The sequence below is a fragment of the Eschrichtius robustus genome, chromosome 19 (genome assembly GCF_028021215.1).
Source record: "Eschrichtius robustus isolate mEscRob2 chromosome 19, mEscRob2.pri, whole genome shotgun sequence".
NCBI lineage: Eukaryota > Metazoa > Chordata > Mammalia > Artiodactyla > Eschrichtiidae > Eschrichtius > Eschrichtius robustus.
In genome coordinates, this window is record NC_090842.1 from 3660603 (window position 1) to 3721550 (window position 60948).

General features: G+C 52.5%; 1 protein-coding gene across 3 annotated transcripts; it reads right to left on the bottom strand.

The window, feature by feature from the left end:
* Nucleotides 1–26753: 26753 nt before the first annotated feature.
* Nucleotides 26754–48318, bottom strand: IRF8 (interferon regulatory factor 8). Of its 3 annotated transcripts, none has more exons than XM_068528198.1 (9): nt 48270–48318; nt 44530–44704; nt 38932–39115; nt 36398–36486; nt 34949–35054; nt 33821–33868; nt 29007–29393; nt 28234–28349; nt 26754–27694 (listed from the first exon to the last, which is right to left on the bottom strand). In XM_068528198.1, exons 2-9 carry the CDS (start codon nt 44701–44703, stop codon nt 27518–27520), a joined length of 1281 nt encoding a protein of 426 aa, XP_068384299.1. In that variant the 5' UTR covers nt 44704; nt 48270–48318; the 3' UTR covers nt 26754–27517. The 3 variants fall into 3 exon arrangements, with proteins under 3 accessions (XP_068384299.1, XP_068384298.1, XP_068384300.1); XM_068528197.1 differs by having other exon boundaries at nt 33821–33871; XM_068528199.1 differs by lacking the exons at nt 36398–36486; nt 38932–39115; nt 44530–44704; nt 48270–48318 and adding an exon at nt 35463–35503 and having other exon boundaries at nt 33821–33871.
* Nucleotides 48319–60948: the final 12630 nt, after the last annotated feature.

The window sequence follows — 60948 nt, forward strand, 5'->3', positions numbered from 1 at the left end:
GCATGAATGTGCCGGGGAAAATCCCCAACTGAAGTTGCCCCTGGATCCCGGGCACCTTCGTAAGAGCCTTTGCCGAGGGCCGGGAGACAGCCACACCTTCTGTAAACAATTTGGAAATCCGTGTCAGGAGGCCTGAAAGGTTCGTACCAACTCCGTGTACGCGAATGTTTGTCCAGTGGGTGCTGTCGGGCACCTCCTGTGCGCCAGGCCCCTGTAGGAAGCTGGAGATGGCATGATGCACCAGACAGAGTCCTCAGGGCGCGTGCTGTCTAGCGGGGGGCCGCCAGCTGCATTCATGTCACGCGGTGACAAGTGCCCCCGAGAAAATAAAGCCAGACCATGGCAGAGAAAGCGAGGACAGCCCTCTCTGAAGAGGTGACATTTGAGCAGACCCCTGGATGAAGAAAAGGAAAAGCCACATGAAGACTGGGAAAAGAGCATTCTGGGAGCAGCAGTGCAAAGGCCCTGAGGCAGGACCACGAGGAGAGCAGAGAGCCCCGTGTGGCCACAGAGGGGTGAGGGGTGCGAGGGGGGGGTGACTTGGAGAAGTGACCAGGGACTAGATCGTACTGGCCACCCAGTAATGCCACTCCTGGACGTTATCCTAAGAGAACAATTAGAAAGAAGCAAAAACACGCACCCACAGGCATTTGCAGCATCGTCCCAGAGGACCAGAAGTTTCCATTCCACCTAAATGGCCACCAACACGGGGGTAGTGTCACAGAGGATGGCACACCAGCCGCTGGGTGCTACCCAAACTCCCCAGACAGTTGTGAAGATTTGGTAGCAACGGGGACAGTATGCATGATATAATACGCTTTTTAAAAAACTCACAGTTCAAAAATACATTCTCGCACCAAAACGGGGACCAGGCAGGAGCTGTTGGGTTAGAGCGGGGGTGGGGGGCGGGATATGGGAGGACAGTTCTTTTTTTCCTTCTTCAAATTTTATATAATGCGGTTGCTGTATTATTTTTATAATGTAAAAAAAAATTAAGGGGGAAAATGTGTTCAAACCAAACCAATGGTGGAGGCAACGAAAAGGCTGGTTTCCCTTCCTCATGATACCAACCCCCCCGCACCGATGTTTCAGGTCTTCTCACCACCACCTCCTGGAACCCAGCCAGCCCGGGGAGCGCTACACTCAGCCCCAAAGGGCAGCGTGGATCCTCAGGGATGTGACAGTCCTACCCCCCGAGTAGCCGTCTTGCCCAGAGCATAACTAGATGTCATGTCCAGAACAGGTGCGGGGCGCTGGGGGTGCGTTCTTACAGGACAGCTGGAAAAACCTCGCCCCCAAATACCCGCCTGGCTTCTGCCTGACCTCCCACCATCTGAGACTCATGCGGTCACCAGGGCTTTCCTCCCAAACCCTGGTGGGGGCCGTGTTCAATCCAAGGCGAGGCCAGCCCCAGCTCCAGCCGAGCTCCAGGCTCACTGCCTCTGGCCCAGGGGGTTAAACAGCCCCCCAGCCCTCTCCTGCCGTGGGTCCCCAGGCTTGCAGGCAAATCGGAGGCTGCCTTGCCCTGAAACGCCCTGTGGACCGCCGGCTGCCCTCACAAGGGGCACGAAGCCCTGGTGGACTCAGAAAGCCTCGCCCCCGCTCCTGCTTCTCCCGCTGTCCCCTCTCCCAGGCTGCCCCCTCCCCGGGTGCCAGCCAACACACTAAGCTGCTGTTTCTTGGGCTTAAAGCATTCTGCCCGCCCAGCTCTGTGCTTGGCTGAGCCCTTCACACTCAGCACAGACGTCCCCTCCTCCAAGCAGCCCTCCCTGACTTCACCACATCCCAGTGTGGATCAGGACCCTGTCCTGGCCTCTCCTGCCCACCCCGGCACCCATCGCGGCAAGCCTGAGGGGAAAAGCCTCTCTACGTGCCCCGTCCCCATCCCACACTCTCGGGAGTGCCGAGGGCCCCTGCTGAGAAAGCCATGGAGTCACGGGACAGAGCCCGGTCGCCAGCTCGGTGGGGAGAAGCCCCTCGGGCAGCCAGCAGCACAGAAGGAGAGGCAGCCCCTGCAGCCGCCAGAGGGCGGAACCAGGCCGGCCCCGCCCAGCCCACCCAGCGCCCCACACGGGTAACATGTCCTGGGTGTGACACCCACCAGCAGGCAAGGGACCTGGCGTTTGCTGAGCGAGCCCCCCAGAATGGCCATGTCTGAGCCTGCACGGACCAGGTCCCTGCGGGGCCTGAACGGGTGCCGTGTCCAGCAGCTGTAGACACACACAGGCGTCCACGTGATGGGAGCCGTGGCTTCTTTTTTCCCAAATGGAAATAGTGTATAAATTGTGTCCTCCTGTTGTTGTTGTTTTTTTAATGCTCATTGCAAAAACAAAAACAAAACGAAAAACACACGAAAAAAATACAAAGACAAAACCCCAAATTGGACTCATTTCGACACCCACCCTCAGAAGGCTCTGGAAACTTTAAAGAGAACTTTAAACGGGGATTCTCAGATTCCTGGGTCCAGGGAGGCAGCGGGGGGCACCGCTAAAGGGCCCCCAGGTGCACGTTCCCGGAAGGTCCCAAAGGCCCCCGAGAGGGTGCATCAGTGCCCGGGAACTCAGAGTTTCCACCTTCAAGTGTTTGCTTTCTTGCAAGTGTTTGACGTCCTGCCAGAATCTTCTGAGGGGAGGCAGGGCTGCAGGAGAGGAGTCCGGGAGAGAGAGGAGAGGGAGCGGGGAGGGAGAGTCTTCTGAGACGGGTCACAAGCCTTGGCAGCCCCCGACGGGTGGTCCTGCTCTTGGGAGACCGCAGAGGCCTGGGTTCGTGTCTCAAAGCCCTGCTCCCTCTCCGGGTGGCCTGGGCGGGCAGGGCCCTTGGGGACCCCATGTCCTTAGCAACACACAGAGGTCTGTCTGTCTCTAAGGGGCCTTCAGGCCCTGAGATTCTGCCTCAAGTATTGTTTTCCTGATTCCTTCCACGTCAAGTGGCACAGATACACATCATCTTTGGCGGAAACACCACCTCACTGAAGATTTTGTTCTATGACTTCAGCTGCTCCTTCCAGAACTTACACCTCACCCAAAATGCTGATGAATATTGACTCTGTAGCTTTCACTCCCGAACCCACCCCAAATGGCCCCCAGAAGGAAAACCAGTCATCAAAGAGGTGAGGGCTTCTGATTCATGAATCTCCAAAACTAAAGCTACAAGCTTTGGAAACGGTTCCGGGTGAGTTCCAGAGTCTGAACAGTTTCTTATTTTTACCCCCCTCCACGCTCCCAGCTGGTCTCGACTCAACGCGCAACGGGCCCGATTCAATGAACAGAAACTGGCTTGGAAGGGTGTGACGAGGTATTTGGTTGAAGCCCATCTGTGAATCGAGGAGGCTGGGAATGGGGTGGGGAGCGAGGGGCCCTCCCCGGCTTCGCGTGTAGCTTCTGCATCTGCTCTGGCCGCAGGAGCGGGTTGAGCCTCCGTGACTCGGACACGAGGATGCGGAACTCCGCAGCCCGAGTTAGGCCTGCAGAGGCTGAAGAGAGAGGACGGTGGGCCCCTGGCCTCCACACGAAGGGCCCAGGGATCTCGCTGGAGCCCTCACTCGCTGTGTGGCCACGTGGCCATTCTGAGCCTCCGCGTCTTCATCTCCGTAATGGGGATGAGCTGAACTTAAACTGGTGGGCAGCGGTCCCCCCAGAGATGTCCCACCCTCGTTCCCAGTACCTGTGGGTGCGTCAGGTTACACGGCAAAGGGGAATTACGGTTGAAGACAAGTTTAGCTCGCTAATCAGCTGATTTAAAGACAGAAATTATCCTGGGTTATCCAGGTGGGTCCAGTGTAATCCTAAGGGTCCTTAAAAGTGGAGAGAGGGGCTTCCCTGGTGGCGCAGTGGTTGAGAGTCTGCCTGCCAATGCAGGGGACACGGGTTCGAGCCCTGGTCTGGGAAGATCCCACATGCTGCGGAGCAACTAGGCCCGTGAGCCACAACTACTGAGCCTGCGCGTCTGGAGCCTGTGCTCTGCAACAAGAGAGGCCGCGACAGTGAGAGGCCCGCGCACCGCGATGAAGAGTGGCCCCCACTTGCCACAGCTGGAGAAAGCCCTCGCACAGAAACGAAGACCCAACACAGCCAAAATAAATAAATAAATAAATAGTGTTCCCTTTAAAAAAAAAAAAGTGGAGAGGTAGAAAAGGGAGTCAAAGTAAAGTGATGGAAAAAGGACTCCATCTGCCTGTGCTGGCCTTGAGGATGAGGGAAAGAATGTGAGCCAAGGCACACAGGCGCCTCTAGGATCTGGGAAAGGCAAGAAGGGGGGGTTCTCCCCTGGCACCTTCAGAAGGAACACGGCTCCGGGGACACCTTACTTTGGCCCAGAGACACCCACGCCAGGCATCTGACCTCCAGAACTGTAAGATAATACGTCTGTGTTGTTCTAAGCCTCCAAGCTGGTGCTAATTGGTTACAGCGGCCATAGGAAACTCATTCACGCATCGTGAAGGCTTGTGGGGGTTAAAGGAATGTCTGCGCCTGCAGCCCTCAGCATGCTGGAAGCACTCCACAAATGTTGGCCATTTTCATCACACGTGAGAGGGATTCGGGGTTTGGTACCGACCGCTTCCCTGTAACACCCACCATTCCCAGGCTTCTGGCAGCCCTGGGCACAGCCAGCGGGGTGCACCTCCTAAAGGTAGCCCTGGGGGTGCAAAACTGGGCCCTGGCCACCGTGAACAGACCATCAGAACCGTCCATTCTTGCTCGCTCAGCAGAGCTGTGTGGACTTAAGGAGGAGGGAGGCCAAGTCCAGTTTTTCTCGGCACTGACTTATTCCTAACCTCGGGGGTGGGAGGTGGAGCGGGGGCATCTGTGTTTGTTACAGTTCCCAGGTAGTTCCCATGGACGGCCAGAGCCGAGGACTTAATCGAATCCAGAAAGAATGCGGACTGCAGGCCTACCCAGCAGATCTTTACTATGTAGTTAAGGACAATGATGTCAACCATGGCGTCACTGTTTGTTGACGGGGCACTGGGCTACACGTCTCTTATATGCTGTCTACTAAGTCCTTCAGCAAATGGCAGTTGTTGGTGCTAATATTAGCTCCCCCACTTTACAGATGGGAAAGCTGAGGTTCAGGAACGTGAAGAAACTCACCCAAGGTCACTCAGTTATGGAGAGATGGAGCCCAGATTTGAAATCATAACCATCCGACATCACCGTCTTTCCCCCAGGAGCACGTAAGTCGTCACCCGGCTCCGTGCAGCGTTGCGGGGCCTGGCCACCCGGCCCAGTTCCTCCAGCGCCCGATGGCAGATGTGGGCCACAGTGGAAGAGGCTCACGCCGGTTTAGGGAGACCTGGGTTTAAGTTTGGACTTGCGGAGGGAGGAGTAAACTGTCCCTTTCCGTCACTCACTGTAGAGTACTTCTTGGTCTATGGCTTCCTTCGAAAACACAGTCTCCCTGAGTCAAGGCTTATCACAATGAATATCTTTGCAAAATAAATTCCACATATTTTCAAAAAGATGCTTCATGTATAATGCAGTGGGGATGTGTTTAGCTCAGAGGACTATGTGTTTTCGAGTGTCGAAGCCCCCCAGCCAAGACCACCAGGAGCGCCAGCGATGGAACAATTGGGTTTTTCCCCCGTTGCATCATTAGGGGACCCTCCCTATGGGGAACTGTTGAGCGAGGGGGTGTCAGAAAGAGCCTGCTGCCGGAGTGGGCTTTGGGCAGGCGGGTGGTTTGGGGAGGGTCTGAGGAAGGGGGTTCACTCTGGAGTGGGTGCTGTCGGAAAGGGGGGCAGTCCTCTGATGAGGGTCTGACTCATCTACAGGGAGGGTGGGGGGAGCTATGATGGGTAAAGAAGCAGCAACCCCTCATTTTAGCCGAGCGGAGACACGGTTTGCTGTTGCGTGTGTGACCTCCCTCGCCTTATCGTGACCTTGTCTGAGGTCGGGGTGCTGTGGGGTTGTTGATGCCCATCAGGAGGACAGCATGACCCAGCTGGGAGCCAGGCCAGTGCCCGGATGTCAGGGGGGCCTTTTGCTTCCTCAAGAGTAACGAGAGCGAACCCTTCTTCAAATACTCTACAATTCCTGCTTTGCACGCTGGCCTCCCCTCTGTGCGGGCTCTGGATGGGGGCCTTAGACACTTCCCAGCTCCACAACTCAGCTGGCTCATCTGCAGAATTAAGCCCTGTTTCCCAAAGCATTTTCCACATAACACTAGTTTCACGAGAGTAACGGAATGAAAGGGTTCCCCGGACTATTGAGTTTGGGAAGCACTGGCTTCTTTGCTGCAGGACTTCTCAGAGCCTTTAATATGCTTCAGTACATTGTGAAATGCCCAGAAAGAAATGGGGTACTCTCGAAACTTGTTTGGCTAGAATAACACTTGGGGTTTTGTTTTGTTTTCTTCAGGGTGCAGTGACCTATGGAACAGAGTTTATACAATGCTGAAACAAAGGGGGTTCTAAAACAATGGTGTCCAGCTGGGAGGACTTGGGTCCTAAGGCCGGGGGGATACTTACAAGGGGTTCCCAGCCCGCTCTTTCTCGCACATGCGTACATGACTACTGGACAGATGGCCAGAAGCTGCTGTGATTAATTAAGGACAAATCTGTTGGCCAAAGCATGTAACAGAATTCAGCCGTGTCAGATAATTATGGAGGTTCCCAGTGTGTGGAGATTTAACGTGAAGCCCTCTATGAGCCCTGGGTGGTCTGCTCTCACCCCCCATCCACGCTCCGGCAGCCTCAGGTGACCCTCCAGATGAAACTGGCCTTTGCCAGATCTGCTGTCGAGCGAGCTTCTTCCCTGGGAAGGCTTCTCACCTGCTGTTCCCTCTGTCGGGACGCTCCCAGGTCCACCCTCCCTCCCTCCCGGGTGAGGCCAGGTCCCTGCTGCATTCTCATTCTCTCCGTTCTCCGGTGCCCCTTTCCTCATTCTTTTCCAGCACCTTCCACGCTGTGATTTGCGTGGATTCCTCTCAGCGTCTGATGGTGTCTGTTTCCCCCCTAGAGAAAGGGCCGTGTCTGTTTTGTTCTCTGTTGCAGCCACCAGGCTTGGCACACAGTAGGTGCTCAATAACCACGTGTTGAGTGAATAAATGAATGAGAGGCCTCTGCAGAGTATTTTAACACTTAAAAGGGTCTCTACGACTCAAAAATGATCAAAAGGATGCATAAAGGTATTAACAGTTAAAAAAATATATATACGTATATTAACCATAGGTGAGGGGTGGCCGCCGAGGGGTGTGGGGTTGCCTGGAGGAGGGAGCAATGAACTTGTTCTAAAATTGACTGCGGTGACGGTTGCACAACCTGTGATACCAAAGGCCACGGACGGAATGGCACACTTTCAATGAGTGAATTGTACACTAGTGAGTTAGGCCTCAGAGCTATTACCAAAAAGAGGTGAATCTGGGTAAAAAAGTAGGAGAGTGTTCTTTGCACTATACTTAAAGCTTTTCTGCACACTTAAAATTGCGTCCCCCCGAAAAAAGTTTCCTAAGTGGCGGTACCAGCTTCCTCTGTCTCGAGTGGGCAGGACTTTAGCGACCCCCGCCCCCTCCCTCCTTCAACAGGCACTGACTCTGCATTCATTCTGAGCCTTACGTGTGTCTATGAGAAGGACTTTACTGCGTTAATTTGCTCCATCCTCAGCGCCTCCCTGTGAGCTAAATCTTATTAATTGATCCATCATGCAGATGGGAAAACTGAGGCCCATGAGGGGAATGGCTTGCCGAAATTACCCAGCATGTAATGAGAGGGGGCAGGACCCTAACGCAGGACATCAAAGAGTCCAGAGTCTTGGCCACTGATCCCCTGAATGCAGGCGTGTGTGTCAGTTATGGGATGTGGGTCCAGAGACCAGCCTGTGAAAAATTAGGCGGGGTGCTGTTTTTTTCCAAGGGGGTCTAATTCAGTCTCTGGCACGTGTCTTGCCCACAGCACCTGGGCTGCCTCTGACCAAAGGGGCCGCAGAAACCTCAGCAGCCCATGTCGCAACAGCACGGCCCTGCCACACGGCCAAGCAGGCAGCTGCCCAGGAAGACACAGCCGCGGGTGGCCGGGCACAGGTGTCGCCAGGGGTCAGGCCGCCTCAGCAACGCCCGGCGGGGATGCCAGGGCCTCGGGCAACCAGACCTCCCCCCGGGAGACCTTCCCTGACCCCACACCGTCCGGGAGGTGAGATCCTGAAACCAACCTCCCCAGCCAGTTCTCCTTCCACGGGCAGCGAAACATGGGACTTCCACCCAGGACTCCTTTCGGGGAGTCGCTTGTTCCTTCGGGCAGGACGTGGAGCGCTGGATTCAGGAAGTTGCAGGGCGCCTACAGTTTGCAACTTCACGTTTTCGCTTTTCTTATCAGAAAGGTGCATGACTAATCCCGGGAGCCGGGCACCTTGTCGCTGTGGAACTACCTTGGTGTTCAGGGTCCTCGAAACTTCGCTTGTTTCTCTTGTGTGCGCGTCAAGGTAGGGGCCTGAGCTGAAACGAAATTCAGAATGAGAAGAGCCGAAATAGAAAGGAGAAGAGTGGGAGACCCAGCGGGAGCCGGTCACGCGCTCCGAGCCCAGGCTGCCCCTGCTGGGGTCTCTGTACCGGGCGGGGATCCCACTCCCAGAGGCCTCCCCAGGAATCGGCATCGGCCCAGCAATGGCCCAGCTTCTGAGCCACGGAGACCTGGCTCCACCAGTGGACCACTGCCCGACACGCAGAATCACTCCTCTCTCCTAAGCCTCAGTTTCCACATCTGAAAAATGGGTGACAGTAACACCCACCCACCAGGTTGTAGAGGACCGAGTCAGCATGCCCATAAACTGGTACTGTTAATTCTAACAGTGACTGTAATTGCTGAGCACCGATGTATTCTATCAAGCGATATGATCCAACATTTAACTGTTCCACCCCATCATGCTCCAGGTATCATGCTGAGAGCTGCCCCCTTTCCTTATATGATCATTATAGCAATCCACTGAGGAGGTCTTCTTATTTCTAGTTTTAAAATGAGGGAACTGAGGTTATTAGGGCCGAGTGGCCTGCCCAGAGTGGATCTAAGCTTGTGGGCCTTAGACGACTTAGGTCCTCTTTAAGATAAAGAAAACAAAAATTAATGGAATTTTAAAAAATTTTTAAAAAGAATACAAAATTCGGCACCCAGCCCAGTAAAGGACCCATGCAAGAAAGGAGCACTAGAATGTCAGCTTCACAAGCCCCGTGGTACCTCTGTCGCTGAGCCAGGATCCCCCCAAGGCTGGGTGAGCCCAGGCCTAGGCCTCGACCTCCTCCTCATGCAAGGAAAGCGCGTGTCACCCTGGGACCCTGCAGGAGGAGTGAGGAAGAGGAGAGGATGGAGGGCAGGCCAAGGGAACCAGAGGGCAGGGAGGGGACTGAGAGTGACACACGTGGGAGGGAGACAGGGAGGAGGAGGCCGACAGGTGGGTGAGGGGCAGCCAGGAGCGTGGGCCATGGAATGCACTGCCACTGATGGTTGAGCAGAGCGTGGGAGTTGGCCACTGGCCCCCTAAGAGCCAGGTTCTAGGTCATTCTCCTTAGCTCTTGTGTGGATGATGGAGAAGAGCAGGCAGCCTGGAGACCAGGTGGGAGGCTGTCATGACTCAATTATAATTAATGTAAATGTAGATAGCCACGTGGGCCAGTGGCTGCCACGTTGGACAGCACAGCACTGAGCCATCATGGGGTTCAGGCTGGGGACTTGTGATGTGATCAGATTTGTGTGGCTCGTGGCCAGATGTTTGCAGAAAAATAGTTACTCCACTAGGGTACTAGTCCAGGCAAGAGATGGTGGGGGCCCAGAGGGAGCCAGGTGGCAAGGGTGACACTCAGGTTTCTAGACTCTGCCACTGTCCTTAACTGAGAAGCGAAGAGCAGAAGCCAGCTCTGGGGCTGAGGGCAGTGGTTGAAATAAGGAATTCAGGTTAAGACAATTTGAGTTTGAGGTGCCGGTGGGCTGTCTTGGCAGAGAAGTCAAGGCGGGGATTCATTAGACAGTTCGGGAATCTATCACATTGGTGCTAAAGATGTGGATCTGGATGTCGTCAGCCAAGGGTGGCTGTATCATGTGAGGAGACCCTAAGAGATGGCACAACCCTAGGAGGTGGCAGATGAAATAACAAATTCCTACCTGGCCACCTCGATTCTGACACCAGCAGCGGGCTCACACTGCCTCGACAGATGACCATCAGGATAGCAACAGCCATATGTGTCGAGATATGTCACTTCCAGGCCTGAGCCAAGCTCTTTGTGTGCATTTCATCCTTGCTGCCCCACTGCAGGTTCAGGGCTGAGGTTGCCATTTCACTGGCAGAAGCTTCTCTCTTCACACGCTAGACTCAGGATTTAAAAATAAAGAAAAATAAAGCTTGGTTCAAAATTAGCACAAGACTCGCTACAAAGAACACAAGACACGGCTTCCTGTGTGTTTTTTTCTTCAGTTTTTTTTTAAGACTTCCAGAAAAGTCTCCTCTGCAAAGCTGAGACGAAAAGGGTAAAAAATGCAAATGTGATGGTCCAGCCTTGAACCATCATCTGTATGTGCCCAGCCCAGGGGAGCCACACAGAGACTGAAGAGAGAGGTATCCAAGTCCTAAGTTCTCAGAAGCTCCAAACGGGAGCTGCCTGGAATTATGGGGGGGTCACCAAGACTGTGGGCTCCTTTAGGGCAGAGGCAACTCCTTTAACACTGTGTCCCAAACCTGGCCTCATGCTTGGCTCAGTGGATGGATGGATGGACAGAAGACTGGTGGATGGATGGAAGGTGGAGAGGTGGGTGGGTGGGTGGGTGAATGAGTTAATGAACAAACTGTAGTTCTGGAAACTCCATCACTTGACGGCTAACAGAACCAGTCTAAGAGGAAATGCAGCCAAATGCCTCTACTTGCAGGTTTGGGACTCACATGGACCCAGACGTGAGTCCACACTCCACCCTCGCTGGCACTCGATGCTGTTTTGACCAATTATTCCTGTTATTTTGAGGTATCTAATCTTTCACGTGATTGGCCACAGATTCCAGTGTTCAAACGCAAGGTACCAAAAGGAAAATGCCCAGAAGCCCTGGTCAGTCCCTTTCCGACCCCTCCACTCTCAGACGCTAGTCCCATCCACACAGCTGAACAAAGACATCTTGGCGGTAAACCATCACCTTCCCTCTCTTGTAGCCAGTCAACATGGATGGGATACGGTTGGGCCACCTGCTTGCCAGGTTGAAGAGGATATTCATTCGTCCCTGACTTGGGCCACCCCACCTTCAGAGACCTTCTGCTGCCTTGGGAACCATCCATCCTGCAGAGGCAAGGAGAAGACGCTAGTCCTCGCGTCTCAGCCTCCCTTGCAGCTGGGGCACAGCCATGTGACCCAGGCTCACCAATCAGATGCTAATCCTCACTTCCCAGCATCCTGGGTGGGGGTGGGGGGGGGGAGTAGCAAACATGTGACCCAGGATCACCAATCAGATGCTAGTACTCACTTCCCAGCCTCCCTTGCAGCAGAGCTGCAGCCCCCATGTGACCCAGGCTCACCAATCAGACGCTGCCTGACTAGGCTACCTGGCCGCGAGGAGCGAGGGAGGGGCCGGCTTCCCGGTCCCAGGCCGTTTATTCCGCACACCTGGCGTCCTCGCAACAGGCTCCTTTTTGGCGAAACTCAACGGCAGTTGGTGTCTGCTGTTCTCAGCTAACGCTTCTGCTTGATTCCGGCGTGCAGGTACTCACACAGAGTGGCTGTGCCCTCAGAGCGCGTGGGGCCTGGACCGTGCAGGGCTGCAACGCCGTCCTCGGAGGAGCTCTGAGGCCCCCCCCGCCGGCCTGCTCCGGCCGCCCGCACCCTCAGAGGACTGGGGAAGGCGAGGCGTTGCCATATCACTGACTGTCATCAGCCGTCATGGGAACCACACAGAGCACTGAGGGAGAACTGGGAAAGGACGCCCATCCACAGAGGTGCGACTCCCCGGAGCGCAAGCACGCGTGTCAGCGGCAGAGATGGCGCTACAGGTAAGTGGAGTGACGCGCCGCACGTTTTCTAGCACGGTGACAGTTTTGAGGGTGCGTTACTTTGTGCGTTGATTCTTCACTTACACTCTGGCCGCGCTAGTGAAGTGGGCAACGCAGGAGAATCCCATTTTACTGCTGAGCAAGCAGAGGCCCAGGGAGGTGATTTCTGTAAATGACGGGGCGGGGTCAGGAGCAGGACGCCGAGGAGTCCTCGTGCTTTTCTGGCTGGTAAAGGAGGGAGGTTGAGAGGAGACGAGGAAGAGGAGCCAGAGGCGTCCTTTCGGATGCTTTGGCAAGGAGCAGAAAACTCCAGGTTCAAGGGCATATCTGTCCTTGAAAACAAAATGTACTAAATTGAGGCAGCCTGGGGCTGGCGCTCCTCTGCCACGTCCCCTCCAGGTGTCAGCGTCACCCGTAGGCTGGCAGCAGGATGGTGGTGGCAATTCCACCACCTCCCCAGACACGGCCACATGCCAAGGAAGGAGGCACCTGCTCTCTCACAGGAGTGAGAAGACGCCCCAGAAGCCCCAGCAGGTGTTTTCCTCACAGCCCATCACCATTATTCAGCCCCAGGCTCCTTCCTGACCCCTGACTGTCAAGGGCAATGGGTGACACCGTTGTCTTAGAGAGGGATCAAGAATTATAGCTGGGTCTGAGGATGGGGACCCCCTCCATGAATCAGGTAGAGCAGGAGATGCCTGAACAAAAATCTGGGCTCAAGGTGCAAGAGCCCAGAGCGGGGAGATGGATGTCAGCCCTCAAACAGCCATGTCCTGTCACTGGCCAACCTTGAGGCAAATTCTGGTCACCCAGACCTGGGCAGTTTGCTTATTTGTATATCGCTGAGTCTGTGTTTTCATCTGGATAAGGGGAATAATGCTCTGGTAAGGTTGTTGATGAGATGATAGGCTCTCGACAGCTGTGAGTTCCTTTCACAGTTAGGAAGATGCCTTGTTGTCGACCTGATACACACAGGGTTCCCTACACACTAATCCCCCTCAGAGCCTCTGTGATCGCTGGTGTACTTAGTGAGCCAAAGCCTGGTTCTCTGTTTCCTCCAGACTTGGGAAGCTTGCTCCCACCTGGCCCTCTGACTCAGGGAGTTTGAGCCACAGGGAAATGCTCATTAGTCCACGTTAAGCAAGACACGGGGTCATTGGCTCCACCTGATAAACGGTTCAAAGAGAGGCAGAGCGTGAGGGTAAACTCTGGAGTGTCTCAGTTGCTTCAGAATTCATTGCTGCCCAACTCACGCATTCATTCATTTGGTTGTTCATTCAACAGACATCCCTTGAGCGCTGACTATGTGCCAGGGAGTAAATTGGGCACCTCGTTGGCCACTGTTAGGTTGAGTCTTTATGGGGAGCACAGGCTTTTTTTTTTTTTTTTTAACATCTTTGGCATTTTGGAAACATTCCTGTCTGAAATGAAACAAATTGTAAGCCTCATTTAGAAAATAATTCCTTTCCTCCCACACATCCTAAGACGAGGTGTCAGATGATGTTGTTCAGATTTTCCAAGTACAAATCACCTTTAGGTCAAGCCCAAGAACTCAATGGAAGCAAAGGAAAATTTCTTAGGGCTGTGCTAACAGTGGTTTTGAATGGAAATATCTTGACTATAACAGCATCATGGTTGAATTTCACACCAGAGAAAGGAAGCACCGACTTTAACCTCAAAACGAGGAAGATCATAATAGTCACAAAAAAGGAAAAAAAAAAAACCAAAAAACAGTCCTCTAAACCAGAAACCCCTGGTTGCAGGCTGGCCTGGACCCGTGTCAGGAATTTTTCCAAGGAAGTACACTTTGAGGTTGATCCACATCCTGACCCCAGAATGGCTGAGAGCTTGGCTTTCGGAGAACTTGAGCTGAGCAGGAATGGGAGCGCGGGGAAATGCCAGTGAAGACAGCTGGCAGAAGCGAGTCAGGAGGAAGTGGCTTTGTGAGTTGTCAACCTCACGGCAGGCCGAGAAGCAGAAACTGAACCACACCGGGTACAGAGCTATTTTCAACCTTGGGGTTTTCACCCCCTGTCCCCAGTGTTCTGGGCAGTGTAACTCCCGTATGAACACCGTCAGAGCCCTGGACCCAGGACAGAAGAGAAGGCAGGTCTGAGAAGCAGAGGCAGGAGGGCGCCTGCGGCGGTGCGTCCCCGCCGTGGAAACTTGGCCGCGTGACACCCTTTCTCTGGGCCTTGTTTTCCTCCCCTGCTCACTAAGGTTCTGTATCACTGTCCTCTTGCTGCTGTAACAAATGACCCGAAACTTAGTGGCTTGAAACAACACACGTCCATCCTCTCACAGGTCTGGAGGACAGAAGTCTGACACGGGTCTCACTGGGCTAAAATCACGGTGTCACAGGGCTGTGTCCTTCTGGAGGCTGCAGGGGAGCGTTTGTTTCCTTGCCTTTTCCAGCTTCAGGAGGCACCGCTTTCCCTGGCTCCATTTTCAAAGCTAACAGGCAGCATCTTTCAGTCTCTGACTTTGATCCTCCTGCGTCCCCCTTTTAAGGACCCTTGTGATGACACAGGATCTACCCGGGGAATCCAGGACCATCTCCCCATCTCAAGGTCTTTAACTTTTCACATCTGCAAGGTCCCTTTTGCCATGAAGGTCACTAGGATGTGGACATGTTGGGAGCATTATTTTTCCTACTGCAAGTTCCTTCCCTCTTGAACTCTCTAAGAGCCTGGGTAAGAGCTGAGTCTTCTATGAAGCTTGCTGTCAGTTACAGCGGTGCTGACGTTCACGCGGGCCCTGCTCCCCACCCCCGGTTACCGAGGTGCCCCATCCAATCCACCAGCATCCCCCGAGTTAGGGCGCATCTGCGTCTGCCGTGCACAGACGAGGACAGTGAGGCTTGGGGGGTGGGGTGGTGCTTGGCCTGTCCACGTTCACGTGGAGGTGAGCAGTAGAGCTGGGTAACTGAACCCACCTCCTGCCAAAGCTGGAGCCGTCGGCCACGTCCATAACCGTCGCCCGGGTGTTGCCTCATCCAATCAACTGGGATCAAAGGTTCACAAAGCAGACTCAGCCACAGGACCTCCCACTCGCTGCTGGCGGGAATGCAGAGCGCACAGCCGCTTTGGAAAACGGCTGGGTGGTCTTTTCACAAAGCCAGACATGGGCTTAACCGTGTGGTCCAGCGTCGTGCTCCTAGGTAGTCACCCAGAGGAGGTGAGAACGGACGTCCACACAAACCCCCGTGCACGGGTGTTGTAGCAGCTTCAGTCATAGTCGCCGGGCAGTCCGGGGGCGTGGAGGTTACTGAGGTGCCGCCACCGGGCATCGCGGTGCTGTCTGAGCTCCTGACTTCGGACGGAGTCCAGGCAGAAAAGCCCACACCTGTCCCCGCGGTGACCCAGCCGCCTCTCACCGCCCTTCTGGCTCGGCATCCCTGCCCTCACCAGTCCCCACACCCCACGATCATGTGCCTTGGCTGTGCCCTCTCCCCTCTCGCCATCCTGAGCCCTCCGTGTTTATCACATCCCGGGGCGAAGCCCTGCGCCAGTCTCCCCGTCCTCCGAGAGTGGGTCAGGGGCCCTCCTGCCGGCGGGCATCTCCATCCTGCCCTAGTCCACGCGGCTGTCATACTTTCCTTTTCCTAGACGTGAGCTGGGGAGGGGGGCCAAACAGTGACGTGCCCCCGCTGGCCCCGTGTCCTAGCGCCGAGCCTGGGCTCCCCGAGCCTTCAGTGGACCGCTGGACGCCTCCTGGGTCCTCACGTGGGTTCCGGCCCCGTCTGTCCTTTCTCTGATCTGGCAGCCCCACGCTGCCGAGGGGCCTCCTGGACACACACCCATTTGTCCCAGCATGCCCGGCCCCGACGTGGCGATAGGCAGCGTCCCTGAGAGCCCTGCTCTGAGAAGCTTGGGTGTGTCCGTCGTCTCATCTCCACGGCAACCCTGGGAGAAGAGCCAATTACGACCAAATCTGTTTTGCAAGTGAGGAAGCTGAGGCTCCTAAAGGCCGGTGAGTCGCACACCCTCGGAGCCAGAAAGCCTCAGGGCCGGGTCCACACTCAACTCGGTGCTTCCCGCGTCCTCGGCCTCGACCTCTGATGGCACCCGTTGTCCGGGGATCAATCTAACGCACAAACGTGGCATCAAGGCCACCCCCACTGCGGCTCTGACCGCAGGCCTCGCCACCACTCCCTACACCAGCACCGTCCCGCATCACCCGTGGCACGCGTACCCCCATGCCCGCTCGTGCTGTTCTAGAATGCCCTTCCCTCCCTTCTGATGAGCCCCCCTGCTTTGTTCTTCCTCAAGGCCCAGTTTATGTATCATGTGTTTCTGTGGACACTCACCTGCCGCGCCAGAGACAAGGGCCTGTGATGTGGGCAACAGACAAAGCTGGGCTGAGATTGCGGCCAGATGGGGGGACGGTGGGAGCCTGAGCTTGAAGCTGACTGGACGCCCAGTCCGGGGGGGCAGCAATGGGCGGACGTGGAGAGGAGCCCAGGGCTGGGGTCAGAGGTGCCAGGAGCCTTGAAGACCTGGAGGAGGAGCCGGAATAAACGCCAGAGCGAGCTAGTGTCCCTGGCGAGTTCCCTCTGCGCCCTGTGTGGCACCTGCATCGTTTCGTGGCTTCAGAGCTTCCGCTGGGTTCACCCCCAGCTTGTGTTTATCCAGAGAGCACACCTGGGCTGAGCGGGGGTCTGAGGAGATACTTGGAGTCCTTGACATCCCACCAGGCCCCAACCACTCAGAGCCAATGCCAGCTCCGCAGAACGGGCGTGGGCTCCCATCCAGAGACCAGGAGAAAAGATAGCCCAATGAAAAAGTGGGCAAGAGCTCAAACTAACGGCCCTTCACTGATAAACAGACGACGAGGAGCCCAATCCCATTAGCCATCAGAGAGATGCCGGGTGACAGCAGACAGAGACATCACAGCACCACCCGAATGGCCACAACACGAACGACTGAAAGTGCCGAGTGTCGGTGGGGACACGGAGCGGCGGGAACGCTCACGCTCCAGCGGGAGGGCAGCCAAGCCAGCCACGCACACCCGCGACACACAAACCTGAGAGGGGCGCGGGTACCACACCTCGGTGCAGGACCATCAGGCACAGCCCCAAACAGGAAACATAGCCAGCGCCCCATCCATGGAAGACGGGAACAGTCACGACTGTCACACGCGGACGCGACACCGCCTTGGAACAAACGCACGACAGCGGGTGACGCTCCCCGCGTGAAGGTGGGTGAGTGAAGCCAGACGTGGAGGTTTCAGATGTACAGTTCTCTTGTGGAACATCCCCAAACAGGAGTGTGTTGAGGGGCTACCGGGGGTAGAAGTATAAAGAAAAGGAGGGCAGCGGTTACCCTGAAAGTCAGGACAACGCTGTCCTTCTGACCCCCTGCCCCCAACAGGGGAGAGGAGGGCGCTGACGGGGACCAGGCGGGACCAGCCGAGCCCAAGCAGTGAGGGCGCATCTCCCCACATACTCTGCAGCATCCAAGGCCCTTCAACAAAACAACTCACTGTGGCTTCGCACCCATTTGCCAGACGAGGAAACTTAGGGTCAGAGGTCACACCATCAGACGGGCAGAGGTGGGGCAGAGCACCCCAGGCTGTGGGCAGCGGTTCCAGGGGGCAGTCACTGATGACCTCTGGTGCCAGCAGTTCTTCACGTCTGAGGAGGGAAGTGATCCCAGCTCACTTCACAATCAGGAAACGAAAGGCGCAGTTGAGAGAATTACCTTGAGTTTCGGAACGGCCGAGTCCCACACCTTGGCCCGACACTTCCGGAAAGCAGGCTCGTCTTGAGTAAAGCCTTGCAGCTTGGCTGAGCCAGGCAGGTGCGGCCGTCTGGAGTCTTGTTCTCCCTCTGGCCACACAAAGGCCCTGGTTTGCCTCCAGAGACCCTCCGTTGGGCCCCCATCTCCCACCCACTCCGAGTCCAGGCTCCAGGCCCCAGCCCGAGGTGCCTCCCCCCGGGCCACCCCGTCTTCCTCCTCTGTCGGGGCTCCGCCAGTCCCCCAGAGTCGCCCTCTGCTTCCATCCTCTGAGCCCGCAGGGCCGTGTCCCGCCCTGCACATGGGGCACGCAGTGCCTTAGATCTGGGAAGCACGTTCAGCCCCGTTCCTGTGGTGCCCTGAGCATTTGCTCCTGCATCGGGAACTCTGTTTTGAGCACATACTATATGCTGGAGACTTAGTAACAAGCAAGACAGACGTGGCCCCTTCTTCACCAACACTAATGCCACCTTCCTTCCTCTCATCTCCTGCTGGGGCTCCCACTGGCTGAGCTCGGCCGGAGGCCAGAGGGTAGGGAAGCCGTTAGTGGTCTGTGGCGGTCAGCCTTCCAGAGAGCGAGCAGGGTGGAGACCGGGGACCATGGAAGACATCCAGCATGACGAGCTTAGAATGCTGTGTGCCCACGTGGATCCCCACTCTGAGTTGCACCACCTGCGCGGACAGGCCCTTTGGAAAAATCTCTCAGCTCCTTCTGTTTGATTGCACGCCCACTAAGCAGTGTCCCAAATTGCTGCCCACGTCACCTGCCCATAAAAGACCTCAGTGAATCCTCACAACAACCCCACGAGGTCAGGGCAGTGAATCCTCACAGCATCCACATGAGGCAGGAATGATGGATAATTTATAGCCAAGGACACTGAAATTCAGAGAAGGAAAGCCATCACCCCAATGTCTCACAGCTCGTCAGCAACAGAGTCAGGCTTTGAACCCAGGTCTGGCTGACTTCACGGACCATAGATGTGCCCCTTGCATCAGCCCATACTGGACCTGGGGAAGAATTCAGGCACTTTTCCCGACCTGTTTCCCCCCCTTTCTCTTCTCCTCTGCCAGCTCCAGCTCCAGCTCCACCCCCGCCCCCGTCGAGGCCTGCCTTTGGACAACTGAGCCTGCCGCCCAGCGGTCAGCCCCCAGGGCTCCCTGCCTCTGTCCCGTGGCCCTGTCTGACCCAGTGATGCAACAGCCGCCGCCAGCCTTGCAGTTGAAATATTCTGAAATGTACAGTAGACCAGGCCATCTGCTTCCTCCAAACATTGCCTTCTGCCTCTGTCGGGACCCGGAGCAAACGTGCAGGGACACCAAAGCAACAGTCACTTTATTTCTGGGCTCAGGATTTCTAACTGGCCTGATTGCTCAATGCGTGTTTCAGACATAGGAGCCGGGAGGAGGTCAGAAGAAAGGGCTCTGCAGATGCTGCAGGAAGGGAAATGCTGAATGGAGAGATAACATCTTGGTCTGCTAAGTGCACTGTGATTTTTCCCCCAAAAGCCCTTCAAGAAAACAGAGTCTCTCCCTCTTGTGTTTCTCTGAGAGAGTTTTCTTTTCAAGATTCTCTATTCTTTCTAACACAGTCTGGTCCTTACAATTTAATACAGAGGTGAAGGAGGGGACAACTACATGTACTGGGCACTTGATGTACGTGTGTATCCCTTAAAGAGCCAGGAACCATAGGGCTCAGTCTCAGAGATGCCCCTCTTGATATAACATAGCTCTGCAACCAAATGTAGTTGCACGGTAGCTCAAATGCCCTAGCGCCGTGGGTGGAGAACCGTGAGGTAGATCCGTGCCCTGAGAGGTGTGTGAACCCAGTCACACAAGAGAAGGGCTACATTCAGAAGAAGGTACGCCACCCTGTCGTGCTCCCAAGTCGGAGTGAGAAAAGTCTACCTGCCTGGGATTCAAGGAGTCAGGGCAGAAAGGAGCCAGGGCTTCCAGGGCAAGGGCAGAAGATTTTTTAAAAAAGAAAAAAAAAGTGGGATGAGCAGCAAAGGAGAAGATGCTTCTGGGCTCCAAATATGACTGCATGTTCCTTGACGCTCCTGTCCTCAGGAGGTGGGGCTCTGCCCATCCTCCTGAATTTGGACAGCCTTGTGACTGCTCTGACCAACAGAGGTGGCAGAAGTGATGCTAAATGGTGTCTGAGGCTGGGTCATAAAAAGCCATTCAGCTTCCCGTGTGTCCACTGGGCTGCCCTGGGGCTGCCATGCTGTGAGGAAGCCCAAGCTGCCCGGAGAGAGCACGTCCCAGGGGACAGTCGTGGCTGTACCCAGCCCTCCAGCCCTCTCCACGCCCAGACAAGACATAGATGCAAAGCCTGCAGGTGATGCCACCCGAGGCACTCAAGCCACCCTCAGCTGTTCGAGTCTTCCCAGCTAAGACCCCAGACGCTTATGGACACCATTGTACCCTGTCTTAATCCTGACCCACAAAATCTGTGAGCAAAATAAAATGCTCTTGATACCAACAAGTCTGAGGGGTGCTTGTGACACAGAAAGAGATGCGTGGAGCCGTCGCCATCCGGGGCAGACTCCGTCCAGTCTGAAGGCAGCCCAACCAGAACAGGAAAGAACACGCACACTTTCCTCTCGATGCCTAAGGTTTTTGACTTGGATGAGGCACCACATCCTAGGCACACAGCGAGGCGTGATATCAGAGCACGTAAATTAAAGAAACACTGGATTAAACGACTTTCTTGCCTTAAGAGTGAACTTTTAAAATGCCGATGAACAGTGCACATGTCCGAGAGGAAGATACCGGTTGTGAGTGGGCTGAGACATTTGCTGCTTCTCTCCCACTTTTGGTAAAAGCAGCCAGACTTTCCACTGAGAAACCACCTCCCTGACTCTCAACCCACTGAGCTGTTAAAATTACAGTCATTAGTTATAGATCATTCTTTAGCAAGAATTTCTAAATATTTCTGAGTAGCTGAGTTGCAAAACTTTCTATCATGGAGAGTCTGAATCACTCACACGAACAATTTCTTCCTGGTTCCCACAATTGCCTCTTTGTGGAGAGAAACTGTCCCGGTAGCACACAGGCATGCCTGCCCAGTCTGTCCCTTTCAGGAGGATTCTCCAGGCTTCAGGAGGTTTCCCTGGGCCCAGCAGATCCTGTGGACGCTTATCCCAGGGTCCATCATCTTATTAATCCATCTGAACGTTACAGAGGAAAACAAACATTTTGCATCCCAGGGTGGGGGGTGGGTGGGATGAACTGGCAGACTGGAATTGACATATACACACTATTGATACTACGTATAAAATAACTCGCTAATGAGAACGTACTGCAGAGCACAGGGAACTCTACTCGGTGCTCTGTGGTGACCTAAATGGGAAGGAAATCCGAAAAAGGGGATACATGTATATGTATAGCTGATTCACTTTGCTGCACAGCAGAAACTAACACAACATTGTAAAGCAACTATACTCCAATAAAAATTAATTTTAAAAAATTTTGCATCACAGAGGGATTTTGCAAGTTAGTACGCCAAGTGGCAATCACCCACAAAGTGAGTGTTAAAATATCTTAATTTTGTTAATGATTTTAAAACACAAAGAGTGAAGGCTGCTTGTTTCCCAGAACGTCTGTCTCATCAGCCCATTCCCACGAGCTGCCTTTCAAGATCCCAGAAGCTAACTGTCCAGAGGGGTCAACATCTCAAAACTTAGTTCACATCTAGGACCTTAGCAATGTTTTCCAGACGCCCCAGTTTACACTGAAGCATCTCATCCTTGAAATCCCTCCTCCGTAAATGAAAGCCCTTGCGGCTCCCCGCCTGTCTCTCCGAGGTTCCTGCAAGAACTTGAGTGGGAAGGATTTGTCAACTGTCTGCCTCAGGGTCTTGAACTCTGGGGAGAAGCAGACTTTATCAAGTACCGACATCCACAGGACAGAAGAGGACTTGCTTGTAAACACAACCCGAGCTGTGGCGTGCAGGAACGACGCGACCCGCTTCCGAGAGAGCCAGCCATTTGCCTGCCCGCTGCCTTTCCCTGGCTGTTGGCTGGCCAGCCAGCCAGCTGAAGCAGTGCAGCAAGAGCTGTCCCCCCAGGACACAAAGGGCCCAGCGGCAGCCCCGCACGGCCCTGTGCCTCGGTCTCATCTGTAAGCTGAGAGTAAGAACCGTCCCATCCCGCTGGGCTCGCTCAAGCCGGAGGGAGAAGGCCCGTGGCCTTGCAGACAGTGTGTCGGGTAGCGTGTCTCTGCCCTGCCATCCATCAGTCTGTCCTGGGTGGTTCAGTCGGCACGTCCCGTGAGGACATCTGCATGACGGCTGGACTAGGCCCCCCGTGTCCCCGCTGTATCCCCAGGACCAGCACGATGAGCGTGTGAGTGAGTGGAAGAAGGCCCTCCCCCATCATGGGTGGCTCTCCAACAGATCATTCCCAGCAGCTTCCAGGACGGTGCTCAGGGCCAGCCGCCTCCCTTTCCACACCCCTGCATACTCTCCAGTCAGCCCACGGAAAGTCAAGCATGAGAAAACCCTCAGGGTTCATTAAAACATGGTGTGCCCACACCACACTTTCTCCAAAAAGTTCTGTACGGTCTGTAAGTCTCCAGACCCTTCTGCTGCTGTTCTGAGGATGAGTAAGAAACACGCAAAAAACTCCGTAAAAATCACAGTGCAGGGACTTCCTGGTGGTCCTGTGGGTAAGACTCCACGCTCCCGATGCAGGGGGCCTGGGTTTGATCCCTGGTCAGGGAACTAGATCACGCATGCCGCAACTAAGACCCGGTGCAGCCAAATAAATAAGTAAATTTTTTTTTTTTTTTAATTCTTTATTTTATTTATTTTTATTTTTGGCTGTGTTGGGTCTTCGTTTCTGTGCGAGGGCTTTCTCCAGTTGCGGCAAGCGGGGGCCACTCTTCATCGCGGTGCGCGGGCCTCTCACCGTCGCGGCCTCTCTTGTTGCGGAGCACAGGCTCCAGACGCGCAAGCTCAGTAGTTGTGGCTCGCGGGCTTAGTTGCTCCGCGGCATGTGGGATCCTCCCAGACCAGGGCTCGAACCCATGTCCCCTGCATTGACAGGCAGATTCTCAACCACTGCGCCATCAGGGAAGCCCCCAATAAGTAAATATTTTTTTTAAAAAAATCACAGTGCAATATTGTTTTGCAATTCCCCCTTTAAAGAATCTAGAATTTGGTGAAAATGATGAAAGATTTGACAGTGACTTAAAAAAAACAAACAAAAAACAACACAGCAGCTTTTTTAAAAAAAGCACTTTATTTTAATAAAGAGATCAATAAACTTTTTAAATGGATGCAAAAATAAATCTTAATTCGGCATATTAAAGATGTCTGCTTTGACAGTCATCTGAGCAGAGACTAAAGCCTATTTTTATCTGACAAAACTTCAGAAAACAGGTCTATTATCCTTAAAAATGTAATGCCGGCCCAAGAGGAGAAGCCACGCCTCCTGGAGTTTTCCTGTATTCTCATGTAAATTCCAGCACGCCTGAAGAACCTATGATGGAATCTCGCTCACACCACACCTCCATCACCTTCGTACAAGTGGCAACAGGAAGAATAAAAGGGCATTCTTTGACTTTTCAGATTTTTTATTAGGGACTCTTACAAGGCCACCGGGTTGGCTGAGCTGGGGCAATCGTGTCCCCAAACCCCAACTTCTCTCACTTCTCAAAACAAGGGTTGACAGGTGAGGCCCCTCCTTGCCTTTTCCTCGTGAGATTCTGAGTCAGGGATGGTGGTGAGCCATGCTGGGAGAAAGAAGAACGAATAGAAAATTCTCCCCCCACCCTGGAGAGAGTGGAAGGGAAGCAAACGGACCGTCACCAATGCCCCCACCCCAAACCTGCCCCGTGTCTCCACGGACTGTGGGATCGACTCGGCCAAGCCCACAGACCCCGTGACCCCAAGCAGTTGGGGGGCCTGCAGGTGCCCAGCCACGCCGTGCCTGTCCAATCCTGGCCTGCCCCTGGGTACACCCATCTAGCAAAACACGTTTGTTTTTTTAGAAAAAATGTCCAAGTGCTTATTTATGTACTTATTTTTTAAATAATTATTATTGGAGTATAGTTGATTCTAAATGTTGTGTTAGTTTCAGGTGTACAGCACAGTGAATCAGTTGTGCATATGTATATGTCCATTCTTTTCCAGATTCTTTTCTCATATAGGTTATTACAGAATGTTGAGTAGAGTTCCCTGCGCTGTACAGTAGGTCCTTGTTGGTGATCTATTTTATATACAGTCGTGTGTATATGTTCATCCCAACCTCCTAACGCATCACTTCCCCCCATGTTTCCCCTCTGGTAACGAAAAACTTGATTGTGATACCCATGAGTCTGCTCAGTTTTGTAAATAAGTTCATCTGCATCATTTTTTACTAGATTCCCCGTATAAGTGATATCATATGGTAAATAGTTGTCTTTCTCTAACTTCACTTAGTGTGATCATCTCTAGGTCCAGCCATGTTGCTGCAAGTGGCATTCATTCTTTTTTATGGCTGTGTTCCATTGTATGTATGTACCACACCTTCTTTATCCGTTCCTCTGTCGCTGGACGCTTAGGTTGCTTCCATGTCTTGGCTATTGTAAATAGTGCTGCAGTGAACATCGGGGGGCGCATGTATCTTTTTGAATTATAGTTTTGTCTGGATGTATGTGCAGGAGTGGGATTGTTGGGTCATATGGTAGTTCTATTTTTAGTTTTTTAAGGAACCTCCATTCTGTTCTCCATAGTGGCTACACCAATTCACATTCCCACCAACAGTGTAGGAGGTTTCCCTTTTCTCCACACCCTCTCCAGCATTTATTGTTTGTGGACTTTTTAACGATGGCCATTCTGACTGGTGTGAGGTGCTAACTCATTGTAGTTTTGATTTGCATCTAATAATTAGTGATGTTGAGCATCTTTTCATGTGCCTTTTGGCCATCTGTATGTCTTCTTTAGGGAAATGTCTATTCAGATCTTCTGCCCATTTGTTTATTGGGATTTTGGTGTTGTTGTTTTTCTGATATCGAGCTGCATGAGCTGTTTGTATATTTTGGAGATTAATCTCTTGTCGGTCACTTTGTTTGCAAATATTTTCTCCCATTTTCTGGGTTGTCTTCTCACTTTGTCTGTGGTTTCCTTTGCTGTGCAAAAGCTTTTAAGTTTAATTAGGTCCCATTTATTTTTGTTTTTATTTTCATTACTCTAGGAGGTGGATCAAAAAAGATATTCTGTGATTTATAACAGAGAGTGTTATGCCTGTGTTTTCCTCGAAGAGTTTTAGACTATCCAGTCTTACATTTTAGGTCTTTAGAGTTTATTTTTGTGTATGGTGTTAGAGTGTTCTAATTTCCTTCTCTTACACGCAGTTGTCCAGTTTCCCCAGCACCACTTTTTTTTTTTTTAGCAATTGATTGATTGATTTTAACCACTTATTGAAGAGACTGTATTTTCTCCATTGTATATTCTTGCTGCCTTTGTCATAGATTAGTTGATCATAGGTGCGTGGTTTTATCTATGGACTCTGTATACTATTCCATTGATCTGTATTTCTGTTTTTGTGCCAGTACCATACGGATTTGATTACTGTTGCTTTGTAGTACAGTCTGAAGTCAGGAAGCCAGATTCCTCCAGCTCTGTTTTTCTTTCTTAAGATTGCTTTCGCTGTTCAGGGTCTTTTGTGTTTCCATACAAATTTTAAAATTTTTTGTTCTAGTTCTGTGAAAAATGCCATTGGTATCAAGTGCTTTGTAATTACGAAAGTGATTTTAAGTGGTTGTAGAGATATGTTATCCTGCACATTGGAAGGTTAGTGCGATATTGTGAACCAGAAAGCCAAGCAAGCCATTGTTTTCAGGCTCCTAGCTGGCTTTTGATTAGTATCATGATTGAGGGAAAAACATGTGGATGTTTTCTGGGGAGTAGATGCATGTTATTTGCTAGTAAATAGGGTAAGTTCTTCCAGGGCTAAAACTGGGACTTTTCTGTTGGAATCCCACTATGTTGAAGGGTAGAATTTGGTGTGCAGTGGGGTCATTTTTTTTTTTATTTTATGTGTATTTTACCACAATTTTTTAAAATTTTATTTTAATTTTATTGAAGTATAGTTGATTTAGTGTTCTAATTTCCACTGTACAGCACAGCAATTCAATTATATATTTTTTTTCATATTTTTCTCCATTATGGCTTATCACAGGATTTTGAATATAGTTCCCTGTGCTGTACAGTAGGATCTTGTTGTTTATCCATTCTATATATAATAGTTTCCACCCACTAATCCCAAACTCCCAATCCATCCCTCCCACAGCCACCCCCTTGACAACCACAAGGTCTCTTCTGTGAATCTGTTTCTTTTTCAGATAGGTTCATTTGTGTTGTATCTTAGATGCCACATACAAGTGATATCATACGGTAGTTGTCTTTCTCTAACTAACTTCACTTAGTGTGATAATCTCTGGGTCCATCCATGTTGCTGCAAATGGCATTATTTCATTCTTTTTTACGGCTGAGTAGTGTTCCAGTGTATATATGTACCACACCTTCTTTGTCTATTCCTCTGTTGATGGACATTTAGGTCATTTCCATGTGTTGGCTACTGTGAGTAGTGCTGCTATGAACATAGGGGTGCATGTAGCTTTTCGAATTATAGTTTTGACTGGATATATGCCCAGGAGTGGGATTGCTGGATCATATGGTAATTCTATTTTTAGTTTTTTAAGGAACCTCCATACTGTTCTCCATAGTGGCTGCACCAATTTACATTCCCTGCAATTGGCAGTGTAGGAGGGTTCCCTTTTCTCCACACTGAGTGGGGTCATCTCTGACTGCAAGGAGTACTGGGGCTAGGGGACCAGCGTAGTGGTGAGAAGCTGACATATCTCACCCAGTGTTCCCCAATCCACTCCAGCTGCCCTCCCATGTTCCACATCGCTGGCCCACGAATGGGTTGACTGAATCAAAGCCACGATCAAAAAGCTGGTGCCATCCACAATTATTTTTTGAACTTGTGGTTTATATCCTGCCCACTTTATAAAAAAAAAAAAAAAAAGATTCAAGGCAGTTTACAATAGGACAATTAACTTAAAAAGGGCAATTAACAGTACAAATATTTTAAAAACAGGTCAAAACCATTTGGAAGAAGAGAGAGGTATGTCAGATGATTTAATTACAGAAATGAAAAAATAAATTTAGCTCTAGGCTTCCTGGCAACAAAGGCCCAAAAGGAAAGTCTTCATTGTCTGAAGATGAAAACACACCAGTTCACCTGGCAATGGAAATGCTCTCCTGGCACCAAATTCTAGGAAGACAGTGCGTTCTTCTAAAAACCCACGAGTTTTTATTAAAGGAAGGCTGGTATCCAGGTGTCTTTAAATCTTATTAACATGCTTAAAAGAAGACACTTCACTGAATCAAGCATATGAAATCATAACTCTATAGCTCTAACCAAAGTTAAAAACAAAATTGATCTTCTACTCCAGATTTCTGTTCTGGAAACAGCTATTTGCTAATAAAATTGAATGCCAGGTCTTTGGAAATATCAAGTATCTCCAAATACTGAAAGAATCATAGCAACTAATGGTAATTAGGGGAGAATGCAGGACATAAATGTTTTAATCACAAGTTACAGTTACAGCCTCCAGAGCATTTGGTGCGAGTTTCGATGCTTACATCTGAACGGTAGAAGTGGGGCACAGCTATCTTTCCCTGTCAAGTACTCACTCAGAGGACGCCCTTACTAAATGAAGAGCAGGGGAAAGCCTTCCACCCCAGGTCAGAGGGATCCACATCCTTAAATAATTACGACAGTAATTGTAATAATGAAATTCTAGATGTGGGCGGGGCGGGGTGCCCGAGAGAGAGACTTAAACTGTGATCTGTTGGTTTTCTCTGAAAAAAGGTCTCTGGTGTGAGGCACAAATATCTGGAAACATGCGGAAGACCTGGTCTGGCGGGGGCTCCTCGGGAGCCTGCATCACGGAGCCGGCACTGCAGCTCTTCCCAGCCTCTTCCACCAGCTGTCGGACGTAGAGCTGCTCGATCTGGAGGGACATGCACCACAAGGTCAGAGATGGAGGTGGGGAGTGAGGTGGGCCTCTCTGATTACCCGGCTCCAGAGCCATCCATCAGAACCTCCAGGCCTCCAATGAATGAACGAGCAAGCAGTCTTCCTGCAAAGACTCCTGTGTATACTCTCCCAGTAGCGCTCCAGTCTGGCGAGCCAGGGTCCAGAATTCCACCCATTGGAGTTCATTTCTTTGACTAGAGTTAAACAAGGGCTGGCAAAGCCCTAATCTGTCAACTTAGACCTTAAGACAACTGAACAGGGGGACTCTTTCTGAAAAGGAGGTTTTGAGTTTTAAAAAACGAACTAAACAAAAGGAGTGGAAACAACGTGGACTGTGGGAGTCCTGGAACATGAGACGATAGTTCAGGGATGAAAAGAGTCTCCTTCCCACACCTGAAACGCTCGTCCAGGCCTGCACACGGGTGGAGCCCCCCCGGGCCCTGCTGCCTGGTCCCCAGCCAGACGTGCAGGCTGCAAGGTCTGGACGCGAGCCCTGAAGCCGCCAGTTCTCACCTGCACGAGAATGAGCTTGGAGCGCAAGGGGGTCATATCTGGAAACTCCTCTCCGAAGCACAGCACCACCCTGCTGTCGGGAAGCCGGCTCTGGCTGTTGTAGAACTGCTGCAGCTCTGGAGGGACACCAGCGCAGGGGAAGGTGTTTGCGAATCCTGGCCTTGCGACCCCCTTGGCCAGGTGGACTCGGGGCTTTCGCACCTGAGCTCGTCCCCCTTCGCGGGGCCCCTTCTCCAGAAAGCCCCCGGGAGTTCTCTGGCCAGCAGCCTCAGGGGACCAGAGTGACTGATTTCACACGTCCCGACCTTCCAGGAGGAACTCCCGGGCGTGGGATCCTAGCCACACGCCTCCCAGGATGACGGCAGCCTCGGGCAGCGCTCCTGTGCGGGCGTGCACAAGGTCACTATCTCAGGACGTGGACACGGCTGCCCGGGGACCTTGCCAAGATGCAGATTCTGACCCCGCAGGCCCGAGCTGGGGCCTGAGACTCTGTGTCTGTAACCAGGGCCCGGGGACAGCCCACAACGACGTGGCAAGGCGCTAAGTTCCTTAATCCTCCAACAGCTGCGCAAGGAAAGAACCGCATAGGCGCCCCCTCTGCGGGCACCCCCTCCAGACGCCGGGAGTCAGGCAGGGAGGGGCCTGGGTGGCTCCGGGAGAACGGGCAGGGCAGGGTTCAAACGCAGGGCCGCCCCGCTGCCCCCTGGCTGGGGCCTCTCCTCCGCGGGCCACCCCTGGACGCACAGGCGGGAGGGAGGCGGGTCGGGACTGACCTCGGAAGAACTGGCTGGTGTCGAAGACCTTGACCACCTCGTCGCGCTCCAGCTTGTTGGGGCCGCCCCTGCCCGCCGCGGCGTTGCCGCTGTAGAACACGCGGCCCTGGCACAGCCGCTTGACCAGCACGCCCTGCCGGCTGCTGTGCAGGAGGACGCCGCGCTCCAGGTGCCCGAACAGCTTCCGTGTCACCTGCCGCTGCCGCTCACTGGGGATGGCGTCGGCCGGCGGGAAGCGCACCAGCTCCAGGCCCTCGGGCCCACACAGCTTGCCGCCGGGCAGGCCGGGCTGGCCCAGGGACAGGCGGCAGCCCTCGGGGCACGTGGTGGTGGTCTGGCCCACCAGCTTGCCCCCGTAGTAGAAGCTGATGACCATCTGGGAGAAGGCTGTGGGGAGACGGGGTCAGGTCAGGGGCTGCGGGAGAAGGGGCCCCGGTCCCTTCTGTGCCAACATGGCCGGAGCCTGCCTTTCTCCCAAGGGGGGACGGCTTAACCCTGGGACTCTTCGGCATTCTGGGCAAGTTCACGGTTTTTATAAGCATGACTAAATACCCAGAATCACTAAGGAAGCCAATGATTTTCAAAATAGTAAAAATTGCTGGAGTGTCCTCCCTCCTTCTGGGGATGGTCTCGTAACTGCTGTAATTTACAAGTCACGGTTGAGGGTAAACGATGTTGTGACAACTTAAATTCTTAGGAAAATAACTCCATCTCACAGGCCCCGCTCTACCACTATCTATCGTGTATACAACATACAATTTATACTAGATGTATAAACAAACACATATATACACACGCACATATATGAATGAATGTACGTATATATGTACACACGCAAACACACGCAGTACTGCCTACGTTCATAATGGAAAGACATGCTAGATTTGATTTCCAGGTTAGTGAAAACAAAGATGTAATCTTTTTTCTGACAAATCCACAGTCGCCTTGGGGTTCCCTGAATTTCCAATTAAGAATCTCTCCAAAACCTTTCATCCAAACCTGTTCTCAGGAAGAAGTCTGAAAAGTACTCAAATTAAGGCAATGTTTCCCAAAATGTGCCACACATAAGATGATTGGGGGGGGGCGGGGGGAGACAGCATTAAATAAATGAAAAGATTATTCCATTTTCAATATTCTCTCCATCGCTGATCAAAGAAAGCCCTAGTTTGGTGCTGATGGACCCTTAATACGTAATTCTGACAACCTCCCTTTCTTTCAAACGAGGCAGAGCACTTGAGCCTCTGAGCCTTGGGTGGGGGTAATATAATGGCCAGAATTTCTGAACAGTGTGTCTGGTTTCCACTGACTTTGCTTTGGCCTCTGAGTTCCTACTTACAGCAAGTGGCATTGGTTCCACCTTTACAGGCAATGATAGATGGTCCCCATTTAAATTAAACTTAATTTTTTAAAAGTGAAACTTCGAGAAAAGTCAGACATTAATAATAGTCCAGGCGGTACCCAGGTATGAAAACCAACTGCGAAGGTGGGGCTCACGTGACTACTGTTTGTTTGGGAACCTCTAAACTAAGGTGGGAGTGAAGACAACAGGGAGTCCAGGGACACCCCCAGCGGGACCTGCATCTTAATACCTTAAGCTACAAGAAGTACACGCACTACCAACAAGCTTGGTGAGTTCAGGGCACCTTCCAAGTGCCCGAGACCCGCCGAGGGCTGCCTCTGGAGCCACACGGGCTGTGAGTGGCCCAACTCCATGGTGCCCCCGAGAGCTGTGCAGGGCCCCCACCTGCCCCACCATCAGGGGCGGCCCTGCGAGCAGCCACCTGCCCGGCCGGGGTTAACGTGCCACGCACTCCTGATTCCTCGGACCCTCCCGCTGGGCTCCGCTCAAACGGCGAAACGCCCTGCTCCATTTTCTCCCACGTCGGAGTTCAGTGGCGTTCCCGAATCATGCGGGGTTGTGGGTTGGGGCTTCAGGTGGTCCAGTCCAACTCGTTTCCTTGACATTCGGGGAAACTGAGGCCCGGGGGGGCTCAGCGGCACCCGCCTCCCAGCCCACGTCTCATCCCCCGCTCACCGCCCTCCCCACGTACCGTGTCTGCACCACCTAACGCTCCACGCTCCGCTCCCTACACTCCGGAGCAATTCTGACCTTTGTCCCAAATGAATGAGATGCTCCAGATTGACTCTGTCATCGCCCAGGCCTTATCTCATGCCAGCGCCTCTCGGCCGTGTGAACGGCCGCTGCACAGGTGCTCCAGACAGGCCCAGGAGGGCTGTGCAAGCGGCCCCTGCTGAGGGGCGGCGCGGGCTGGGAAGGCCTGAGCAAGGACACACAGCCGCTCCAGCCGAGCGGTGGAGGCCCCGGAGGAGAAGCGCCTCAGCCCGGCCACCGGCAACCCTGTCCTGCGCCCGGTTTAGCCACTCGCCCACCGAGGACAGCCCTGCTGGGGGACAGTCTGACCACGGTGGCGGCTCAGCACAGATGCCAGGGGCACGGACTCTGGAGCCTGGCCACCTGGCGTGTGGCCCCAGCTGGGTGGCCCGGGCAGCGGCTCCACCACTCCGAGCCTCAGTCTCCCCATCAGCAAAGTGGAGACGATGGCCCCACCCCCGGGCAGCTGTGAGAACTGTGTGAGCTCGCATTTGTGCCCGGCGCGTGTAAGCACCGTGTAAGTGACGGTTAAATAAACTGGGATGACAGGACAAAAGACGAGCTGCGTAGATGAGACCCCTGAAGTTGTGTCCCATCCCTGGTCTCACAGCCGTACCTGGTGCTGAGCCCAGTGGTTGGGATCCATTAGCATACTGAGTCCTCACAGCGACCCCCTTGAGATGGAGACTATTCACAATTACACCATTTTCCAGGTAAGGAAACCGCGGCATAGACAAGTGAAGGCGCTCGCCCTGACGACGCGACTGCCAAGTTGGGGGCCTGGACCCAGCCCTCCCCAGCAGGCCAGCTCCGTGCCTGCCACTCCTGCCACTCTGACAGTTCCAGACGATGCCCTTGAGCCTAGTCACTTCCACGACACAGTCGAGATCACGCTGGCGGCCTGAGGCGCGTGTGGGTCCGCCAGCACAGTGGGGTGCTGTCAACACGTGTCTGTTGCCAGCGTCTTACATGGGATGTTTCACATAAAAATCCAGACCTCTGGTTTCTCTACAGTAAATGGGGAAAGCGAGGCTGGCTGGGTCTGCGGGTCCAAGGGCAGCGCAGTGGGCAAGGGGCTCCACTTTGCCACACTCCCTACCGCTCCCTGGCGCCTTTCACGTGTCCGCTTCACTCACTGCCTCCTGCCTGCAGGGTTAAGAACAGGGAACCCTTGACAGCTTATTCACCTAGTGGGGTGTGTGTGAACGGAACAGAGGGACCAAAGTCCACAACTTCTACAAGAACGTTTCAGGACTTTCTCGGCATGAGGCAGTGGCTGTGCGTCTCCTCACACGCTGGGTGCTGAGAAGCTCTGGAACAACCCAGGAAACTTCCTCCCTAAACTGTCTTTGCTCACCCAGATGCCGCAGCCCTGTGCCCAGCTACTCTTCTGCCCCCAGAAAGCATCAGTCAGCAGACTCCCCGGGCCACGGCCCCGTGACCCAGGCATAAACCGGTCTCAACAACAGGCTCGCACCAGATGCCTGGGTTTGAACCCTGCACCCCGCTTCCCAGCTGTGGGACCTCGGGCCAGCAATTTAACCTCAAAGCCTGTTTCCTCTTCTGTGAAGCCGGAGTTCTAACAGCCCCCAGCTCGCAGGGCTGCCGTGCAATGGATAAGAGCTCTGAGAACAGGAGGGTTGTTTTCCTTATAATCTTCTGGCCTGGGTGAGACCTGGATCCACCCACCCCCCAAATATACCCATCCCGTGAGGGCCTTGGTCGAGACACCGCTCCCTGAGCCCCGTTTCCTCCGCTACACCAGGAGGCCTGAAGCCCGCAGCCCTAACGTCCTGTGGTCCATCTTGATGAGTCAAGCTGCTCGCTTCTCACAGAACAAGGCAGCTACTGGGGAAGACACCGCCTTCCTCTGCCCTGAAGATGCCACCAATGAGCCTGAATGTAAATTCCAGAATCCCCGGCAAAACTAGACAACCATGTGGCACAGGCCACCTCTGCCCGCAAGGGACAGGGGCACAGACAGAACGGACCAGCTCAGCGGCCCACAAGCTGCATGACCCAGGGTTTCTGAGCCTGTGCAGTGGGAACAGTAACGGCACCTGCCTCAAGGTGGTGCCGTAATGAGATGAGGCCATGAAAGTCTCAGCACGGATCCTGGCACCCAACCAGCACCAGCTTCACCACCAGCACCACCACCGTCATCATCAACACCATCACCACTGTCGTCGTCGTCATTGTTATTAGTAGCCTTATCGCTACAAGCTTGGGTGTGGGAGAGGGTATGTCAGTAAAGGAAACCGACCCCAGTAACACTGACCAATTACGTCCCTACCAGCAAGTTGTAACAATACCCCGTTAGAACCTCACGGCACCCTGCTGCGGTGGCTGTCACCACTGTCCCTACCTTACAGGGCAGGAGCCTTTAGTTCAGAATGGTTCAGCTCCTCCACCTGGGGTCGCACAGAGCGGGGCCTTGAGCGTGTCTGTGCCCACGCTCTTTCTCCTGCATAACTGCACCCAGAAAGAACTCTTTGGATCTGTCTGTTAGTCCAACCCAAAAAGAAGCTCAAGACCGCCACTTGCTCGCAAGCCAAACAGTGAGAAGGAGGAATCGGGCTCCCAACTTCCGACACCGGATTGCGCTCGTCCACAACCCTCGTGGGCCCCCACGGGTCCTGAGAGCTTTGTCTTCAAAGAGCTCGCCTGGCCCGCCCCCAGCCCGCCCCGCACCCCTCCGTACCTGCGTGGTGCGCGTCGTAGGTGCTGTACCCTGGCACCAGCGGCAGGCCTGCTGGAGAGAGACAAAAGCAGCTTCAAACCCAGCCAGACCCCCAGCCGTGTGCGGGAACCCAGTCTCCTTAGGAGCCGCACGTGCGTGCTCCTGAGGCCCCGCCGCAGGCTTCCGCCGCGTTCAGGGTGTTCCCTCCCGGCACAGCGACCCTCGTTTCATAAAGCCAGACCTCAACCCGACCGGCGGGCAGGGGGCGGAGCCTTCCCCTGTGCTGTGGGATCTCTGATCGTGTGTCAGCGTGACACCACGGGGCCACACTTCCTTCCCGCCCCAGGGTCTGCTGCTGGAATACCCTGGACTGCGGCCCCGCACCCAGGCCTTGCCCCGGAGGGGAGCCCGGAGCCCAGCGAGTGTTCCCGGTCGCGTTGCCGCAGCAGAGGGTTTCGGGGCGACATCGTCCCCCAGCAGCCTGGCCAACTGTAAGGCCGCTACCTCCCGGTCTCCCACAGGGGACGGTGGGGCAAAGAGGCGAGGGAGGAGGCAAAGACGCTCGTGCCCCAGGAGGGAGGGTTGTTTCAAGGGGCGGGGGCATCAGAAGCTAAGAAAAGGGCGAAGGCCTCGCTTGTCCTCACGACCCTGGGGGCAGGTCCTGGTGTCTCCATTTTATAGTCAAGTAAACTGAGGCTCGAATAAGATATGCAACTTCCTGGCACGGGATTCGAATCCAGGGCTCCGCGCTCTCCCCATCTCAGATGCCCTCGGCTATCCTTGGCTCTCAGGGGTCCTCATGTCACAAGACTGTCCTAACGGACCTACAAGCCCCGCTGCATCTTCCCTCTGGTCTCCCGCCCCTCCGTCCGCCCTTCCCAGGAGCACAGCGGGGCGCGCCACCGCCTACGGGAAGGACACTGTGCCTCCAGGGGACAGTGGCAAGTGGGGCACAAAGGCGTGGCCGGGCTGCGCCCTCGGGGCCGGAAGCCACGCCAGCTCTCCGGGCTCAGTCACCTTCAGGAAAATAGGGGTCACGGTAGCCTCCCCGCCCACCCCGCCCCAAGCAGAAAGGAGTGAAGGCCAGTAGCCATGGGAACACCTCTGGCCCCCCCACCCCCCGCAGCGCGGGGGGGCCCCCACCCTCACCTGCGCTGGGCTGCTGCATCCACCAGTCTGGGAGGAGCTGACTCCTGCAGGCCTCGGGCGGGGAGGGGCTCCTTTTGACCATCCCCATGTAATCGTCCACGGGAGGCTGGGGCAGGGGCGAGAGAGAGGAGAGCGGTGCTGTCACTGGGCTTCCAGACTTAACTAAAACCACGTTGTCATCTCTATCGCACGAGATGAAGCAAAGTTTCACTCTGCATCTTCAAAGATCCAAGACAATAAATCCACCAGGCTGAGCGGTCAAACCACGAGACCGAATCACTAGCCTCGCGGGGCCCCTCATGTGTTTACCGGCCTTTTACATGGAAGTGCCTATTGCAAAACCGAACGGCCAGGTCACCCAGCTGCCCTAACGCCCTGGGGAAGCACATGGTGACCTTAGACACAGTCTCCCGCGCTCCAGCCAATCTCACTCCACGCGCCACGTCTAGACTTTCCATCTCTGACCCAGTCCTTAAAGGAGGCTGGCAAACCCAGTGAGAAAACGTTTGGAGACCTGCTCTCGCTGGGATCCTCACGTGCCAACGCAAGTATCTCTCTTAGCTGAGTTGGCTGGAAAGCCTTGTATGGAAAACGGGACATCACTGGAAAGAAATGAAGCCAGGAATTCACTGGGTCTGCTGCCAGAGCCCACCCAGAGACTTAACAGCTGCCATCTGCAGGAAAGCCAGGCAGCCCAGAGGAGGCTACATCTTGTTATCTACATTCTCTCCCTCAAAGCACTCCAAAGGATTCTGTTATTGCCATGTGAGTGTTGAGAAGAATCTGTATAGCACCCACACCCCCTTTTGCAAGGCTGTGCGGAATAATTTTAGCTAGGCAATGTCGGCCTTGCAACATGCACAAAAACATAGCTATGAAGCTAAAGGTAGCTAAAATTAGTATTCAAAAACGCACGTGTTTTGCCTAAGGAGACCCCATTAAGCCTTCACTTACAGCCTATGAACTATGAGCTTGTGTACAATTCTAATAAGCCTGGTTGTATGGCTTTCCAACCCATCGAGGACTAAGAGCTGCATATTAGTAACCAGTGCGAGAGCTGTATGATAATCCATATCACGACGACAACCCCAAGCAGCAAAGAACGTTTACTTTTTCACTACAGCCTGCCTAAAAAGGCAAGGGAATATATGGTGCCATTCAAAACGTTTAAAATATGACAAGTTTGGAGCTTGAGGGAACTTCACTGCTGCAGAGCAGGCAGCTCGGCCCCAGCCCTTGGGATGAAGGACAAGCTGTAAGCTGCAGGGGGCTGACCAGCGGTTCGAGGCTGGCCTCGCGAGGATGGCAGGTCCTCACGCCCCATCCCTGAGCGAGCGAGAGCCCGCGGCCCCGGATGCCTCGGCAGAGCATTCGGGATGGCGCTGCTCTCCACCGAACACGCGCAGCTTCTGTCGGGGCCGGACCTCTGGAAACGCTGCCGCCACTCACCTCCTTGATCAGCTCGTCGATTTCGGAGCGACCGCACTCCATCTCTGTGGCTTCACTAATGCAGCCGGGAGCCACCACGCCTAATTTGCCTACGGAAAACCGGACAAGCGCATGACGACCAGCACTGAGGCATCACCACCATCATCAGGGCCACAGTCAGTGCTTTTTCTTAAGGCTAGGCTGAAGGAAGCAGAAGCCAATGTGCGTCTTCATTGGTTTGGGAAAGGCCTAGAAACCTTTTTCCCGCGCTGCTTCAGTCATCTGGTCAGCAGGCACAAGAGAAGTCGGCTGCTGCTGTGTCCAGCACTCAGAGGACCAAGGCAGCACTTTGGTATCTTCCTTCTATTTGCTGAGATCTAAGATGAACTCAAATCAGATCTACTCTACAACCGACAGAGGTTAGAGTTACAAGCTAGGGCATCTGACACGCAAAGATTTCCTGACAAAATGTGTTTGCAGGTTGGAGTCTTTTTTTTAAAGTTAATGGGCAGGAAATCTCATTTTGGCCTTTCCCAATAGACATGTGTGCATCTGTGCACGCACGTGGCGCACCATAAAGGCTCGCGGATGCCCAGGCTGGAACCCGCCTGCGGCAGGAACCGTCTAAAGGCACACGAGCATTCCCACGACAAGCACTCTGGACTGGCTAGTTTCTTCCCCCCTCTCAGGCCTCTTCCCCAGCCAGAAACTCACCTCATTACATTTATCCATGTGAGATGTATTATGACCAACAAACACTCGTTTGCTGGAATTCATCGGTCCCAATCATCTGTAGAACTGACCCACTGTTTCATCCGGACTGAATATTGATTTGATTTTGATTTGAAAAAATCACTCAGAAGCTGCTGATGGGGGCAGCAGGGGGCAGGTGGGGCACCCCCAGAGTAGCCAGCAAACCACTGAGGTACAGAGGAGAGTGCGCCCACCTAGACATTATGCAAACGCGAGGCTTCTCTGCCCCCTGAGAACCGCTGCTTCTGTAACATCCACCCCTGCAGGTGATGCAGGCTGCGCTCCGAGCTATAAACAAGCCAGGGTAACCTGCCCGTTCAAGCTTGGCTGACCCTGTGGGTGGGAGGGTTAAGAGAAACTTCTCTATTCCTTCAAGTCACAATTTATTATACTTTGTGATGATGAAAAATTTATCCAAAACTGGAATTCAGACGGCAATAGAGCACCCCAGAGTATTAGCTAAGAGGTGTCCCCCTAAGGGCCATCTGATTCTCCATGGGGAAGGTCAGTTTGTTTGACTTCCTACTGATTATCCATTAGGGTTCAGACTCAGTAGAGTTAGGTATTAATTCACAGACAACTAAGCTACAAATGATCACTAGAGAAGATCACCCCCAACCATGGTTGTGTTGCCCGGGCAGGACACTCACAGGTTCGGCTCAGCCTTCTGCCTTGCACTGACCGTGCACACCTGCGTTGCATGTTCTGTGAAGCAATCTTAGACGACGGCACGCTGGTGCCCTCGTTAATGAGTTAGACAACTCTCCGACCCAGGCTCACCATTTATTTCTGAGAGTCACGATTTTAACTTTTTAAAAATTACGTACCAACATTTTCAACCTCCCTGCAGTGGGAAGAGCCCCCTCAGAAACTCAGAATTCCTGCCCAGCCCTAGGCAGTTTTCAAGGGTTCTATTTTCTTCCCAGCATTACTGGACGACTGACTAAGCGGCTATGGAGGAAAGGATGCTGTGCCAAGATTCTAACTGCTACATCAAATGGCTAAGAAAGTCAACCTGTTGAAAGAATGTTTTTAACTAGGGGTGGTAATTAGGTTTCATCTCCTGGGCCGGCTCTAATCTGTAGCAGCTGTAGAGCACAGCACTTTGAAAACGCCTGAGGCCAGATTTGAGCTCAACACATCCTGATCGATTAGTGATGTCTGACCAGAGCAGAGTGTGGACATTGGGATTGGGGGGGGGGGGCGCGTGGGATGTGAGGCAGGTTTTTGCTCTTCTGCTTTAATCTCCTCACAATTGCTTTCCTGGGATTTTACAGAGGGAGGAGACTTCAGGAACGATCACATCTGGGGGTTCCCAAACAACGGTCAGGATCTAGTATCTAGAAGCCAACAGCGCGCCATCTGCAAGTTCATTCAAGAACTCTGCCCTCAACCCCTATCAGCCATCCCTTCTTTGTCCACCTTATTTTCTCCTGGCCTGCTCTGCAAGCTGCTAGAAAACAAAAGGAATCCCTCATCGGCACTGTTCGGGGAGCCTTGCTCCCGTCCAAGCCCGTTGCTGCGCCCCAGGGAGGCCCCAGCACTCGCTCCTGGTCCAACAGGCAGCGAGCAGCAGTGCCAGCTGCCACCCCGTCTCCCGCCCCTTCCTCCCGTCCGCTGCCTCTCAACTGGAAGCTGCCACAGTCAGCAGATGGTGGGTGAGGTCAGCGGAAGGAGACCTCAACCTCTGCTGACGTAAAGGAGAGAACTATCTGTTTAGCTGGACCCCGTGGGCGGCGACTCGAACCCCAGACCCAGGCAGCCTCCGTTGGGCCAAGTGCCCATAAAGAAAGGATACTTACATTTTTGCTCCTCCTCGGGGACGATTCGGTAAACTTTATACGGTTCAGAAATGTCCAGCTGGGACCGGTCTGTCACTTCCTCAAAATCCGGGCTCTTGTTCAAAGCACAGCGTAACCTCGTCTTCCATGTGGCCGGCTCGGCCTTGTCCCCTTCCTTAAACTTCCCTTTAAAAACGGCCCAGGCCTGAAGGAAGAGAAGAAAACCCATGAAGTACCCAGCTGGCCCCGGGACCACACACACCCAGGGCCACGGGCAGGACCTGCTCTGCTGGCCCTCCTGAAGGTCCTCAGTCCAGGATTTCAGGGCTCAGAGACCCCAAGCAGACCACTTCCTCTGACAGAAGTGAAAAGACCCAGGTCGGGGGGAGGGCGTTCCGGAACTCGAACCCAGGCCCAAGGACGGACGGACACACACACACACACACACACACACACACGTGTATCTTGGCTCTGCCCCCTGCAAATCCTCCCCAGGACCAGACGGCCGGGAGGAGCCCGAGGTCAAGTAGCACAAAGAGGAAGCTTCACATGGTTTCACTAGAATGTTCAAAACAAAGAGCAATTTGTTGCTTTTTCAAATCAACCTCTAGCTAAAATTTAGCGTGAAAAGGGAACATTTGCAAAAAAAAGTCTGAATGCGGTCATCCACTGCCCTGCTACTTTTAACAGCAATTTTGTTTTGCATTTTGGCATTTATTCTAACCTTCCCCACCCCCTTCTCCCCTACCGCTCCCCAGGGTACTGTTTAAAATGCAAAGAAATGTTTTCCCTCTCTGTGGGTTTTTTTACAGCTCCATTTTCTGACCTCTCCAAACCTTAGAATCTGAACTAGGACCAGAAATTCAAAGCTGGAAACTTTTAAGTCAAAATGTAAAATGGGGCAGTATTTAAAAAAAAAAAAAATTAAAAACGTGGATGGGCACAGTTTTTAGATTTCAAAATTGGAATACAGACACACCAATCAGGAGGTCACTACTGTCAGGTGAAAATAACGTTTGGTGTCAGGCAAAATCAGACATGTCTTCCAGCCTAAAATAATAGGAGATCTGGAGGGAATTCTCAACCCTCACCCGGGAAAATGAAATTCTAAGAGCTGACTTTCCCAAGGTGACCCAGTCTGGGATTAAAAACCAGCTGTTCTGACTTCCAACCCAAGGAATTTCTACTTCAGCAAGCAGCAGGCAGGTGTTCCCAAGCTTAATGCATGTACCGATCCCCTGGGAAGCTCGTTAAGATAGGGATTCCTGGGCCCTGCCCCTCAAGAGTCTCCTTGGGTACCTGTGGGTTAGGTCTGGGAACCCGTATCTTTAGCCAACATCCCAGTGATTCTGACTTAGGTGGCCAGGAACTCCATAACACCTTGAGTCAGATTCCCATTTAAAATAGTTCTGGTAGGGCTTCCCTGGTGGTGCAGTGGTTAAGAATCCACCTGCCAATGCAGGGGACACAGGTTCGAGCCCTGGTCCGGGAAGATCCCACATGCCGCAGAGCAACTAAGCCCGTGCTCCACAGCTACTGAGCCTGCGCTCTACAGCCCGTGAGCCACAACTACTGAAGCCCGCGTGCCACAACTACTGAAGCCCACGTGCCTAGAGCCTGTGCTCCGCAACAAGAGAAGCCACCGCAATGAGAAGCCCACGCACCGCAACGAAGAGTAGCCCCCGCTCGCCTCAACTAGAGAAAGGCCGCGCGCAGCAACGAAGACCCAACGCAGCCAAATAAATAAATAAATAAAATTCATAAAATCGGCCTGGCTTGTTCCCCTGATGTAAGACAAGTTCAGTGCCTGTAGCATCCCCTCTCCCCGCTGTGACACCCAGAACATCTCCAGACACTACCAAGTGTCCCCTAAGGAAGTACTATCATGACTCACACACACCCTCATTTGAGAACCACTGAGCTGGTAATCCGCGTTACCAATGGGCCTGGAAGAGCGTGGATTTGGGGGCCATGTTAGACCAGCTGGGGTGTATCCAGAGCTGCACAGCCCACGGGGCACTGCCGTGGGCACCCGTCCATTCAAAGCTCACACTCACCCCATCAGGAAAGCCAGATCCAAAGAGCAAAGCAGGGCCCCGCAGTCAGGACGTGCACCGGGCTGCATCGGGCGCCCCACCGCCAGCCTGCCCTGAGCCCTTGCAGGGCTCTCTGGCCAGCTCGCAAATACCAGCTTACCTGGGTGATCGCTCAGGACTCTTCAAGAGCAAATGCTAGACAGAACAGAGTGATCTGAGGCCATCAGCAGCCACGCAGCGGCTCAGAATACACCGGAACCTACGTCTCCCCTGTCCGTGTGCTGCTCTGCGCTCGTCAGCAGCCAGCGTTAAACCCGGGACCACCGGCTCTTCCCCATTTAACGTGATTGACTCATAGAGAACAGATTTGTGGTTGCCAAGGGGGAGGGATGATTGGGAGTTTGGGATTAGCAGATGCAAACTATTAAATACAGAATGGATAAGGAACAAGGCCCTACTGTAGAGCACAGGGAACTATATTCAATTTCCTGTGATAAACCAGAATGGAAAAGAATATTAAAAAATATATATATGTATAACTGAGTCACTTTGCTGTGCAGCAGAAATTAACACAACATTGTCAGTCAACTACACTTCAATAAAATTTAAAAACAACAGAAAACAAAAAACATTACTGTCTCATTTTGTGCTTTAAAAGTCAAATGTGATTTTTTTCCTCGAAGGCCTAGTGAATTTGAAGTATCTGCTACTAAGTAAGTTCTAATTTATTCAGGCCTGTCACAAAGCCTGGTCAATGGCAGAACAATTAACGAGTCATAACCCTCAGTTAACTAGATCTTCCCCCTCAACTTTATGAAAAGGAGGCAAAATACTTTTTTAAGAATAAATATGAGCTGATATCAGGGCCTCATCAGTACAGTCAGGGATAATACAAAATGAACTAATGTCTTTTTCAATCTCCCGTCTCTGGTCCACACCACGAAGCTGACCTCACAATGACACCTGCAGACAATGAAGGATTCTCTGGTATAAGTGGCTTCTTACGATCCCTGACTAAGGCAGGAAAGCAGGCTCTTTTTTTTTTTTTTTCTCTTAACTCATAAATTTTTGAAAGGTTTTCTTTGAATGTTTGAAACAAAAGGTTCTCTACTTAAACAGAAAATCCTCAAGATGGCTCAAGGCCTGACTGTTGGCTTCTTCCAACAGCAGAGCTCTGTTGGTGGACATGGCAGAGACGTGCCCCTTGGTGGATGGAAGTGAGCACCACGTGGGGACGGGCCAGACGGGTCCTTCCACCATGTGCGTGTCCACCAGCCCAGGCTGTCGCCCTTCGGGTGGCCGCCCAGCTCTGGGTGGGCGCCCGGTCTCCCTCCCGCCCCCATTCCTGCCGAGATTGTAGACTCATTTCAGATTGCCACACTGAGGGACTGCGTAATCAACGGAAACATTGGGAATCTTGCACATTTTTCTCAACGCTGTTGAAACGGCCATGAAGAACATTGCATAAGATGTATAAATCTGGGGCTCTATTTCATTACCCCCCAGAGCAGAGCGGGAGCAGGGTGAATGGAGAGGCCTGCATCTCCGCCGGCAAGCCACAAGCGGGGCCGTGCAGCCACTGGTCCCGCCCCCAGCCCCCTCCTGAAGCAGTTTTACTGATGGTCAGCCTCCAACTGTGCCCTCAGCACCCCCACGCCTCCGCTTCAATCTGTTCATCCTGGCCACGGTCCGGTCTGCTCCTAGCAGGGTTCTCAGTGGGGAGGGGGCATCTGGCAACGTCAGGGGCATTTCTGGTTGTCACAGTGGGGCAGAGGGTGCTACCGGCATCTAGAAGGTCAAGGCCAGGATGACGCTAACATCCTCTGAGGTGCACAAGACGGACCCACACAAGGAACAATCTGGCCCCAGGTGGCGGAGCCCTGGCTTACAGCCATCTGTGATCTAGAATTCCCAATTGACTGGCTGCACCTTGGGCAATATTAAAATTTAGATGGAGCCATTCCCAAGAGAAATTCACTGTGATGCCAAAGGCAAAAAGCTTCTCCAAGAGAGGAATCCACGATGCCACCAAGGAGGAGAAAGGAGGCATGAGCAGTGCCCAGGCTCCCGACCTGGGGTCCCTGAAGGGAAGAAACCTGCCGGATGGATGTCCAGGCCACGAGGGCCCCCTTGAAGGTGAGCGCAGAACGTCCGCACGCGCCCACTTTTCTTGGAGGGGCAGGCAACTGGCATCAGATTGTCAAAGAGCTCTGTGACCCAGGTTACACAGTAACAGAAGTGCTAAGACGTGCAGCCCCCCTGCAAACACCAGGCAGAGACGTGAAGGACTGAAATGCCTCATGAGCCAGCTTTTACCTATCAGTGCTCTGCTCCGGGGCCAAGGTATAATCTCTGTCATTTTGGTTGTGTCGGGGACAGTCATCCCGGCTAAGGGTCCAGTGCTGCGCTGGGGTCCTGCAGGCCTTTGCTCCCCTCACTCATGCGCGCCTGGGGTCTGGCTCTGCCCGCCCCCGACCCTGCTCAGCCTCCTGGCTCCTCCCCACACTCACTCACTCTCCCCCCACCCCCGGACTCTGGCCCCCAAATGCCCACACAACAAGCACATATGGCAGCAGTTTGCAACCCAGATTCTGAGTCGGATCACCTCTGATATGTCTGTTTGCAAACATGGAGGCCTGGGCTCACCTTGGACCTAGGGCTCCAAATCTCCCAAGGGGTGGAGCCCACACTTCTGTGGCCCTGATGACCGATGGGGGATCCTGATGAGCCGGCTGGGCTGCAGAGCTGGGATGCCCTGGCTCCTCTGCCTGAATCTAGGTGATGGGTACGGCTAGGGGTTGGGAGCCTGGGCTCACGGCTGGGATGCCTGGGTTCAAACACTGCCTCCATCATCCAAGAGCTGGGAGATCTTGGACAAGTCACTTCTCCTCTTGGAGCCTCTACAGAACAAGGACAGGAACGGCACCTACTGCATAGGATTGTGTGGGAGGAAAACAAATAAAACACGTGGGGCTGGGCCTAGCACAGAGCAAACTCTCAGTCAGCGCTGCTGTCTCAGTGCACGTGGTGGAACTACACAGCAGCTCGCTCCATGCTTGGGGTACTGATGATTCTCAAGGGAAGTGGGCTAGTTTTAGACACCGGCTGCAGGTTCAGGACACCCACATGACCTGGCCCCAGAAGTGATGACAGATGGTGTCTCTCTCATCTGAGCTGACCCTACACTGCCAAGCAGAAGTAGCAACTCTGAAAGAATGAAGAATTAAACCTTTCCTAGAATTCTAAATGGAATTTAGGGGGCAGCCCGGGGGAAAAGGTCTCAGTCTAAAAGAAGTATTTTCTCTCTGTGTTTGCCAGTCCTCATGCAAAAGAAATGGTAGCGCAAGGGAAGAAAGTGCCCTCGGGTTTCCCTCATCGGAAAATGCCAACAATATACAACTCACCTGGAATGGGGTTAAATCGTATAACAGGTGTAAAATCACCTACTATATTTTTTGAGACACATTCGGCACTCATTTGTTTTAAGAAAAATTGGATTAACTTTCAAGCAAATAAGAAAGACAGCAATCACTCCACAGCTCCCCCAGGAGCTCACGAGGTGGCAGGGAGGCCAAGCCACTACCTTGAAGATGGAGGCGTCCACTTCCTGGTTGTAATCCTGTTTGCCAGCGTGTTTCCAAGGGATCCGGAACATGCTCTTCTCGTCGTTCTCCCAGATCAGCCCTGGGTACATGGTGCTATCGATCTGCTCAATCAGCCACTGCCGCAGCCGCCGGCCGCCGTTGCGGTCACACATCCTTGGAAAGAGAAAACATAGCCTGTGAAATTACAAACACTGTCTAATTACTCACAGCACCCCAGGTACTCAACAGCCAAGAACTGCTAACAGGAAAATCAGAGGATCACAACACAGGTGCCGGCTTGGGGGAAACCCACGGATCCAGGAACTCTGGGCCACCTGCTGTGAGAAGACAATGCCGGCTTCCAGGACCTCCAACCCTGAATGGAAACTGAAAGCTCACTGGGAAATCTGCAGCTGTGCGTCAGAGATGTGGCCCCAAGTAAGGCTCTGGCTGTGCTCTTTCCAGCTTTCACCCCCTGTTCTGTTTCACGCAAACACAGCCGCATCTGAGAGCGTCGCTCATCGTTCCATTTTTAGCAGGAGATGGGGGAAATCACTTTCACCTTTTCAGGTGCCCTCAGTGAGCAGTCGATCACTCTGAGAGCCAATTCCATGACTTAATGCCCCACTGGACCAGCATGCGTGAGCAAATACGACATTTGTGCTCTCCGAGAAACAAGAAATCCTCAAGGCTCTCCCTTTCTAGATTGCCCCTTCACAGCTGCTTTGGGAATGGGACCCAGCTGGGGTCCCATTCAAGTCTCACCATCTCTCAGCCGGCTGAGCCTGGATGGTCATTTAACCTCGGAGTGTCAGCTACGCTGGCTGACACACCAGGATAACGGCAGATACCGGGCGTTGTCATGGTGAGGACTCAGACGACACATGTAGAGCACCTCACGCATTGCCTGGACCTGAGAAGATTCTCTTTAAATGACACATGCTGTTACTATTGTCCCAACTTGCCTCCTCAGGAACTCTTAGGACCAACTGGGAGATAGAGGACAAGAGTGAGGAAAACACCTGCAGTGACAGAACAGAGCAAAGCTAGCCTCTCCCAGAATGCACCAGAATCTGGGGGCCTCACCACCCCGGGCGCCCAAAGACACCCTTGGGAAGAACATTCTAGCCAGAGCAGACAGCTTTCCCAACAGCACAGAGAAGGAGAGCATGACCGTACCGTATCGACTCACAGCCCACGTTTACAAGAACAGGGTGGAAATCCCCTAGGCGGTTGGACAGACGCCCACCCAAAAAAAAACAGCATTTCAATTCTTCCGATTAAAATGTGACCTCTTCGGGCCAACAAACTTGAAACAATCAGCAGTGACAAGACATAACATCCCTAAGAACATGGTCACATCCAGAGCCATCCTGGTCCATAAAGCAAAAAGTGTGTGTGTGTTTTGGACACTCCAGCCACCCCGCAGATGGCTATGCGGTCAGAGAAGGGGTCCAGGTCCCAGGTAGGAGGAGGTGAGGGCCCATGAGCGCCACCTGTAACTTTTTCATCCGATTAACTCCAGTTGCCCGTTTGTGGATTCAAAAGGAGTGAAGCGTGTGAAATGGGAACCGGACTTCGATTTGGAAACTGTAGACCCCAGCGAAGGCTTTTCTCTAACTAGACCCTGGGAAAGTCACTTGACCGTCTCTCTGAGGCTCTCCTCATCGGCAAAGTGCATGGACCTCAAAGTCCCAGAATTTGAAAACAGTCCCTCGTGTTTATAAACTGCAAGGGACAGGTTTGGGAGGGACACCTGGTGAGAGAGATGAAACGACACCACCACGCACCCCAGAAAATAACTTAGCAGGGCAGAGATTCCCACAGGGCTTTCCTGGAGGAAAGATGGGGCATTCTCCCGTCACCTGAGGAAGGAGCTGTGTGGAGGAGGGCCAAAGGGACCGGAACACAAAAGAAGGCTGGTGTCTGCGGATCTGTCGATTAAATGAAATGTTCCCGCTTGTTAGCATTTTGCTCACCCCCTTAGTGCAAAGTTCATAAACTGGAGTCCATGCTCCAGGAGTCTCCTGAAATAAAAAGCAAAGTTTTGTTTGTACGGGCATTTTGCTAGAAAGCGGGTCAACACCTTCTCATCAGGATTTCTAATGGATTCATAACCCCCAAACTGTTAAGGACGAATCTTGTGGTGATTTATAAGAAAAAGAAAAAAAAAAAAAAAAAAGAGAATGGCATTGAGAGGAAGAGTGAGTCACAGAACATGAAAATATTCTAGAAATCATCTAATCCAGCCCCCGCTTGGTTCAAAAGACAAAAAATCTGAGGCCCAGAGAGGCATCCCGACCCCCAAGGCCCCCAGCAGGATTTCATTTTACTCACCCTGCAGAGAAAAGCCACGGTTAAGTGAGAGGATCTCAGCATATGGACAGCTCACCTAAATTGTCACCGAAAGCCCCCCTCCAAGATTCTAAGTGGCGTTAAAAGCCTAAGATTCTTTTACAGTGTGATGCATAACAATTTACTAAACACTAACAAAATTCCACCAAATACAGAGCCAGGAAACGTTTGTAAGCCCAGTCACATGTTTAAAACTTCCTCTTCCTCGATTTTTAGGTAATAATTCTCTTTATGGCCAAGTCCTATCTGGAGCTAATCTGCATCCCTATAAATCAGCCGGGGATCAGGCTTCCCAGGCAAGGAGGTGATAAGAGGCTGCCCTGGGCCCACCCAACCCGGATTCCAGGAAGGGCCTGACACGTGGTGCAGGTGCAGGACTCACCTTCCCCACGTCTCTCAGGGCGCCTGGTCATTTGCCCTGGACACCCATAAGACCAAAGGCACAAAAGCCATTTCTCCTCCTGGTCCCAATCTTGCTGAAATACCTAAACCTCTCCCAATTCTCTGGAGAGGAAACTGCCATAATCCAAAAGGACTGTCATTTAAGGGCTGGCTCCTAACTTGGCTTTCAAAAAAAGTGGGTTACATCCCGCATACGTTGGGGGGTAGTTTAAACTCTGGAAAATCCAGTCTCTAGTTTCCATTCACAAAGCACTTCACCGCCCTGGGTAAGGAGCACACCTCACCTTAGAAAAGTCTGCCCTTTGCCCTGGGGCTCATGTTACACCAAAATGCTCTTTTAGCTGTGAGCCCTAAGCAGACTTTCTTGCCAGGAACGACCGGGCTATTATGGAAGCAAAAGACCTCCAACCGCACTCAGGAGTCTTACTTGTTCATCGATCAGAATTAAAAAATCCAGCCCGCCCCATCACAATCTAACCCCACCAGCGCGGCTGTACAAGGGGCAGTTTCACAGTTATGACTCCAGCCCTGTTCCAAGAGTAGGATTTGACCGGGAAAGGAGAAGGTCTTACAACAAGGGGGTCAATATTTCCCTGCATTGTACGGGCCATTCGACAGTTTTCCATGCCAACCAGATTTTAAGAAAAACGAGATTATTTTAAAGCAACAGCCAATCTCTGGGAGCAGCCACACCTGGATGCTCGGTTCGGATTCAGGAGAAAACGAGGACAGAGAAAGCAGACCAAGACTGCACGGCCGCTGCCTCCACGCCAGCCGACGTCCGCGCCCCCGGCCCGGGCTCCCAGCCCACCGCCTACCTGCGCCGCCTCCCGCCGTCCGCGCCCCAGGCCCCGGACCCACCTGCGCCGCCCGCCGCCGCCCGCGCCCCAGGCCGACCTGCGCCGGCGCCCGCCGTCTGCGCCCCAGGCCCAGGACCCCCAGGCCGCCACCCGCGCCCCCGGTGCTCCAGCCCGCCGCCCACCTGCGCCGCCGCCAGCCGTCGGCCGCCGCCCGCGTTCCCACGCCCGCCGCCGAGCTCCGGAGATGCGCCGCGGCCCCGGGCGCCCGCGCTAATTTAAGGCCGGGGGCGGGCCCGGCGCGCAGAGCGACGGCCGTGCCGGCCAATAGGTGCGGAAGGGCGGGAGGGGCCGCCCAATGGGAGCGGCGCGCCTGGCCCGCCTTCTTCGAAGCACTCGGCTTTCCGAGAAATCACTTTGCTCGGAGGCGTCGGCGGCCGAACGGTCCGCGAGTCTTCCGGGGTCCGCTCCGGGGGTCTCGGGAGTGTCCGCAGGAATTCCCGAGGGCCGCGGGGGCGTCCGTCGCCCCAGGTCAAGGTTAGGGCGGATGGTGGGTACCAGATGGCGTTAAGTCAGGCCAGTTGGGGCTGAGGCAGGGGGTCAGATGGCGGAGGTCAGGGCTGTGGGGTGGATGGTGGGTGTCGGCTGGCCGAGGTCGGGGCCGAGGTGGAGGTCTGACAGCGCAGGTCAAGGCTGGGATGGTAAGGGCCCCGAGGTCGATGCTGCAGACGGCCAGGGGTCCCCTCAGTGTGGCCCCCGCGCCACCACCCAGGCCGGGTCAGGCTGTCATCTCTGCTAGTGTGGCCGAAGTTCCTGGAGCTGCTGTGGGCCAGCTGAAGGCGTGTCTGAAACCTCTGCCCTCTGAACATCGGAAATAAAAGCGGCAGTGTCTAGCTGTTAAGGCTAGAATGTCCAACTAGGGAAATTTTCATCATAAATTCTTTTCCCCAGAAAACATGGGTTGTGTTGAGAAGGGTCCCCTGTGTATCTATCTGTGTCACCGTCCAGCCTCTCCTGCATGTCAGCTGGCAGTTATTGTAAACATGGGAGTGGAGTGGGGGAACAGAAATGAGAAAGAAAGTCCTGGAAATGAAAAGAAGAAGACTTGTTTTTCCATGTTCTGTTCTGGGGTAGCCTTAGAATAGAGAAACGTGAGATTCTTCATTGACTTTTATGCCTAGTTGGTCAATCATACACAAGCAGCAGTGTTCATCGGGCCATTTTTTTCATTAGGCTTTTCAAGGACCTATGAAAAGGTTTGGGACTGAAAAAGAAATTTTATTAGGCCCCAAATGCAAAAAAATACACTGCAAATCTGAAGTGAATAAATATTCAAAGAAAGATCCCTGAAATATAACGTGTCAACTTCATAACTGTAGTTTATCGATAAACATGTCATTATATTTGAAAACCATGCGTGAGTTAGAAATCACTTGGTAAAAATTTCCTAATACCATGATTCCCAGGCAGTCATAGCAATCATAAATTAAATGAGTGCCCCATTGCCAAATAATTTCCAGTGAAAACTATTTTTTTAAAGCTTAAATTCTTTAAGAGTATTTAGATAATGTGGGAGTATTTTAATATGTTTGTTATGACATGGGGTGAACATCCAGAACTCAGGACGCCTAGGACCTCAGAAGTTCTTACAACAGCCTGTATGTATGTTTATCCTCATATCTTTCCACCTATGTGCCCCTTAAGCCCACCCAGATTTACTAACCTATAAACACCGTCCACTGCACAATGATGTGTGATCAAATTTCCGCTCAACACGCCACTTTAGTAAAAAGATAAGAGCAACAAATATAGAGAAGTTGGTGGAAGGGTCCCAGCATATATTATTGGCAGTAGGTGTCACTATATACATGACAGGAACTGTTCACAGTACCCTGGCTTGCATTAAAGCTGCTCCTGAAACCCCGTATTTTCAACGTGGTAATTCCTCGATGCTAGGAACAATTGCTAACCTTATCTGCTTAGCTCTGCCCTTATGCAATGAGCACTTATCGAGCCACTACTGTGCGCTAGAGGCGGTACCAAGGACAGGAGACCCAAACAACAAAGTATCCCTGGTCACTCCTTCCTCTTCAGTTACCTCCAGCATCTCCCACTCGTGGGGAAGCTCATCCTGATTTCCGCAGCAGCCAACTCACTCCCCTTCCTGCCTCCACCTCACGTCCCTGTTTATCCTACTCTTTGCTCCCCCAGCTTTAGCCTTTCCGTCGTACACTGGTTTCCCCGTGGCTGCCACGGCAGGTCTAGGTGCTCATCCCGGCATCTGAAAACCATGCTCTCCCAGCCTTCTCTCTCCCCGTGGTCCAGCAGGAGCCCCTTCTGGAGACAGCAGCCTGTCACCGCACTTAGACCAGCACATTCTGGAGTCAGGCCCCTGTTCAACTCTACGTTCCCTGACTCACCAAATGTGTGACCTTGAGCAAATGACTTAACCTTCCTAAGCCTCAGTTTCCTCATCCATGTAATGGCATTGATGATAATATTATGTTAAACGGTTATGAAATCGCCAATATTCAACTGTTTTTCCATCTACAGAAAGGACAGTTTTCTACGGGTCAACCTAATCATTCCTGCCTCTTAGGATTAGTGGGGACTGAGTGAGCTCTGTGGGTTGGGGGAGGTTGGCGACTAGGGAAGGGAACTGGTGAAGAGCTTTCTTGGGAGATAGTGTTTCCATTTTCGAGTCCCCACCTCTCCTTTCCGTATCTCGAGTCCCCTCCTCTCCTTTTAGTTGCTCCTTTCACACTTTCCAAGCCCAAGCGTAGCAAAGGGGGTTCAGGAGAGCTCTGCAGTGTGTCTGCTGAGAGGACAGGTGTCAACTCTCCTGAGAAAACCAAAGTCACCGACAGCAGGGCTCCGACTCCTGCCCTGGAAATCTACAGGAAAACAGAGGCGCTTGGTGGTGGCACCAAGAACCCGTGTGCCCGTGTGCCCTCTTCCACATTCAAGCACCCTGAGATTACCTTAGGCATATATACTGTACACATCCCACCCGGACAATCTGGGACACGCTCCCCACCTTAAGGTCAGCTGACCTTAACTCCAGCGACAACCGTGTTCCCCTTTGCCCTGTAAGGTAACATATTCCCGGGGCCCGCAGGTTAGGGTGTGGGTGTCTTTAGGGGCCACTGTTCTGCCTGCCACACCCTTACGATCCACCTCAAGTCATCTTCTTTCCTACCCCTGCCTTCACTGACCCTCATTTTCAAAACACCAGACTCCAGCCACACTGAAATCTTTCTAACATAATTTGGGACTTAATGTATGCATTTGTGAATTATTTCACTGAACGCTTCTTTAGATGAAGGGTAAAATCTTATTCTGGTTTAGTACCCCTACTTAGCACAGCACTGAATTAGGGGTGCCTTACATAACAAGGGTAAGTTCATTGCAAGATCTCAGGGGGAGCAACGGAAGAGGGGCTGGAAGCACAGCTGTTCATCTCTGTGCTCCAGGATATGAGTTGGGGGTCTCCAAGAACACGTCCAAGTTCAGTGAGTCGCTGGGAGGACTCGGGGACTCAGCGCAGAGCTGTCGTCACAGCTGATCTATTACAGTGAGGGGATGCAGAGCACGATCAGCCCAGGGACTGGGTAGGGGTTGGGGGGTGAAGTCCAGGGGGACCAGGCTCCAGCGTCCTCTCTAGCGGGGTCGCACAGGACGCGCTGAATTCCCCCAGCCGTGAGCTGTGACAGCACATGTGCAGTGTTGCCCATCAGGGACGCGTTAGAGCTTCAGTGCGCGGGGTCTTTATTCGGGGGGCCGTTCACACGAGCACCCTCTGCCTGACACGCACCCAAACCCCAGACTCGCAGGAGGACAGCAGGCGTCCGGCACCAACCCCCCTGTCTGTTCACACGGCTTAGGCGCAGGGAGCCAGCCACTCCTCAGTCCTGGGAGTGGGGGACCCTCCCCAAATCCACCTTCCCAGACGCCGGCTGAGGGCCGACCCTGGAAGGCGGCCCTTCTGGGGACCCCAGTCTCGAACCTGCTGTGTTAACTCTTCTGCACATGTTCCTAATTCTGAGGGGGCTTTTGACATGCAAAACCTGCTACACTCGTTCCAAAGGAGACCGTGGCTGTATTCACCTACCATCAGCTGCGTTTACCTGCCATTAACTAGGGTGGGCTGAGTTTTCTTGCACTTCACTGAGGCTGGGGGCTCATAATTAAGGACAAACGAGCCACTGCAGGCCAGCTTTTGGAGGACGGTGGGAGCAAATCCGGATCAGGTGGGGTGCCGAGTCTTCCAGGGAGGGGTCTCTCTCCCCCTGGGAACGCCTTCTCCTCCCAGCCCCAGCACGCAGGCTCACTTCGTCAGATACCAAACATGCAGGAGTGGAAGCCCTTTTTCCTCTTTTGGGCTTTAACGTTCCCAATTTCATCTGCTCTCCGGATTGGCCACCCGTGCTCCGCAGTGCCTGCTGGCTCCCGGCTCTGTCAGCCACGTGGATCTCAAGAGGCCTCTGGTTTTCCCCTCTCCCCCAGTCTGACCCAGTGTCCTCCAAGTACAACTCGTAGGAAACGCAAATTGTGGAAATTCCTGCAGATTGCATACTTCCACAGGAGGCTAATAAAGGACGACCCTAATGGAATCGACCCCCTTCGACACGTCGTGTTGACTCTAAATTGAAGTTTCCGCTTAAGACCGCGCCGGCGCGGCGAGACGAGACTACTGAGGTAGTCGTTAACTGCAAGACATGGCACTGACGCTGAAACTCTGAAAACTCACAAAACTGGCACAACTCAGAAAACCAGAGAGAGAGGCCCAAGAAACAGGGAGTAATGAGAGGTCTATCTGTCAGCAGATCACTGATCTGGACAGGTAAGAGAGGCTTTGAAGAATATCAGTGCAATGGGGTCAGGGCAGCCGGTAAGTCAGGAATTCAGAGCAGATGAGACAGGACATCTGCGAAGAAATAAGCTCACGATCAAGAATGTAACAGGGTTGGGGATGGCAGTGAGGTAGGCAAATACGTCTTAAACAGGACAGAGAAATTACTAACTAGAAAAGAAAAGCTAGATAGACTGGACTTCATTAAAATTAAGAGCTTGTGTTCGTTAAAAGACAGCATGCAGAGTGCAGAGGCAAGCCAAAACTGGGAGGAGATAATGCCAACACACGTTTCCAAGAAAAAAACTTATATCCAGACATAAAAAGAAATCCTATGACTCAATAAGAAAAAAGATTCCATCCTAAATTCTCAGGCAGAGGCAGCTTATTGCGTGGATCTTTGCAGATATTTTAAGTTAGAAAGCGCAATAGGAACAGTGGCTACTATAGGAATGCCCTTTGCTCATATTTGAGTTGTGGCGATGTTTAATTATCCACTAGGTTGTTATGGGAAAATTCTCAGCTGTAACTGGGGGTTGTTGCTGTAATAGTGTATTGCCCGTACACTTCTGTCTCCAGTGGGTTTTTATGTGCCAAGTTTTCATAGCCTTGAGCCTGGGCAAGTGCTTTAGGCTTTTTAAAAGAAACGTAATCGAATTGCACAAAGCTGACCAGTTATTTGTTTGGGTTTTTTTTTAATTTATTTTACTTAATTTATTTATTTTTGGCTGCGTTGGGTCTTCGTTGCTGTGTGCGGGCTTCCTCTAGTTGTGGCGAGCGGGGGCTGCTCTTCGTTTCGGTGCACGGGCTTCTCACTGCGGTGGCTTCTCTTGTTGCGGAGCACGGGCTCTAGGCGCGCGGGCTTCAGTAGTTGTGGCATGCGGGCTCAGTAGTTGTGGCTCGTGGGCTCTAGAGCTCAGGCTCAGTAGTTGTGGCACACGGGCTTAGTTGCTCCGCAGCATGTGGGATCCTCCCAGACCAGGACTCGAACCCGTGTCCCCAGCATTGGCAGGCGGATTCTTAACCACTGCACCACCAGGGAAGCCCCTAGAGCCGATCAGTTTTGAGAGATCATTAATGTCCTTGAATTGGTTTTTGTGGGTGCAAAACAAATGGTAAATTTGAATTGGTCCCTCTTTATAAGAGTTTGCAATCAAGTCTGCTGAACTTACGAAGTTATGCCCTTGCCCTGATTTTATATACTTGTGTCTATCAATAAATATTGCGATACTTGAATTAAAAAAGAAAATAGGAAGACTGAACAGCCACTGCACTAACCAAATAGCCAAGAAGCACATGAAAAGATGATCAAGGACTTCCCTGATGGCGCAGTGGTTAAGAATCCACCTGCCAATGCAGGGGACACGGGCTCGATCCCTGGTCCGGGGAGATCCCACATGCCGCAGAGCAGCTAAGCCCTTGCGCCACAACTACTGAGCCTGCACTCTAGAACCCGCGAGCCACAACTACTGAGCCCACGTGCCACAACTACTGAAGGCCACACGCTCTAGGGTCCATGTGCCTCAACTACTGAGCCCCCGTGCTGCAACTACTGAAGCCCTCGCACCTAGAGCCCGTGCTCCACAACAAGAGAAGCCACCTCAATGAGACGCCTGTGCACCACAACAAAGAGTAGCCCCTGCTTGACACAACTAGAGAAAGCCCGTGTGCAGCAACGAAGACCCAACACAGCCATAAATAAATAAAAGTTTTTAAAAAAAAGAAAAGAAAAGAAGGAGGCAGCGGGAATCCATGTGCTCACACCAAAACACAGAGGCGGGCACATCGAGGATGAGGAGAGAATTATTCCTCGTCCTTGACCTAAGACTAACCTTTTAACCTCACTGTTTAGAAAAAGTACGCATGCGGGGTATGCTGAGGAATCAGGAGGGATGAAGAGGAACCGTATCTCCTCTCTCAGGAAGCCTGGGGCCGCTGAGTGGGGAAGATGGGACAGGTGCACAAATCACGATAATTCGAAGCAAAATATACGCGTGGCTAGAAGGCTCTGCGTGGGGCCAGCGAGGCGGGAATCCAGAGGGAGAGAGAAGGACGTACAGACGCAGCGCGCTTGGAGACCGCTGTAACCGAGCAGGACCCTCGGAGGCCTTCCCAGAATAGGCCCCACCATGTCCTCCGCCTGCCTTTGGTCTGTAGAAAACTTCAGTCAAAGGATACATTTAATCAGAGAAGTGAGAAAGTGTAGAAAGAAAGGAAAACAGTCAAGCAAGACAAAATAACAATACTTTAGCCATTAAACAAAGTCAAGGACCTTTAGTTCTCCGTCAAGGACTAGAGATGATACCGTGCGCCATGTCCTGTGAGCTGTTTGGCAGGTACTGAAACCGCCACCAGGTGGAAGACGCTAACTGCATGCCGCCCACGAGCACGTGGACCCCAGGCCAGCTGCAACCAGCAGGTTGAGGCGGCTGACTCCCGATGACCTCACCACCAGCCAATCAGAAGAATGTCCACGAGCTGACCACGCCCTGCTCCCTGACTCCTCACTACCCCCCCCCCTCCAGGGCGGGACACACAGTCTTGAGAGCGCTGGCCCGCTGCGGCCCCCTTTGCCTGGCAAATTTCTACTTCACCCAAACTCTGTCTCGTAGATTTGCTCCAAAACCAGTGCACAGAGGCCGAATTTCGGCAACCCTGTCTACGAAGCTCCTCCCTAGGCTGCCTGCCGGAGCCTCCAGACCATCAGGCAGGGCAGGCGGCTGGCCAGCAGCATTCCACCCCACCAAACACAGAAACTGAGATGCAGCGAGGCAACAGGAGCCGACCAACCAGGAGCAGAGGAGGAAGAGATCCAGGTTCTCCGATGTGAAGGAAGCGGGGGCTCACCCCCTGCATGGAATTCACCACCACCAACCCGCCACCCCCAACCTGCCGGAACATGCAAGAAAGGCTTCGTGGGGGAAGCAGCATTTGCAATGGGTCTTAAAGGTTGACAAAGGCTTTTCACAGGTGGAGGAAGAAAAGACCAAAGCAGGAGAAAGACTCGGGCCAGGGACCCGTGGGCCACGTGGGCGGGCGGGGGGTGGAAAGCCTCATTTCATTCTTGGAACCGAAGGGGCCCCCTGCGTAGAAGAGCAGTGTCACCACGAACACACTGAGCATGCCAGGGGACAGGCGTGTCCCCACAGCCGGTGTCCACCTTACAGCTAGGAGAGTAAGGGACGAGCTGGGGGGAGGGGGCGTGCTGGGCGGGCTCCTGAGCGGGGCTGGGACACAGGCGAGGCGTCCCTTGGGAAGGTCCCCAGGCTCGATCACAGGAAGCCTCTGCGGCACCTTTGTGGCGGGCTGTCGACAGGATAGAAGGACGCACTGTGTCACTGAGAAGAGTTTTCGTGGGCAGTGGGTCTCCCTGGCCATGGCCCTGGGGATCTCCAGGGTGGCAGCTCCCCTTCCTGGTCGCCCTTCCTCCCGCCATGGGAGGTCTCCCTTCCTAACACAACAGACTGTGCAGAAAACAGTGAGCTTTCATATCCTCAATTTTTTAAAATGTGATTTTAATTCTGTGCCCCTTAATAAACACTACACAAATTCCATAGCAGAAAAAATTTAAAACGCTTTGCCTCTGCAATAGCCAAGCATCCCAAATACCACTTGGGTCAACCTTGTGAATGTACTAAAATACACTGAAGGGCACACTTTAAAATGGTGCATTTTTATGGTGTGTGCATTCTAACTCAAAAAAAAAAAAAGGAATGAAGAGAAACCAGCATAAAATAGCGGTAGTCGGTCTGGGGATGGAAGCGTTTCAAACTCAGTATAGTGGTCGATTCCTAGCTACTGTGCTATTTCAGAAAAATTATAAGTGAATGTTCAAACTAAAATCACCAAAATTTTACTTTGCCTAAGCTGTTGAATGATATGGTTTTCACCCAAGGTTTTCCACTTCTCTCTTCTGGTTTTGACTGGAGGAAATTTAAAAATTAGGTCATCCCTAGGCATTGAAGTTGCCTGTCTGCCCACCACGTAGATATCATCAGGAGAGGATGACGAAGGAAAAAGAGAAGAGAAAACGCGAGGGACCTCGGGACAGAGACGGTGGGCAGGCAGCCTGGAGGAGGTGACATTTAAGTTGGGACCCGAGAGCAGAGGAGTCGGGCGTCCCGGCCGCTGAAGTCACGTGGGTGAAAGGTGTTTGGAAACTACAAGACTTCGGGCCAGCTCCGACCCAGCAGAGGCTTCCAGTGTCTCGGGAGAAGTGGCAGGGAGTGTGGGTGTTGAACTTGAGACTGAGCTACATGAAACAGACGAGCCTGGAGCTGAGAAGCGCTGTCCCAAGCACTGCGGGAGTTTCCTCCTGCCAAAAAAGCATTTAGTACGTTTCGTGCTGTAGGATGTATGTGGGAGAGATTTTTGACTCATGTCCACTCAGTGCTTTCCCGATTAGATAATGTTTGAGAGTAAAAAAAAAAATGGTCAGTCCTCACCATAACTTAATCCTGTTCAGAAGCTCTTTTGGGGGCGGGGGTGGGGGGGAGGCGTTATTTTCAATTTGCAAGCCAAGAATACAAGCAAGTTACAGCAGCAAAAACCATGAAAAAGTGAGATTTTGACAGGAAAGATCAGTAATCCTCTAGGAAGGTCAGGAGGGTTCTTACCCTTTCCTTGTGCTGTGGGCTCCCTAGTGAGTTGAATGGTGATCCCTCCAAAGAGATATGGCCCCGGGCTAAGCTCCAGGACCTGGGAACATGACCTTATTCGGAAAAGGGGTCTTTGTAGACGTAATTAATTTAAGGATCTCAAGGTGAGACAACCCTGGATTTAGAGTGTCCTTATAAGAAGAGAGGACTCACTACGTGCAGAGGAAAGCAGAGATGGGAGTGACGCAACCCCAAGCCAACGACCACCCAGGGGTGAGGCAGCCTCCAGAAAGAAAGCACGGAATAAATTCTCCTTCAGAGCCTGCTGACACCTTGACTTAGACTTCCGGCCTCCAGAGCTGTGAGCGAATACATCTCTGTTTTTTTAAGCCCCCCACTTTTTGGCGATTCATTACAGCATCCACAGGAAACTCGTACAGATTCCCTGGCAATCAAGAACATTTCTGAAATGCGTATATAATGAAATGCACAGGATTGGAAAAAAAAAAAAGACCAGTTGTACTGATGTACGCGTCTCTCTCTCTGGTAACTGAAGACACCCCAGAAACCCTGATAACTGGACAACTTCCATGTATCAGAATTCCTTAAGAAGAGCCACTGGCCTGGCAAGGGGGCACCTGTCACTGGCAGCCAGGTACGCATTCCGCCATGGAAACAGTGGGGTCCTGAGGCTTCCTCCCCAGGACATTCAGACTAAAATGTGATTCCAAACTTCAGTGCCAAGTGACTAAGGTGGAATGTGAAACCCTGAACAATGACTTGTAATAGGGATAAAGAAATACAAAACATTTCTGTTAAACATCTTCTATTTAACTTCCTGGTAAAAGACACTAAAGCACTGCACCACCTTTATTTCAGGGAATGGGTACAAAGCTGGCTCTTCAAGGGGCCCAGGTGGCCTCCAACACAGGATCTGCTCAAGTCCTAACTGTGCCTAGGGTGAATCTATACAGCCTGCTGTTGATCAGCATTCCTCGCCACGAAATGGGATCCAATCCTCATAACCGGGGGGAAAAAGGATTGTGATGACCAGCCTCTCGACAAACACTGTTTTGCTTCCAAAATATTCAAGAGGCCCTAAAATCACCCCTGCATTCAGAAACCCAAAAGGACTAAAAGTGTTACCATCAAATCACAGTGTCCCCTGGTCTGTATACTTAGCAGGAGGACTGGTCACCAGTTGACCTTGGTCAAACACTTGGGAAGATTGTTAGTTCAGAGAAAAAGAGAGAATGTCCAGAAGCAATCACCAGAATCAGCACAAAATCAAACTCCAGATGCCTCATCCCCTTCAGCACTTTCCCCTCCTCACCTCCAGAGAGCCACAGCCTCAAGGCACCCCATAACCCTTCCTGTGACATCCAGACCAGGCGGGCAGGAGAGTCTGCCACATACTGAGCCTCACTTGCAGTGGACGGAACCCAAAAATGGCCCCCAAGGTTTCGCACCCCAATCCCTGGAGCTATGAAGGTGATGAGATATCACACCCTGATTATGTTATGTTACATGGCAGAAGGAAGTTTACAGGTGTAATTAAGGTAATCGGTTGACCTCGAGTGAATCGAAAGGGAGATTACCTGGGTGAGTCTCATCTAATTACACGAGCCCTTAAAAAGCACAGAGTTTTCTCCAGCTGGTAGCAGAAGGGGAAGTCAAAGGGTCAAAGCATGAGGGGGCCACATGGAAAGCATAAGAAGGGATGTGGGTGGTATCTGGGAGCAAAGACTGGTCCCAGCTGACATCCAGCAAGGAAACGGGGACCCTCAGTCCTACAGCCGCAAGGACCCAAAGTCAGCCAACAGCCTGGGCGAGCTTAGAAGCAGAGCCTTCCCTAGTCGAGCCTCCAGATGAGAACGCAGCCTCGCTGACACCCTGACTGCAGCCCGTGAGACCCTGAGCAGAGAACCCAGGTGGGTCCACGTGGACTTCGGACCTACAGAACCAAGATGACAAATGGGTGTTGCTGAAAGTCACTAAGTTTGTGGCAACTTGTTATCCAGCAGTAGGAGACTGACACAAGTAACATTCCATCAAGAGTGTGCTAGCTGCTTGGCCAGCTGGAGCTGGTAAATTCACACAGCAAGGGTGCAGCAACGAGTCCACACAGCACCAGCTACTGCCAGGCCCTGTCCACTCCCGTAGGGCAGCCACTAGCCACATGTGGACACTGAGCATTGGAAATGTGGCTGGTATGAACTGAGATGTAAAACACACTAGGTTTTGGAGACTCAGTACAAGAAAAAAAGAATGTAAACTATCCCTTTAATACTTTTTATATTGATTGCATGTTGAATTGATAATATTAGGAATCTATTGGGATAAATGAACTATATGATTAACATTGATTTCACCTGTTTCTTTTTAGTTTTTTAATGTGACTTCGAGAAAATTTTAAATTAGGCCTAGGGATCACGTTGTACTTCCACTGGACGGTGCTGATCTAGGTATTATCTCCTGTAATCCTCCCAGCTCCCCTGTGAGGTGGGTGCTACGCTGTGGTTCAGAGGAAAAATCTGAGACTTTGCAGAATAAATTGTTCAATGTCAGAGGCTGAGGGAGTGAACCAGGGATGAGAACCGGGGTCATCAGAGCCCAAAGCCCATTCTCCCACAGCTTGGTGGGCTACCCTCTCAAACAACAACAAAAGTCTGCATTTTCAGCAGAGGCCACTAATGTCTTAAACCAAACAAATGGCTACAGATGTGGACAAAACCATAAGCCGATCTATTCAGGCAAGTATTTTGGGGTGGAGGGAGAGCTTTCACCGCCCTTCAGATTATACTCTAGGAACTGACTCTGATAAGCCCAGGGAACTGGGTCTTTGAAATGAGTGATGAAGCAGTCATTAGGGAAATTTGGGGGTTCTTGGTCTCCTTCTCCATGATATCCAAGGACATGTTATAAGAAAAGAAAGGTTAGGGAATTCCCTGGTAGTCCAATGGTTAGGACTCTGCACTTTCACTGCCAAGGTCGTGGGTTCGATCCCTGGTCAGGGAACTAAGATCCCACAAGCCGCACGGTGTAACCAAAAAAATTTTTTTCAATTTAAAAAAAAAGAAAAGAAAAGAAAAGAAACGTTGTTAAATGTCCACCGACAAATGAATGGATAAAGAAGATGTGGTACATATATACAATGGAATACTACTCAGCCATAAAAAAAGAACAAAATAATGCCATTTGCAGCATGGATGGAACTAGAGCTTATCATACTAAGTGAAGTAAGACAGAAAGAGAAAGACAAATATCATATGATACCACTTATATTTGGAATCTAAAATATGATACAAATGAACCTATCTATGAAACAGACTCACCAACATAGAGAACAGAGTTGTGGTTGCCAAGGGGGAGGGGGGTGGGGGAGGGATGGAGTAGGAGTTTGGGATTAGCAGA

What these genes read in the sequence shown, in the direction of transcription:
- IRF8 (XM_068528197.1), bottom strand. Translation starts at nt 44,703, where the DNA reads ATGTGTGACCGCAACGGCGGCCGGCGGCTGCGGCAGTGGCTGATTGAG. An exon ending in CCCCGAGGAGGAGCAAAAAT is followed by an intron (nt 36,487 to 38,931) that starts GTAAGTATCCTT and finishes GGTTTTCCGTAG; the next exon opens with GCAAATTAGGCGTGGTGGCT. An exon ending in TCGACGAGCTGATCAAGGAG is followed by an intron (nt 35,055 to 36,397) that starts GTGAGTGGCGGC and finishes CCCCTGCCCCAG; the next exon opens with CCTCCCGTGGACGATTACAT.